The 61,259-nt window shown below is 53.6% G+C and overlaps 5 protein-coding genes across 6 annotated transcripts in view; 4 read left to right on the top strand and 1 right to left on the bottom strand.

Moving 5' to 3' along the window:
* The window catches only part of LOC141467596 (glucose-fructose oxidoreductase domain-containing protein 2), a 14,956-nt gene extending 13,202 nt beyond the window's left edge, over positions 1–1,754 (top strand). Inside the window, exon 4 of the mRNA XM_074152205.1 lies at positions 1–1,754. This exon is cut by the window's left edge and continues 501 nt beyond it. Coding sequence (XP_074008306.1) covers positions 1–398 — 398 coding nt within the window. The 3' untranslated portion in view covers positions 399–1,754.
* An 8,232-nt stretch (positions 1,755–9,986) lies between these two features.
* ENKD1 (enkurin domain containing 1) lies at positions 9,987–24,907 on the top strand. Of its 2 annotated transcripts, none has more exons than XM_074152229.1 (8): positions 9,987–10,083; positions 15,449–15,573; positions 15,854–16,078; positions 17,061–17,233; positions 20,977–21,138; positions 22,351–22,520; positions 23,436–23,572; positions 24,086–24,907. In XM_074152229.1, the coding sequence occupies exons 2-8, from the start codon at positions 15,489–15,491 to the stop codon at positions 24,244–24,246; spliced, it is 1,113 nt and encodes a 370-aa protein (XP_074008330.1). In that variant the 5' UTR covers positions 9,987–10,083; positions 15,449–15,488; the 3' UTR covers positions 24,247–24,907. The 2 variants fall into 2 exon arrangements, with proteins under 2 accessions (XP_074008330.1, XP_074008331.1); XM_074152230.1 differs by lacking the exon at positions 9,987–10,083 and having other exon boundaries at positions 15,489–15,573; positions 15,854–15,915; positions 15,961–16,078; positions 20,977–21,108; positions 22,357–22,520.
* A 2,822-nt stretch (positions 24,908–27,729) lies between these two features.
* On the bottom strand, positions 27,730–32,686 carry PARD6A (par-6 family cell polarity regulator alpha). The gene is made up of 3 exons (XM_074152078.1): positions 32,624–32,686; positions 31,288–31,510; positions 27,730–28,517 (listed from the first exon to the last, which is right to left on the bottom strand). The coding sequence occupies exons 1-3, from the start codon at positions 32,684–32,686 to the stop codon at positions 27,730–27,732; spliced, it is 1,074 nt and encodes a 357-aa protein (XP_074008179.1).
* A 3,943-nt stretch (positions 32,687–36,629) lies between these two features.
* On the top strand, positions 36,630–43,409 carry HERPUD1 (homocysteine inducible ER protein with ubiquitin like domain 1). The gene is made up of 8 exons (XM_074152042.1): positions 36,630–36,761; positions 37,620–37,697; positions 37,781–37,855; positions 38,973–39,094; positions 39,448–39,570; positions 40,165–40,512; positions 41,736–41,841; positions 42,441–43,409. The coding sequence occupies exons 1-8, from the start codon at positions 36,630–36,632 to the stop codon at positions 42,606–42,608; spliced, it is 1,152 nt and encodes a 383-aa protein (XP_074008143.1). The 3' UTR covers positions 42,609–43,409.
* A 6,624-nt stretch (positions 43,410–50,033) lies between these two features.
* On the top strand, positions 50,034–59,707 carry CETP (cholesteryl ester transfer protein). The gene is made up of 16 exons (XM_074152220.1): positions 50,034–50,178; positions 51,185–51,299; positions 52,062–52,196; positions 52,974–53,044; positions 54,101–54,188; positions 54,300–54,369; positions 54,675–54,735; positions 55,348–55,439; positions 55,677–55,856; positions 56,758–56,808; positions 57,139–57,306; positions 58,732–58,799; positions 58,922–58,964; positions 59,050–59,119; positions 59,450–59,535; positions 59,633–59,707. Exons 1-16 carry the CDS (start codon positions 50,034–50,036, stop codon positions 59,705–59,707), a joined length of 1,518 nt encoding a protein of 505 aa, XP_074008321.1.
* The last annotated feature ends 1,552 nt before the right edge of the window (positions 59,708–61,259 follow it).

Genomic DNA, 61,259 nt, shown 5'->3' on the forward strand with positions numbered 1-61,259 from the left:
TTGGGTCTACCGGTCGCCTCATCGCTCGCGGGACGGACTTGTATGGACAGAAAAACACCGCTCTCCAAGAAGAACTACTGTTTACAGACTCTTTACCTGTCAACAAGGGCCTTTTGGATACGGGATTTAAAGACATCCCGCTGCTTTACCTAAAAGGCATGGTGTACATGGTGCAAGCGCTGCGGCAGTCTTTCCAAGAGCAGGAAGACCGTCGGACATGGGATCATACACCTGTCTCCATGGCAGCCTCTTTTGAAGATGGTCTGTACATGCAGAGCGTAGTAGAGGCCATCAAGAAATCCAGCAGGTCAGGGGAGTGGGAGGCTGTGGAGGTGATGACCGAGGAACCAGATGCCAATCAAAACCTCTGCGAGGCGCTGCAAAGAAATAACTTATGAACATTCCTGCTTTGGAGGATAGGACAATTAACACTTCTGGCTGTAATGTAAAAGCCTCTCCATTTTTAAGATATGTAGATCCTTATTTAATAACCTGAATTTCTTGGGGTTTTTTTAAAATGTGTAAAATATGTCATGTTCTGATTTAAATTGTTTAAAGAGTTTTAAATGTTTCTGTTTTTGCAAACATTTAATTTTTTGTCTTGGAGACTGGTAGGAAAACTTGAATTGCCCTTTGCACTTGCAGTAGCTGAAGTGAAGCATGGGATCTCTGCCTCGGCACAGCTCGGAAATGGGACACAGCCCCCGTTGCATAGGTTGCTTATTTTAACAATTTTAACAGGAGAGCATGTAAAGCAGGATCTGTTGGAGTATCTGTTGTTCAGATGCCTTTTCCTTCTCTTTTGGAGGCTGATTAAGTTTTACTCCTCAGTTTGTAAAATTTTATAAAAGAATTTAATGATGTAAGAGGTCTCTAAGCTCCTATAGGACAAAGGATTAAAGTCTGGAACATAAGGATCAGCCTTTTGGTTTCCTGCACGTGGCATATGCCTTTCAGATTCATTTAAACTGGTATTTTATTTAAATGATGATACAAAATCTGTGTTGACAGTGTCTTGGCAGGAAAATCTTCAGGAAGTCTGTGATGATTTATGCAATTCTTCCACACCTGTCGACATTATTCCTTCTACCCAAGAGGCTGCCTGCATCCAGCAGCTTTTTTCCGTAAGTTCTGTGTCCGTCATTTGTGTTTACAGCCCGGCAGCACTGGGGCCGTAACTGCGGGGCCACCTTCTCATTCCTGTGACTGTTAATAAACGCCTCTCGGGGTCACAGGATTTCCACGGCACGGTGGGTAATGAAGTTGTACAGCATTAACCTTCCAGGGATCTGAAGATGGAATTTGGAAGGTATTTCCTGCCTCTTGCAGCTCTTTCACCGTGCTGCTGGGTCATTGTCACACTACACACATCCCGATAGTTGAGAGAATGGGGTCTGAGCTGCCATGGGTAAGTCTGCTCTTAATCTCAAACACTGGATATTAATTAACCCTCTGGCCCTGCCCATCCTCGCACCCTCCTGCAGCTTGTCCAGTGGAGAGGTCTGTTGGCAGATCCTGGGTGGAAGCTGATTCCGTTTGAGAAACGTTTCTCTCTGAGGCAGGTATGCGGAAGGGATAGTCCAATTTTACTACATTTATTTTGTGTACTTGAAAGCTTTTTTTAAATGTGTTTCCCACTAAATTGTAATCTTGTGTATTTATGTATATTAACATGCAAACTGCTGTTTCATAAGCTGGTCCTTCCTGAAAAGTATCTTGTTTTCTACAGAAATAAAAAGTTGTTTGTTGAGGGCATTCTTTATGCAGCTGTGTGCTTGTGTTTCACGGAATCACAGAATTCTCAGAGTTGGAAGGGGCCTCTAGAGATCATCCAGTCCAACTCCCCTGCCGAAGCAGGATTGCCCAGAGCACATCACTCAGGACTGCATCCAGGCGGGTCTTGAAGATCTCCAGAGAAGGGGACTCCACACCCTCCCTGGGCAGCCTGTTCCAGGGCTCTGGCACCCTCACCGGAAAGAAGTTTTTCATCATATTTAAATGGAACTTCCCATGTTCCAGCTTGTGCCCGTTGCCCCTTGTCCTATCGCTGGAAACCACTGAAAAGAGTCCGGCTCCGTCCTCCTTCAACCCACCTTTTAGGTACTTGTAAACATAGATAAGGTCTCCCCTCAGCCTTCTCTTCTCCAGGCTGAAGAGCCCCAGCTCTCTGAGCCTTTCCTCATCAGGGAGATGCTCCAATCCCTCAATCACCTTTGTTGCCCCACGCTGGACTCTTTCCAGTAGTTCCCTGTCTCTCTTGTACTGGGGAGCCCAGCACTGGACGCAGTATTCCAGTTGTGGCCTCAGCAGTGCAGAGCAGAGGGGGAGAATGACCTCCCTCCACCTACTGGCCACACTCTTCCCTACGCAGCCCAGGATTCCATTGGCCTCTTGGCCACAAGGGCACATTGCTGGCTCATGGAAAGTTTGCTATCCACCAAGACTCCCAGATCCTTCTCCTCAGTAGTGCTTTCCAGCAGGTCCACCCCTAACCTATATTGGTGCCTGGGGTTCTTCCTCCCCAGGTGCAGGACCCTACATTTGCCCTTGTTGAACCTCATGAGGTTCTTCTCTGCCCAGTTCTCCAGCCTGTTCAGGTCACGCTGAATGGTGGCACAAGCATCCTAATAAATGTGAACAGGAGACTTACAGCTGGGGCTGGGGACCTCTTGAGCCCTTCCCTAGTTCTGTGCTCTTTTGCTGCCAGCTGGGTAGCTTGGGTGTGGAAAAAGCAGGAGGCAGCTCTGTGTAACCCATTTGTCACTAAGGGAAAGTAAGTCCCACCAGAAGATCTATTTTCCACCTCTTTGCTGTTGTCCTCAGACTGTGGCTGTGTGTAGCTGGTTTGGGAGATCCTCTTGTCTGTCTTGGGCTTACCATGTCAACTTTTCTGATTAAGGGGATCTCTGTTTTTCTGTCTGACTCATTGTGGAAATTGCTGGTAAGAAGCAAAATCCCCACAGCATTGATGGGACCCCTTTCTTTGCTCAGTGTGTAAATCAGGTATTTACTTCTGACACGTTTAAACTGATGGAAACAGGCCTGCTGACATGCTGATTTAAAGGGTAGGAGCTGCTCCTGTGCTCTGCGCAGTCTCAGCTCTCCTGTCAGCTGGATGGAGAAAGCAAATGGTTGAAACTTGTTCCCAGCTATAGCAGGTGGAGCGACGAGAGCTGCTTGGCGTCCTTGGCAGGCAGAGGGCTGGTGCTCCTGCTGTAGCTCTGGGCATCTGATGTCTCTGTGCTATGTAAAGCAGGTGAGATAATGTCTCCCGAGCTCACCTGGAAGTCACTACCTCATTCGGACAGAACAGCTCTAGCTTATTTCACGCCAGTTTTGGGTCTGTTTTGAAGCTCTCCTTGAACTGAGAACCTGTCTTTGTCAGCTATGTTTGTACTGGGCAGAAAATCCCAAAGTACAGCTCCTTCTAGAGGAGAAGGAAACACAAAACATCTCCAGATAGACCCAAATGATGCCGGGGGAGGAAGGAGGATGCCAAGGCTCCTGGGTGAGCAGAAGACCTTACCCTAGAAGCGTGCGGAGAGGTGAAACAGGCTTCTCGTAGGCTGCAGCCTCCAGCTGCCCTGCACGGGCAGAGCAGGGCGGTGGCCAAAGGAGCACTCCTTTGGGTGAGGCGGGTCCCTGTCATGAAGTCTGGATTCCCCCGTGCAATCCCTCTCTGTCCTACGGAGATGTAGTGGGAACACCCCCTGGCTAGTGCTGCTCGTCCCCTCCTGTGTGCCCTGCACAGGGTGATCTCCAGGCTGGTCCCCAGCCCCCTGCCCTTCACACATGAGGAAGGAATGACAGCTTCTGCAACCTAAGGCCAAGTGACATGCAGCTATATTTTATAATGAAAAATTGGTTTTCTTTTTTTTTTTTTCCAGGCAAATCAGGTTCTCTGCAACCAGCATAAAAACCCAATAAGCCCACAGCTGGGCCAGGTGCTGATCACCACCCTGCAGGTCAGGCTGCAGTAGCCAAACAGGCAGCAGGAAGCTTTGTGGCTATTTATACTGGGGAAAGAGCGGTGGCACCAGGTGAGCCGCGTATCTGAGCATCCTGTCAATGTCGACCTGCATGGACTTGTCATCCGCTCCTGGGGCTGGCATCTCCACAGCGCTGCTGGTCCAGGTACCTGCAAGAGGAGTGAGTGCATCAACAGCCGGGCCACCTCCTCGGAGACAGGCTGAGTGTTTGCACCAGCAGGATGCTGGTCCCAGCAGCGTAGGTGGGATGACTGCTCTGGGTCCAGCCTGACCTCCTGCTTGAAGCAGGCCTGTCACCAGCCATGGTATTGTCCCACCAAGTCTTGGAAGACAACTCTGGACCCTGGAGACTGTGGAGTCAACTGAAGAGTGCTGCCCTAGGGGGAAAGGTCCTGCTCAGTTTGGCTGGGCCACCAAAGAGCTTCAAGAGAAAACCGAAGGGCAGAACTGCTGCAAATGGTGACCCAGAGACATCTAAGCTGCTTCTCTAAAAGCTAGGGGTGAGGGCAGAAGAAACAGCATAAGGTGACAACCAGGACAGGCAAGGGCAAAGCCTCCATTTCTGGGGGGATGAGCTATGGGGACCAGCAGGCAGGACAAGGCCAGGTCCCTGGGGAATACGGGGGCTGGGTGAACCCTGTTGGAGCTCACCCTCCAGCTGTGGAGCAGTTGCCGTCCTGGGGGCTGCAGGGACCTGGCTTTGTTGTGCCAGCTCTGGGACCTCATCTTCTGCTGCTGGGTGCATCAGCTCTGGCATGTCGAAGTTGATGTACTGGTAGAGGGGTCGCAGGGGTGCTAGTCGTCCTGGAGAGGTACAAGAAGAGCCCAATGCTGACAGCCCCTTCCCTGCCAGGGTTTTGCTCATGGGCTGGAGCAGCCCTGGAGCAGAGAAGGAATGTCACCCTTGCCAGAAGGAGAGCTGTGCCCTTGAGCTGAGGCTGTCTGGTGGGCAAAAAGCCAGGGATGATCCATGGCCACATCCCAGAGACAGAACAGCTGCTGGAGGGAAGAGCCATGGAGAGCCTGCCTGGGCATCATGGTGCCCAGCTGAATGCTAACCAGTGGCAGAGCCTCTGACGTCACCCAACCCACAGGGATGTCTGGGAGAAGCAGAAGAGCTGGGGACCACCCTGCTGAACCATGGAGACCCGGCCTTAGACCAGAATCGTTCCTGAGATAAGTCAGCCAAAGCCTACACCGTGCCAGCCCAGCCCAGCCCAGCTGCTGTGGCTGCAGCCACCAGCTTTGCTCACCCAGTGTGTCCTGGGATGTGGCTGCTCGGGGAGGGCACAACCTCCTCGCATATCTCTTTTTCTTCCTTTTCTTCTGCTGCTTGGTGGAGAGGCCAGCATCGCCTTCGAGGGCACCTGGCTCCTTGGCAGTGGGCTGCGCTCTCTGGAAAGTGGGGTGCTGCAACAGGAGCACTTGTGCGTTGGCCCTGCAGGACAGAAACCAGCTGCAGGGCAGGGCCAGCTCGGGGTCTGGCTGCGGTGGGAGATGGAGCCCTGCGGTACCTTGGGGGGGGTCTCTGTGTCCTGGAGCAGGAGCCGTGTCCAAACACAGCCCTCCCCCTTGGTCTGTGCCTGAATGTCCCGGTTTGACAGACACGGGACTAATTTATCCTCTAGTGCTTGGAAAAACTGCACTTTTAGAAGACTCTGGTGTCTGAATTGGTGAATATATTTACTTTATTGCCAGCCCTGGGGTGCAGGTTTCAAGGTCTTGATGTTTTCAAGCTCCCCAGGAGCGGGGACAAGGAGGAGCGAGACCCGGGCACTTGCCCCAAGCTGCCAACAGGGTTATTTCATACCATGAACGGCACATTCAGTATAAATTAGAAACTTTGCTGAGGAGTCCTCTCTCTCTCTCTCTCTCTCTCTCTCTCTCCCTCGATGGCTGGGATCCTGAGAACTCCTTGCCCCGGTGCCGGAGCCCTGAGCCCTTCCCTTCCTCCCGAAGCCGCAGCGCTCGCAGTGTCCCACATTGGCTGTCCCTGCGGGGAGGGCATGGCTCCCTGGGATGGAACAGGCTAGGGATAGTCCTCATGTATTTTATGTTGGTATCGGGACCAATGCTGTTCTTTAGTGTTATTAATGTTAATTATTTAGCCTTATCCTATTAAATCTGTTTATATGTCAACCCTCAGGTTTCCTTGTTTTCCCTGATTCCCCTTCCTGGGTGGGGAGGGATCATGGGGTGAGAGAATAATTGTCTAAATGGTGATAAATTGTTGTGGGTTTCTCAAGCCGTAACACTGGGCTACAGTGCGGCCGTGCCGGGGGCTGGCTGGCACCTCACTGCTCCCGCCCTGGCCATGGTGGCTCAGCTCCCTGGCTGGACTTGACATGGCTGGTGGCCATGTCTGGTGGCTGATGGCTGGTGGCCACTGACTGTGGCTGATGGATGGCCCTGAGCTACTGCATTGCCATAGGTGCCATGCCTCTGTACACCATGAGCACTGTGACTCTTCGGGCTTCTCCCTGTCCACACTTTTTCTGGTTTATCTGCTCTTTTAAACTCGAAGCAGCTCTCAAAATTACTACAAGCTGAGCTCCTCAATTCTTAACAAAATAAAACCAGAACAATGTCCAGCCACAAATCCTGGATCCTACTATCTCCCATCCCATGCTCATCCCTTCCTCCCAACCTTGTTTCACCCTCCTGCATGCAGCCCCAGACCTTGCTGGCGGCTACTCCTCGCACAGTGATCCCGACTGCGCTGCAGCATGATGTTGGTCATGAGATGTGGCGACTTACTTTGCCCCACTAAGTGTGAAACCGCAGCCGAGCAGCCAGGCCTGCAGTGCCGCGACGCAGCCGAGAGCCGCCAGCTCTGGGAAGAGCTCTTTGTTCCTCCCCATCTCCTCCTCGTACAGCTCGGTGCGGACAAGAACACCTCGCCCGTCCTCAGACCACTGCGGCAGACACAAAGGACAGCACTGATCAGTGACACCCCCATCTTGCCTGTCCTGCACCTGCTTTCCTTGGGCCCTGGCGTGGCTGCCACCATGGCTTGGAGCCTTTGCTGGCCATTAATAACCACCTGGATTTAGGGGTTTACACCCAATGCAGCCCCAAGGTCTTGGAGGTGAGGCCACCTCGCTGGTGAGTAGGAGCAACCCGTGTTGCTGCAGTGGCTGTCTATGGTGTCTGGGATGGGTGGCCCCATGAGTCCTGCTGTCCCTCCCCAAGCTCTAGTTGCCACCTTGCCCCCCCATCACGCCTGGTGGCACCACCAGGTCCCAAGCAGCAGCTGGGGACACCCTCGAGTGTTGCCACCAGGACAGAAAACTGCTCTACAAGGATGTGGCTGGAAATTATGCAGCTGTCATTTCACACAGCTTAACTAGAAGCTCATTTTACTCTCAGCTTGAGAAAGACTTCAGAGAAACATCATGCCTTTTGTTTCTGGGGAGCAGCCCCAGCCCCAGGGACATCCACCATCTGCAGAAAGGAGCTTTTCCCATTCCTTCCCCCTCCCCAAACTTTGGCACACATTGGGACCCCCTGTTCTCACACAGGGGACAGTCCCGTGCTCGTGGCACCCGGGAATGAATCCTCTGCTCATCACAACTCCCATGTCCCACGTGGCATTGCTCCTCACCTCCAAAACCTTGATGTCTGGGTTCTCCAGGGCTGCAGACAGCTGAGCGAGGACGTGCCCAGGCTCGTGGCCACTGTGCTGCCCCTTCTTGGGGCTCCTCTCTGGAGCAGGAGGCTCCTGCACTGGGGCTGACATGGCAGATGCTCTAGGCCACCAGCAGGGTCTGTGTGCAGACAACATCTCCGTGAGTGTTTGGTTTGGCACAGGGGCTTCCCGCAATGCGTGGTGCTCAGCCTGGCAAGGCTACAGCCATGTGGCAGGGACATGGGCTCAGGCTGAGCTGTGGGGGTCGTGGTTCCCCCTCCCAGCCCTGGGTCTAGATGGCAGCTTTGAAGGGGCTGTGCTCTGCCCAACAAAAGACCCCCCATGAGATGCTCCACAGCAGCCAGCCCTAAGAGCTCTCCTGATACACCTGGGGATGCCAGAAGATGAAAACCTCCCAACACATCAGGTGCTGGAGCTCCCACCCCACCCTGAACTGCCAGAAGACCCCCAACCGCCCCAGCGCATCTCACACCTCTGCCTTGTACCTCCTTCAAGCCAACCATCGGCACCCAGCCCCTGGCTGGAGCCTTGGCATTGCCTCCCCTTCCGCTGGGAATGAGAATGGACAGTTTGCCTGTTAAATGGACAACTAAACAGGATTTCAGCATTTCCACTGACTGACTACAACCATGAGAGGCTGCAGGCACTGATTACCCACCCTGGGCATCTCACCGCTGGTCCCCGCACGCGCTGGCTTCTTTGTCCAGCCACAAAACCTCTGGCGAAGCAGCCCCACACCCAGAAGGCAGTGTGGGGAGAACTGACGCAGGCCACTGAAAGGCACAAAAGCCAACCACAAGTGTTTTAAGCCACCGTAACGAGATGAGTGGTATCGCTTTGGGCCTGTCCTCCCCACCTCTCCCCATCCAGCCTCCCCTGGCCTCAGTTCTGGGGATGGTTTGAAGGCGCCAGTTGGGCAGAAGATTCCGTGAGACCGTTAACCCCCGCAGGGGATGTGCTGGCAACAGGTCCCCCAGATCTGGGCTCCTGGGGGAGAAAGGAGGTGGAGAAACTGGAGAAAGCCCAGGGGATGTTCCCTGGCACCTGGGGGACACAGCAGAGCTGGGCTGATGGGGCTGGCTGTGGTGGTGACAGAGGTTCAGGGGTCCTGGGGACACTGCAGACCTGGGAGAGGGCACCAGGAGGGGGGGATTCTCCATCCTCAGGGACCGCAGGGCTCCACAGGACATGGCTGCGGCCATCCCGATCTGGCACTGGTGACAGCCCTGCTATGACGGGGACCAGGGACCCTGGTGGCCCCCTCCCCACCAAGTCCCATCCCTCAAGCTGGCAGCTGGGAAAATGTGAGGATTTTGTTTGCCTTTTGCACCCTGGAGCGCTAAGCACAGGCTGACTGTGAGCAGAGAAGTGGTCTCTGTCCTCATTGCACCGTGGCAGGAGGCTCTTGTGTAGCTCCTTTACAAACACGCTGGCATTTTACAGCCTGCAGAGAGTGATGTGGCAATCAGAGGGGTGCTTCAGCAGGCGGAGGCTGACCCCAGCACCTGTGTCTCCGCCACTGAGCAACAAATGCTCTGAGATTTGTTTAACCACGGCACTGAGATGTACCGTTACAAGGAAAAAGCCTGGTTACGGGCGAACACATCCATGCACACTGTGGTCTCCTGGTGCAGCAAACCCGGCTGGTGTGGTCATTCTGCTGCTTTTGGTTCCACCAAGCCCAGGGAGTCTTCCGTGCCCACTTCAGCTTGATGGCAAGCACTCTCCAAGTCAGATTTATCATGGAAAATAAAAGTTTGGCAGCTTGACTTGGAAAGAAAATCACAGAAAGGAGAAATAAGGAAATATTTCATCAAAATATACCTCAAGACTCGTTCTGTAACTGCCTTTCAGGGTTTTCTTCCAGGCCATACACCGAGTTACGCACTGAGTTTGGACACTGATGCCCACATTTTTGGCTCAGCGTGGCCGCTTGGATCCGCCGCACCAGCCCTGCTGGAAGCTGTAGTGTAAGCACATAGACAGCGTTGGGCTCCGGTCCTGGAAGGGTTGGGGCAGACGTGGGAGCCCACTGGCCGCAGCCCGCTCCTTCCCCAGGCCCCGCGGGCGGCAGCCGGGCAGGGATGCCTGGGGGGTTCCCCCAAACCCCGGGAAAGGGGAGGCCGAGGGCACGGGGTGGGGGGGGTGAACCTCGGCTGTGGAGCGAGCCCGAGGCAGGGCCGGCGCCTGCGGGCGGGCTGGTGCCCTGCCCGGCTGCGGGGCATCGCCCTCCTCCCGCCCAACCAGCGCGGCCCGGGCCGAGCCGCCGCACCCCCGAGCCCCGGCCCCGCAACGGGGAACGCCCGCCCCGGGCCCGGCCCCTCCCGGCGGAAGCGGCGGTTGCCGGGGAGCGCGGCGGGGCCGGGCTGGGCCCTGGGCTCCCCGCGGGCGGATCCAGGCCAGGCCCAGGCCGCAGCCGGGAGAGCGTCTCTGCGGCCTCCCGCGGTGAGTCCCTCACGGGCGCCCGCCGCGGGGGAGAGGCTGGGGGCCGCGGGGAGCCGGGCTGGGAGGTGGCAGAGCAGGGGCCGGGAGCTGCCATGCCCCTGCCGAGGGCCTGCGGCTCTGGGGGTGGCTGCGCCCACCGGGGTGAAGCCTTGGGGCTCCCGCCTCAGGCTTGGCCGGTCCCGGTGTATCTCTCTCCAGGCACCCGCGGAGCCAGAGGAGCTGAGAAGGGTTTTCTAAGGATCCAGAATCACAGAATGATATGGGGTTGGAAGGGACCTCTGGAGATCAAGTCCAACCCCCGGCCAAACACTGGTCTAATACCCAGTGTTTTTCAGTGGGGTCCAGGGGTCCAGGCCCCAGAATGGGGTTTGTGTTGATTCCCCATGAACAGCCCAGCCCAGGGAGGCTGGAGACGGTGATGTGAGCTCCAGTCTCCACCACTGGAGCCGGTGTCCCACATCAGGTCCTGCAAAGTCAGCACATGTCTCGTCCTTGCCTTGCAGAGGAATCCCACGCGGTGAGGTGGGGACTCATGTTGTCCTTCTCTACTCTCCTGGGAGGGCTTGGCTGTGGCTCTGCAATACCCTCACCAGCCTCTGCCCACCCTCCAGTGCCCAGCATCGCGCTCATTCACCTCCTTCCTGCTGGAGGCTGCTGCCCCAGGGCACATGTTTGTCCCCTTGGGAGGCTGGACAAGCTGGCTGTGGTCCTGAAGGGCTGTTGGTGGATACATGCCCAGCTCCGGGAGAATGTCCCACATGTGAATGCCAGTACCATGCTTGGCCCACACTGGTCCCTCTTTGTTTTCAGAGGGACAAAAGAGAAAATGGGTCTTAGAAACTGGTAGGGAAGAGCTGGTGGTACCTGAGGGAACCTGCACAGGGAATAGTATCAAAAGAAGAATCATAGAATCACAGAATGGTTCAGGTTGGAAGGGACCTAAAAGACCATCCAGTCCCACCCCCTGCCCTGGGCAGGGACACCTCCCACCAGACCAGGTTGCTCCAAGCCCCGTCCAGCCTGGCCTTGAACCCCTCCAGGGATGGGGCAGCCACAGCTTCTCTGGGCAACCTGGGCCAGGCTCTCACCACCCTCACAGCAAAGAGTTTCTTTCTGAGATCTAATCTAAATCTACCCTCCTCCAGTTTGAAGCCATTACCCTTCCTGTCACTACACGCCCTTGTAAAAACTCCTCCAGCTGGAAAGCTGCTCTAAGGTCTCCCCGGAGCCTTCTCCTCTCCAGGCTGAACCCCCCCAACTCTCTCAGCCTGTCCTCACAGCAGAGGGGCTCCAGCCCTCCCAGCATCTTTGTGGCCTTCTCTGGCTCCGCTCCAACAGGTCCATGTCCTGATGTTGCTGGCCCCAGAGCTGGAGGCAGCACTGTGGGGGGGTGTCCCCAAAGCCAAATACATTATTTTATATAGTATCAGAATATTAATCTCTAATCTCTCCCATTGCAGCATGCAAGGGGAAAGCACAGGCTAAGATCACTGGGTAGGTTCACAGCACCTCATTTCCCCAGTTGTACAGGAGGCATGGCCCCCAGATCCCTGTGTAGCCCTGGAGTGCACAGGTTATGCTGGTTCTCCTTTCCATTTCAGCTAAAACTATTGAGGGAGGAAGCAAACAGCCAAGACCAGCCGCACAGAGATTAGCCCTTTGATTTGCTGCAGCTGACTCGCTTTGCTTATCACAGCTTAGAGATTTCCCCCCCCCATTTTTGCAGAGGTTGGCTCATGCAGCCGTGAAGCTGGTCTTGCATCAGCTCTGTCCCTGGCCAGGGACACAGGCAGAGAGGAAATGTGACCTGTGAGGAAGAGGGAGTGCTTTAAAGTCAGACACAGCAAGTTCAGAGCTGCAAAAAGCACCTGCCAAAGCCTTGTCTGTTCCCATGCCCTGTAGTTTCCTTAACTACCATGCCAAAAACAAGCTGTGAGAGGAAGCCGTGGTTCATACAGGCTCTAGAAGATCTCCATTTACTGGGAGCGTAAGTGGCATTTTTACCACCTGGTAAGCTGGTGCAAAGGGCACAAAGAGTCGAATTAATGGTTCTTTAACTTACAGGGACACTCTGGGAGAGGTAGGGCTGGTGCCTGCATGGCTTGAGTCCTAGACCCGGACTAAGCTGTGGGTCCTGGTGGGGAAGCGAGCAGCCGGCCAGGCTGAGACTGGGTGAGTAGGCAATGCTGAAGCCGTTGGGTTACTCTGCGCCTCTGTTGTTGCTGTGCTGCTTTCAGATGAGCAGGGAACAGTGTCGCTGCTTCTCTAGCGAGTCCTGCAACCTGGCAGGGGGTTAAGAAGAGAGAGGAGTTGAACACACATATATATGTGTTTACCTTGACGCAACCAGGCTGCATTTGCAGAGTTGCCTGCATCTCATAGCCTGAGAATGCTCTAAATAGCGTCTTTTTGGTAGCAACAGGTTGGATATTGTATTCTTGACATTTAGGTTTCTAAGACAGTGATAGGGAAGATGCTTTCCTGGGTGCAAATTAGACAGTGTGGCTGAGCCAGCCATCGGGTCACTGCTGGAAAGGGCTGGCCTTGTTCCCTCTTCCTCCCTTCTCTGTGTTCATAAGCTCATGCTCCTGCTGCATTTCCCTTGTGCTTGCTCCAGTGCTTCTCCAATTCCCCTGTGGAGGTAACAGCCAGGTTACTTTTGGACAGAAGGATAAACTGGCAGAGAACCAACCCAGCAAAAGAAGTGACGTGTTTCGTGCAGGGGTAGTGAGTTGAGTCAGCTCAGCACAGGAGGGTTTGTCCTGCAGAGCTGTCACAGGCGATGGAGCAGAAGGATGGGAACGGCTGCAGAGAAGGTCCACACGCCCCCTTGGCAGAAGTGAGCCAGGAGGTTCTCTCACTTGTGTCCCCCAAAGACACTCATGGTCAGCAGGAGCAGAGCAGCAGCTTGGGAAGCCTGTACTGATCATTTGTGTCTGAGGCTTGGCTGCTTCTGAGGCTGGTGCTGGGGGCTGGCGTCCCACGTCACTGAGTTTGCTGGAGATACCTAGATAGGCGAGATGCTTACCATTGTAATATGGTTGTCTCATCTTGCAAGATGCCAATCCAGAGGTGATGTGACTTGCAAATCAGAGAGTGGGTGTCATTTGCAAATTCCCTGCAGCAGGGCAGGCTGCTGTTGGGATGTGAAAGGTATAAAATGAGCCTTCCATCCCCCACCTCCCATCAACTTGCCTTTCCTCCTTCAGTCCCCCACACTAATTGTCTGCTCTGTCACAGGTCTTGATTTCAGCCTGTCATTTTGCATGTAAATTACTGGGTTTGAAGGCGAGTTCAGATCAAGATCGGATGTGAATTTCAAGGCCAGTAGCTGTTCTGGAGTCATCTCATGGTGAATGCTTTTGCTTTTTTTTTTTTTTTTTCTCCAGAATAAGAGAGCCTGTTCTGGCTTAGTTGGATCCATTAGCAAGGAGATTAAATAATACCAAGACAGTGTCCTTTTATCTCAGGCTGAGAGGCTGTGTCTGCTCTTCAGAAATAGCTTCTCCAGAGCAGCTGGGTGCAGGCTGTACATGCATGCTGCTGTGCAATAGTCAGCATTGCTTACATTGACTCTGCAGTTGTGTCTGGGAGATGAATAACAGCTTTTTGCTAATGGGTCTCATGTCAACAGGGGTGATTTAGCAAGGAAGACTGCAGTGCATTAGCTGCTATGACTCAGACTCACTCAGCCTTGTACTGGTAGTTTATTGGTTTATAAATTAAACTGCAGATGCTGTGTCCTGTCGGCACTGGCATGCTGAGGATCCTGAAGGGGGCTCTTCCCATAGAGTTGGCTCAGAAATCTTTAAATTACCGCCTCGGGAGTCAGGGCATGCAGGTTGTAGCCCCAACTCTTACAGCGATGACACCAGCCAGGCTTCCCTGGTGCCTGTCAGAACCACGGTGTAACTCTGATGAGGTGTCGAGGCTCTCATGGCATCTATCAAAAGCTCAGTAGTCTGTGCCTGTTGGTGCGACATCCTGCATCCTCATTTTTGGAGTGGGGAGCAAGTCCCTCAAGTTTCTTGCAGGCAATAAAATACTGTCCACGAGATAGCCCCTCTGCTGTGAGGACAGGCTGAGAGAGTTGGGGGGGTTCAGCCTGGAGAAGAGAAGGCTCCAGGGAGACCTTTACAGCCCCTTCCAGTCCCTAAAGGGGCTCCAGGAAAGCTGGGGAGGGACTCTGGATGAGGGAGGGGAGCCATAGGAGGAGGGGGAAGGGTTTTAAGCTGAAAAAGGGGAGATTTAGGTGAGATCTCGGGAGGAAATTCTTTGCTGTGAGGGTGGTGAGACCCTGGCCCAGGTTGCCCAGAGAAGCTGTGGCTGCCCCATCCCTGGAGGGGTTCAAGGCCAGGCTGGACGGGGCTTGGAGCAACCTGGTCTGGTGGGAGGTGTCCCTGCCCAGGGCAGGGGATGGAACTAGATGACCTTTAAGGTCCCTTCCAACCCAAACCATTCTATGATTCTATGATCATGGTGAGCACAAGAGGAAATACATGCTGACTGCTCCTCTGTTGGAAGGACCTGTGCTCCTCCTGTCGTGGGAAGGAGAGAGGCAACAGCAACCAGTGTGGGCCAGGGTAGGGATTTGTGGATCTGTGCTTGTGCATGTTGATCTGCATTGAAAAGTTATTTAGAAATGAAAAAGATGTTTTTCTAAACAGGTGACTCCCCATTGTCCCGGAGAGCCAAGAGGCAGCTGGGCTGGTTTTGTCTCAGGGCTCTTCCCCAGAAATTCAGCATCTGCCCCTGCAAGATCCTGGAGTGTTTTGTCTCGGGTCCTTCTGAGGTTCAGCACCAGCCAGCTCAAGGGTGGCGATGGCACTGGCGTGTCTCTCGTGGATGATACAGCAGGGGGTTTCTCTGTGTAGGGCTGAGGCTTCAGCTTGCTTTGGGTAGGTTGTGTTTGAACCCCAGGTGCTATTTAGAAAGTCAAAGGTGCAACATAATTGAATCTAAGGCTAAAATGTGTCAGATGATGTCCAGATACCTTGTGTTCCCTGTTCACTCAAGGCATGTGGGGCAGTTACAGCAGCTCAGCTTCTGCTTGCATGTCTGCAGTAAATGTTCCTGTATGGGAAAGCGAAGCAGGGAAGGATTTTCTGTACTGAAGATACCAGTATTACAGCAACCACAGACCGTTCAGGTTCAACGCTGGTAAAAACGCTGATTAGCCCCACAATAGGGACAGTGCTGCTGGATCCTCTCCTGCCTGGAGTCCAATTTGGGGTGATTTCCTACCTGCAGGTCATCTCTATAGCTGGGTGTGAGCTCTCTGATGAAGGTCAGGAGTTCGTGTAGATATGTATATGAAATGCAGCTTTTCAGTGGCTCAGTGAGCCCTGTTCATGTCTGTTCTCAGTGGTGGCTGGTTTCCGTGGTGGAGGCAGAGCGACGGCAGGATGTGTGAAGGGCCATCCAGGATTTCTGGACCCATTCCTCCAGACCCTACACTCTTTCCAAACTATTACAAACGCCCCTTCTCAGGTGAGTCCTTGGTGCTTGTTATGGATGGGTGCTTTTGTACCTTGGCATGACAAAGCTTGCCCATTTGATGTCCTTATTCTTTGGTGTTCTCAACAGTCTCCACTCACACTGGTGCAGGTGCTTCTGCTGCCTCACAGATGGTGATCCTAAAGGTGTACAGCTGGTTGAAAGATGGGAAAGTGTAAGGTAGAGGTGGAGAGGGTTTTTCTAGGCTGTGGGTGAAGGAAACCACAAGGTGAGATTGTTCTGTGATAATCTCCTTCTCTGTCTTTCTCTGTAGCTCGAGGGAGGCTGGAAGGGAACGCTGGGAAGCTGGATTTTACCTCTGGCTCCCTGGACCCAGTTCCCAACCCATACCCTGCTTTGGGCAGTGCCCACCATGCCCAGCCAGCCCCTCGCATTCGCCCCAGTGGAAAGGACTTCTTGGAGAAGGGACAGAAAGGGACGCTCGGTCTCTTACTTCAGCTCGAAGGGCTCTCCCTTGGTGGGGGGCTGCCAGTCAAGAGTAAGTATAGCTGGGTCACTGCTGGCCTGAGTTGTGTTCTGGGCCAGGGACGAAGCATCAGGGATTTGGGTGGATTCCTCAGCTCTGCTGCCTGAGGAGAGCTTGAGCTTTGCAGGGCCCGTCACCCCATCTCCTGCGTTTGGCCTGGCCGTGGTGTCCCCAGGATGTCGCCCATGGTGGAGCAGGTGGTGCTGCGGCCTCCATGAGTCCAGTCTGGCCCAGGTCTGCAGTGGGAAGAGGGACTGTAAAAAAGATGCCATTTAATTTATACTTGAGGAACGAGTCATAGGTGAGAGGCTATTGAGAGATGCTAGAAGTAAATAAAGCCCTTCTAGTTTACTGCCTCTGAATATAACCAGTATCTTTATAGTCGGTACTTAAAGATGGATCAAGTGAAATCTTAATGTATAGAAGATGTTTAACCTGGGGAATTCCTTGTTACTGAAGCCAGGCAGGGTTTGGGAAGACTGTCTCTATATGTGGGTACCAAGGACATCTTTGCAAAAGGTGGTCCCTTCTTCAGGGAGTTCACAGAGAACATTCAGAGGTCCAGAAAGGAGAAAAGGCTGAGCACAGGCTGTCACTTGATTGGCTTCACGTGCTGGCACTGTCCTTTCTGGTGCCAGCGTGGTGGATGCCAGCTAGTGGCTGCCACAGCTGCTGTGCCGAAGCAGGAGGGGAACAGAGGAGGGTCTGGTTGTGTCAGCCGAGATATGCCCTGGCTTGGGGAGCCCAAGGTGCTGATGGTCATCTGGGCATGGTGGGATTCTCTGGCAGAAGAGGGTCAGTCTGGGAGCGTGGATCTAACATGGGAAAATGCACAGATTGTCCAGTCTGCAGGAGTGGGGAGAGTTTCCTCTTTCTGTGGGCAGTCGGACAAGCTTTGGAGATGGAGCTGTAGTCTCTGATGCCAGTGCTCCAAGAGCCTGCATCCCTTGGCAGTGTCTGAGGAGTGAGGGCTGTGTCTCCCCTTGCTGTGCAGGGAAAGAGTCCAAGGACCACGAGAAGGAAAATGTGAGGCGAATAAAGGAGATTCAGAAGAGGTGCAAAGAGAAGGAGCAAGCCCAAGAGCACAGCCAGCCCAAGCCTGTGAAAGCTCTGTGGAAATCGCAGAAATACGAAAATGTGGAGTCAAAGGTGAAAGCCAAACTTCAGGTCAGTGCCCACTGAGCTCTTGAACCCTCCTGGCCTGGGGTGCAGTTCAGCCATGAAGCTCTGTGGGACGGGGGAGATGGGGAAGTCCCCAGAACCTGTGGGTCTGGGGGCAGCTTGGTGCTGGAGCGCAGTGGGCAGATGTGGCAGCGGGGCTGTGGCTTGGGTCTGGAGAGCGATTGCCGTAGTAATCCCCATCCTGTCTGGCCATGTAGACCTCCTGTGCAGGGGGAGCTGAGAAGAGGAAAATCTCATCACACTCTCTGCCTGGAGGCTCCTACTCAGCCCTTCAGTTGTTAGGGATCTCAAGGATGGTTCCTGGGAGGTGCAGAGGTTACTCATGTTTAAATGGTGCCTCTGTTGGAGGGCTTTGCAAAATGCATCGAAGTGGCTGCTTTGGTCAAAGTGTACCTGTTTGTGCTCTGCACAAAAGTAAAGTTAAGGCCCACAGGAAGAGGGAAGGAGAGCTCCATCACTGTCTTTGGGTGGATCCATTGTCATCAGTCGGGATCTGGGAGACCTTTGTCATCCTGTCACGGACGGAGTGATTAACTTCACTAGTTAGAGTGAAGTAGTGAAATGTTTATTAAGGTGAAACAGTGATTTAACAAAATCAGTAGTAAGTGCGATAAAACCAGTAGTAAATGCGATAGTGTTTTACGAGATTCGATGTCAAGGCACACTCTGTTATTTACTGCAGAGAGGACAGGGTCAGACAAGCTGTCAGCGAGACCCTCCCGTTGAGTCACGAGGTTCAGAAAGGACCCCCTGGCTTTCTAAACTCCTTCTCAGAGAGGAGTCCGGGTGCGGCTGGATCCAATCCAAGTCCCAGACTTGGTCAGCGGTTTATGGCTAAAGGATTATATATGCGCAATCAACCCTTTACATTACTTAGCTAAGATTTCAAAGTTTAGCATGTTATTAGTCGCTTACCGAGGATCTGTTGCGGCAAGGAATCTCTCAGCCTCGAGGAGTAGAACCTTAAGCGAGCGTCCCCACAAAAGGGGAGATCCTGGTGTGCAGCCACTGCCATACAGGAGACCTCAAAGGGCTGTTGGGCTGTCCGCTATTTATAGAGTGAGATAATTGACCTATAGTCATATTCTCATGGGAACAAAATTTCTAGGTCCCCACTCCAGACAGTGTTTTGACTGGGTTGCCAGCCATCCCCCAAAGTCCAAGTGCAAGTTATCACAACTGATGTTGTGATGGCCATGGTGGCCAAGGCCCGAGCAGGAGCCGGGGGCGGGGGCCAGGGGAAGCACAACAGGGAGAGCACACCGCCACACATCCAGGTGACCTCTCGGTTGGGTTGGCCTCTTCCTTCATCCAGAAGTAGGCACTGTGGCTCCTATGGATGGGGTGGGTTCCTGCTGCACGGAGCACCCTCATCATAGCAACCTCCTGGAGGAGAGGCCTTGGGGCTCCCTTCTAGCTCCGCCTCACATGGGAGAAGCTCCCTGAAGAAGGGGAAGCGTGGGGCAGCTGCCCTGGCTGGAAAGCCACTGGCTCTCCGGAGCAGCCTCGCACTGTTGGATCCTGCATTCCCATCAGCCCCAGGAGTGTCGGCTGCCAGGAAAGGGCTTTGTCCTTCTGTGAGTCTCTGGTAATCTTCACAGTCTCCGTCTCTGTTCTGTCTTTGCAGTCAGCCAGGCTGTGTGGACAGGAGTGACGTGGGGAGCTGCTGCTTGTACATACAGTGGGTGCAAGCGGGGTGACACCTTGAGCATGACCACTGACACAAGCCTTCCCTTCGTGCTCTCATGCTGAGCTGGAACCTTAAGTTCCTCCTCATCCTCATCTCCTCCTCCTCATCCACTGCATTCCTTCTCTCTGGTCTGTGGCACTCGAGCCAATGTTTGACACTAAAATTATGTGTATTGATAACAACTGCTAAAAATTGGTAAGGTGATTTCCAAGTCAATGGTTCCAAATGCTGTCTCTCTTCTTCCCGGTGTGTGCCACCAACCTCTCTGACATCCGTGACCCTTCCACACGCGGGAGCAAACCCACATGTGCTTTAGGATCACAAGCCCACGCTCTTGTTTGACAAATCCTCTGGCTTAGAGGAAAATTGAAATAATTCCTTCTTTTGTTCTGGGAAAAGGGGGTGGTCTCTGCGCAGGCAGTTTCTGCGTGGTGCGTTACTTGTGCTTTGCAGGTTCCTCCAGAGAGAGGTGGCAGGAGGCCCTGGTGCTGACTCACCTTGCTTTAACTGTTGCTGCGGCTCTCACAGAGTCGGGGTGTTCCTGGTGAAGGATCTCTATCTTCTGTGGAGCTGCAGCTCAGAGTTTAGGGTGATTCTGTTAGGTCTTGGTGTCTAACATGGAGTTTCTTTTCTCTCATCTGTCCTCGAGGCTGTTCACTGCAGCAGCTGCCTTGAAAAGGGCTCTGACAGTCTCGGTGCTCCTATAAAAGGGAGATGGGCCATGCTTCTAAGATCACAGACTTATTTGACTTCTAACTGTCCGCACGAGGTAAAGGCACTTCTCATTAACTTACCGGGGAGATCTGAGTCTCCCGGCTCCTGTTGAAAAAAGGCTGATCATCTTTGGAATGTGATCAACCTGGGCAGTGATGAGGGCATCACGTACCCTGGTCCTTACACCAAATTACTGATGCTACTGCCCTATCCCGCCTTCAGTCTTCAGGCCTGTCAAGCTCAATGGGCCAGGACACAAGGAATCTGCCTCGAGAGCGCTGCAGTTCAGCTGAGAGAGCAGCTGAGACCTTGGGTACCTGCAAAGTTCTGGAGGCTGCCCTGTGCAGTTCCTGTTGCTTACAGGGGCAGAGCAGTGCCCTGATTGCATTTACTGTAAGGTCACCCACTTGCTACAGTGTCCTTCCAACTTTCAGGGTTCATTTGGGGACTGCCCCAGGCAGCCTTGCTCCAGATGGCCTGTTAGACATCAGGCAGCGTCACCTTGTCCCAGCGCTAACCATGGCCTTTGAAGATGCCTCCCAGATGCAATTCCACCCTCCCAAAACTACCAGGCTCCCTCACTCTCTGCTCCTCTTTCTGTCTAGAACAGGACAACCACAGGTTTGGGGTGCTGAGCAGAGCAGTACTTGAGAAGACCATCTAATTTGTGTCAGCTTCATGCCTACCTGTGCCATTTCATTCCCAGGACTCTGCAGCGTGCTCTGGATTTATGGAGGTGGGCTGGCTGCTTCTGGGAGTTCAGGTTCTCTGGTGTTGCCAACAAGGGAGACTGGTGTGTCTCTCTCAACTTTCAGCACGCTTACTCTATGCTGCCATTTGCCCTTTTCATGGGAAGATTTCTGCTTTTTTAAGGGGTCATGATCATTGTTAGTTTGGACTGTCCATCCATTTAAATTGTCCCTAGGTCTGGTCGGTATCTCTGCTGGGTTATCTGGTGTTGCTCTCCTTTAATGCCTGCCAGATTAGTCAATGAAGAAGGACTCTCCAGTCAATGCTACACAGGCATTTGATCCACACATGTGTTTCTGCAGATTTCCCCCCTCCTCCCGGCTTTTTATTTTTCAAGCGTTTCTTTTCAAAGCTCAGTTGCCGGGTCTGGATTTATTGTTGTAGGCTGTCTGTTTGGCCTTTGCTGGCTGTGTGCACATTGCCTTCCCCCAGGAACTTCTGCCAAGTCATGGCAGAAAGAGCATACTGTCATCTGCCTGCTGGAAACTTGTGGTTGACCACCCAGACTTTGTTGGGTGGGTTTCTCTTTGCTCCAGCCTTCCTCTGCTAGTGGATCTTTTTTTGCCTTTCCCAGGAGAGCTCCCCACCTCCTAAACCAGAGGCTCTGAAATTCCTGAGGGCATATTCTCGCTGTGGCCCGGGGATCAAGCCATGCAGACCGCTCTCCCCAAGGCCTGCCAGAACGAAAGCAGGGGCAGACACAGAGGCTCCAGAGGCATTGGGTGATGAAAGCAAGGTGAGTTGCACACTATCTGCATGCTCCCAGGGGTTTCTGGCACTCGTCCATCTTAGGCGTTTCTGGCACTTATCCGTGCTCCTGCTTTGAACTCTTCGTGTGTTCTTCTAAAGCATTGGGTCAGATGTGCTACATGAACAAGGAGGTCTGTAAATACTGTTCCTGGAAGGAACAGGGCCTTGGTCACTGGGGTGGCGAGATGGGTGTTCAAGGATTACTACTACTGCCCTTTGGCTTCATCCTTTCTCATAGTTGAAAAGATCGTGAAGTTTGCGTAGGAAATCCCACCTCCTCGCTGTAGAAGTGCCAGTGATCTCCAATCTGCTCTTCCTAGGGCTTTGCAGGAGGTCTTGGGGATTTGGAGACTGCTCCCACCTTAATCAAAGGAACTGTGGCTTCTGGGCATTAGATAAAAATTTGGGAAATTGGTGGCTTTTTAGTAAGGAGAGTTAAATCTGTATTAGCAATTAAACCTTTCAGGTAGTCTTGTCTGGAAGGTCCTAAACTGCTCCTTGTCTTCTTTCCTTGGCTCACGTGGGGTTCTCAGTTTGTTGGTTCCCAAATGCCATGGAGCAACTTAATTTAAACAGGACATAAACTCTTAAGGAGGAAAACCACGAAAAGAAAACTTTGAACTCAAACCCAGCAACCTTCTTTCCTGTCTTGACCACCAGAGGAGCTGTGATAGAGGGTGCTGTCTCTGGGGAAATGCACCCAAGGACCAGCCAAGTTCCTGCTCTGGCAAGGGCTCTGTTGCATTTACTGGTCTGGTGAGGGCCTGACCAGTTTTTCCCCTGACCTTCTACCTGCTCTGATGGGCTTGAAACACAGCAGTAGGAGCCGTGAGGACTATGTCACGCCTGGTTCTTCCTGTCCTACTGGCTTTGAGGGCACGGGGTCAGCTTGAGGACCTCAAAAAGATGGGGTTGAGGTTTTGGCTGGCTTTTGGTGCCAGGCAAACCATGGCACCCCAGGGGTTTCTGGCACTTATTCTGGCACTGGTTTCCTCTCAAAACATGGCCACAGCTCTGCCCGTCTCTCTGGCTCCTGAGGTGGGATCTGCTGAGGGTCTGCCTGTCCAGTTGTCGTACACCTGCAATTCTCTCTCTTGTGTGGGTGCCTCTTCGCTTTGGCCCTTGTGGGGTCAAGGGCAGCTGCCCATGTGCGTGTGCCGGGCTGGCCCCTACTGCCTCCCTCTCTCTCTCCTTCCAGATGCAGGTGGAGGGCAAGAGCATTGACTTCGTTAAGCACAACGCCCGCAATGCCAAGCGGGCCTCGCTGCGACGCTCCCAGTCCCTGCAGGCACTGGCTGAGCTGCTGGAGCAGAAGCAGCGGGAGCAGGAGGAGTACAACGCCAAGCAGAAGGGACACGTTCCCCAGTAGTACGTATGCCCCTGTCTGATCCATGGGACTCTCTGTAACAAGCCCGCTTCCCTTCACTACGGCCCCCAGCTTCTGCGTAGAAAGATGGGGACAGGGGACAGAGGCACTGTAACCATACACAAGCAGTGGGATTTACTTGGGGCTGGGGAATAAATGCAATCCCTCCTGGTTTCTTGACTTAACGAGAATCCCATGGCCAGTGTGAGTGGGTTCAGAAAGAATTTTGTTTCCTCCTCCCTTGCTTGCTGTTGTACAGTGATGCCGAGATGGGGGTGGTCTGTGTGTACCGAGAAATGTGCTCCCGCCCCTTCGTAAGCCTTGCTCCACATGATGTAGCTTCAGTATGAAAAGGTCTGTTCTCTGAGAGGCGGATAGCTCGCTCTGCCCTGCAAGTGTTCCTCCTGCCTTTGACCTGGAGTCTGAAGAACATCCAGTTAGTGATTTGCGTTTTCTGAGTGGAAAACGGTTCCTGGGTGACCCTGTGTTAGGACTGACCATGGCATCAGTCCTGTGGCTCTCTGCTGTGCCGGCTGTTCTCTGCCAGCATCCCTCGGCTCTCAGCCGCTTTGTCCAACTCCATTCCATGATTGGCTCAGAAATGGTTTTGAGAGGACTCAGTGGCCTGGGCCAGAAGCAAAGAGCCCTTGTCTCCATGGTGCTCGTGTTGGCTTCTGTGTGTCTTCTAGCTGCCCTTCAGTGCGCTTGGAGCATGTTTGCTAGCCCATGCCTGCAGGCTAAACCCAGGTGCATTCCTCTGTGGTGAGGGCCTGTGTCGGCAGGGTGGGCCTGTGGTCCTCAGGCAGTGACGTGGAGACTAGTGGGGTTTGAAGGGCTCGATTCCTGGCCTCTGCCCGCATCCCTGTGCCACCCCTCCTGACAGATGTGCTGACACATGCTGTTGTATTCCTTGCCAGCCTGCTGGAGAGGAAGGAGCTGTGGCGCAGACAGATGGAGGAGCGACTGCGAAACCTGCCAGATCCTGACACACCACCTGGTCACACCATGATGCCAGAGAGCCAGCGGCTGGAGACCCTCGGCAATCTGAAACAGAGTACGAGGAAAAGTAGTGAGGATTCCAGCTCAGAAAACCAGGCCAGGATTAGGGAGAGGGCAGTTCTGGGGCACAGATTCCTGCCACTTGGAGGGTTGCCTGGCATGAGGCAGGTAGCTGGGATGTTGCAGCACTTGAGCTGTGTGCGTGGAAAGAGCGATCCCCTTGAGGTTGGTGGGACCTGCAGGTTACAGGACTGGCTCTCTGAAGCAGGCTTGTCCAGTGGACCTGATGTTAAGGCTACTATTGCTCTTAAAAGTGATAGAAAAGTTTTGCTTAGAAGGGACCTTCAGAGGTCTGTATTCCAACCGTTGGTTCTTCAAAGCTGGAGCAGTTCACTCAGGTCCTCATCCCGCTGAGCTTTGGATAGAAGGATGGGTATTGAAGTCCTTGTTCCAGTGCTGACATCATTTTCGTGACTGAGGATGAAGTCGTAGCATTAGGAAAAGGATGGATTTCTTTGCTCTTCCACTTATACAACTTGTTTGTTTTGGTTTTTTTTTTCTTTTACAGGCCAAGAGCAGCTGATAAAGGACCTGGTGATGCTGCCGATGCGCACGGACACCCTCAGCATGCAGAAGAGGCAGGTAGAGCTGGAGAGGAAGCTCTCCCAGATAGAAGAGGCCATCAAAATTTTCTCAAGGCCCAAGGTCTTCATCAAGCTGGACTCCTGAGCCGGTGGGGCTGGATGTGTTGTACTGCTCTGCCTGAACATCCTTCATCACTGGGAAGGGACGATGATCACTTTGGGAGGGAAGGAGAGGAAGGCAAGTTCAGGACCCTGGGCCCATGCAGGTGCTGATACAGTGTCTAACGTGCAGGCAGCATCTCTTGCTCACCCTCCAGTGCTGGGTCTGGTCCAGGGAAAAGTGTGGGAGATGCCCTAATTCTGGTATGGAGAACCTGAGTTCGCAAAGATCAGCTCTCTGCTCTGGATCCATGGCATCACCTTTCATTTTTCCACTTTTTCACACTTCTGCAAACTGGTAGGAGGTCTCTAGAGCTCTGTATGGTGCTCCTTGTCCCCCTCTTTCTCCTGAGCTGGACCATGGTCATGGCTCATTCTGAGCACCTGCAGACCAGGCTGCACAGAAACCTCGTGCTGTACATCTGCCGTGTGTGCCCCAGTCCCGAGCACTGAACCAGTGCCTCTGTACCCTCCAACCTGCTGGCTGGGCTCAGCAGCTTGGGGACAACAAAGAGGCGCAGAGCTTCAGTCCTTCCCACCCAGCGAAGAGCTGGGCTGGTCGCAGGGGGATCTGGCAGGACGCCTGGAGAAGCCTTTGTTGTCTGGGGGACAGGACGTGCTCCAGTAAAGCATCGTTTCCCTCTTTCAGTGTGTGGCAGCTCCTGGTGGGCTCAGCAGGGCCTGAGGAGTGGTGGGGGGAGCAGAAACCAGGAACATTGATGTAGTGCGGGCAGGGGGAGAGCCGTGGCTCCTGGTCCCACTTTCTGCAGAAGCCCAAAGTGGCCAGAGAGGTTTAGTTTTACAGCACTGGGTGCTGGGACATGGTGGTGGACTTGGAGTGGAGAACACGCACAGAAGTCCTGCCAAATCTTGGTCCGCAGGCGGACAGTACACAGCTTGGTGCCATCATGGAGGTGAGCTCACTACCTCCTTACCTTCAGATGCCGCACAAGGACCTGTGCAGGCCTTTGCAAGGATCCTGCTGCGTGAAGCCTAGGAAGATTTAGGCTAGAAGGGATCACTGGAGGTCTCGGTCCATCTCCTGCTCAGCGCAGGGCCAGCTTCGCAGCTCGGGGCCTTGTCCAGCTGAGCTGGGAAAATCTGTGAGGATGGGTTGCCACTGCTGTGTCACTGGGGCTCTGTCCCCAGGCTGTGCCACCCTTGGGGGAACGTGTTTTTCCCCTGAAGTCCCATCAAAACTTCCCTTGTTGCAGCTTAGGCCCACTGCCCCATCTCCTTTCACTGTGCAGGGCGGGGATGCTGCGCACAGTTGCCCCAAGCAGGTGCCCTGTTGCATGGGGTTACTCCATCTCGGGCAGGATTCTGTGGGGTGGGGATGTTGCAGAGCAGTCCAGCCCTGCCCGCAGCACCCTGCAGCACCTGGAGCTCTGTGGTGCCCTGGGATGTCAGGGGCTGACGCTGCTGCCAAGGGCTGGGGAAGCTTTTAGCACTCAGAAAATCACCCCACGCTCCCCTGGGGCCAGCCTCGGGTCAAGCAGGCTGAGCTGGCTGGATGAGAGCGGCTGGGGGCCGCGGGCAGCAGCCCCTGAGCACCTCCCTGCCCTAAACAAGTCTGGACTAACCGCCCTGCCATCTGCTTTGCTCCTTTGTCCCTCTGGGTCCCGGCTGTGTGCCGTGAGCGTCACCCATCCCCAGCCCTCGCTGCTCTCCCGGCCTGCCCCCGGACGGACGCTTGGTGCTGTCCCTTCAGACCCTGAGAGCTGCGGGTCCTTCTCCTCTTCCTCCTCCACATGCCCCTGAGAGCAGCACTGGCGAGAGGACCCTGTTTGTAGGGCCCCGGCACAGGGGCTGGCAGTGCCAGTGCACTCAGGCCCTTGGCGCGGCTCCCACGCGGCTGCTGGCAAGGTTTTGGCTACACCGGCATGGGCGCCTCAGGACGGGGAGCTGCCATCAGCGAAGGCAGCAGGACACAGTCCCCCACTTCCCTGCGGAGGTGACGGCTCTGCCACCGGCACATGCTCGTGCCTGCGCCCAGCATCGCCCAGCAGGAGCCAGCCCAGGGCTCCCAGCACCATCTGCACTGGCTTCCCCCGGGGTTTGACCCGATGGCCGTGGGAGACCCCTTGTGCCATCGAGGGTCCAGCACCGCAGCAGTGCCCTTGCTCTCCCTGAGCGCTCGTCTCCAGCTCGGGCAAAGGGGCTGGAGAAGCGCTACCCTCAGGAGCACCTTGTCTGCTGGGCCTTCTGCCAGGGCTGCTGCGCCAGCAAACGTGGCCAGTGGCCGCAGTGGTGGTGGGGCTGGTGCCGAAGGTCGGTGCTGCAGGAGGTGGGGTGAGAGTAGGCGAAGGACCACAAACGCAGCCAGCCACCATCTGGCCAGGCCTGTTCACAGCAACGGTGGGAGAAGAAGAAGCTGTCGCTGCTGTCACGGACGGGGCCAGGCAGCACCTCCCCACTGGGGTATTGTTGCTTTGTCCCTCCCTGTGGGCAGGAAGGTGCTGATGTGGGACTGGACCAGGCCAGCAGCAAAGCAAAGGCCAAAGCCGCCGTCAACCCAGCACTTTGGTGCCGAGGGACTGAGGGCACGGGGAGCCCCAGGTGAGCAGGAGAGGTGAGTACAGCCCCCCCCGAGCTCAGGGCTGGAGGAGGAGGATGGAGCTGTGCCACCCCCAGCAGCGGTTACTGGGGCTGAGTCACAGCCAAGGTGCTGCTGCCAGCCCGGGGGCCACCCAGCTCCCTGCAGATGTCACCGGGGTGTCCCCTGTGTAGTGAGGGCACCGCAGCGGGGACAAGGTGTGTGGGGGGTCATTGCATCAGTCCACTGTGCCAGGCTCACTGCCCGAAATAGCCTGAACGTGTGCCGTGGGACAAGGATACACAGGGGGAGGGACGTGTCAGTGTCCCCCCCAAACCCTCTGTTCCTCCCGGCAGTGGGCCTCAGCAGCGCAGCCGTGACGTGTGCCCTGGGGAGGTTCAGCTGCTGGGCACTGCCTTGCGCGCGTAGGGCTGGGTCCCCACCCGGGTGGCACAATGGAGGCCAATGTGCTCCCTTCTCCCAGGGCACCTGCAGAGTTGGTCGTGGAGCTCATGCTGGCCCACAACAGGATGGGCTGTGGCACATGGGATGGTGTGATGGGGCTGGTGAGGATCATGCCCATCCTCTCCCACGGCACTGGGGCTGTTTGCTGTCCTGGGGGGGAAGTGTTCCCCACGGCTATTGGGGTCCAGCCCCCGTGGTGACGCAAACCAGGGACAAGGGGGGTGCTTTCTAGAAAAGGTTTTACTGTCCATTGCAATATATTAATTGATGATGCATATTTTGATAAAACAATTTAAAAAACCCACTTGTTTGGAGGGAGGGGGATGGGAAGCAAGGGGGCTGGGAGGGGTAGTGCCTGCTGGGAGCGGGTGCCACAGCAGGGCTCCCAGGGACACGGGTGGTGGGCGAGGGTGGTGGGCAGCCCCACACCGGCCCCATCATTGCCCTGGTGCCCACAGGGCCCCACAGCTATAGGGTGAGGAGAGTACCATCCTCCCGCCCGCTGCCCCGGCCGGGGCTGCCGTCGTGGCTGCCAAGGGACTGCAGGGAGCCCCGCGAGCTGTGCGGGGACAGGCTCCGCTGGAGGGGTCCATCAGCAGCGCTCCCGTTGGGGCAGCCCCCAGGGATGTAGTGGGGCGCACTGTCGCTCTCGATGACCAGGTCGCCCTCCTCATCGCTCTCAGCCGTGCTGTAGTTGCTCAGGTACTGTGAGGCCGGGCTGGGGGTCTGCTGGCTGGGGGTGCTGTCCGTGGACATGCCTGAGCTGCCCGAGGCCTTGCTGCTGCGGATGACGTTGTTGCGCTGGTTGGCCGGCTTGACGGTGATGATGAGGTTGTGACTGTTGGCCACCATCATGTCCGTCACCTGGTCCAGGGACTTGCCGGCCACATCGATGCCATTGACCTCCAGGATCTCATCGCTCACTGCGAGCAGCCCCGTGCTCTCGGCCAAGCCGCCCTTCACCAGGCGGGAGATGAATATGCCGGGCACCTTCTCGACACCCTGCGGGGCCACGCGCACACTGACGCCATCGCGGATGTAGAAACCCAGGGGCTTGTCAGAGCCGTGCTTATGGAGCCGCACACGGCGGTGGGTCTCAGGCAGGATGTCCACATCAATGATGGAGGAGATCTGGCGGAAGTCCTGGGGCATGCCGATGAGGAGGTGAGGCTTGGCCCGGTAGTGCGCGGGGCGCAGCAGCCCCTTCTTCTTCCGCTGCAAGGAGTTCGAGGCAAAGACGCCGGCATCAGACTCTGCTGTAGGCAGCAAGGAGGACACGGGTCAGGCACTGTAGCCGCCCAGGGATGCAGCCACGTGCCCTGGGCTCCAGGTGTGGGGAGCCAGCAGAAGTGTCCTTCCTGCTCATGGGTCTCATCGGCTTTTCCTCCCCAAAGCATCACCCCGGCTTTTCCTGCAGCCTGTCTCTGCCAGGCCCATCTCCTGGGATTACCCAGTGTACACGAGGCCAGGATTAGTGGGATCCAGGCAGTGATTCAGCCTTAATCACACTTTAAGCCAAACTCTGCAGTTTAACACTAGAGCTGCCATCCCTGACGGCCCAGGAGCCACGGCTGTGCCCCAGTTTGGGTTAGGGGAGAGGGACCAAGTCCCCAACACTGGCACAAGGCGGTGCTGGGGTGGCAGTCCGCTCCCCAGAGAGAGTCCAGCCCTGTGAGACAGCACCAGGGTCCCTTGTCCCCGCTGGAGCAGGACCATCACTGGCACGGGATGGGGATGGCCGCAGCTGTGTCTTGCAGAGCCCTGCCATCCCCAAGGACTGAGACTCCCCACCTCCTGGAGACCCATCCCAGCGCTGCAGCATCCCCGGTGCCCCTGATCATCCCAAACTGTCATTTGTGCCACTGGCTCTTATTGCACCATCTGGCACCATCACACAGGGTTTGACTCCATCCTCCTTGACATGGGGCTGCTCCATGGGGCCCAGCTCCGCCACATCCCCTCTTTGACCACATGCACAAGGTGCTGGGGAGCATCCCCTGGACCATCTTTGGTTTCTTCCCATCCCTGTCCACAGGAGAGCCCAGATCTGGACACTGCATTGCTGGCACATTCCCCATGGTGCCCCCCATCAGGATCGGGACCCTGCTCCAGCCACAGGGCTGCTGGGGATGCCCCCAAGCCCAGGGGACATGGGGTTTCTCCCTAGCTGAGCCAGCCTGCCAGGGCTCCTGAGTTATAAATATCTCCCTGCACACACAGCCTGGCGTATTTTTAGCTCGGGGAAGGGTGGTGGAGGCTTTCCCACAGCTATTTCAGCTCCTCTCTGAGGGGTGCGGAGCGACTGGACCAGGCAGGTCCAGCACCCCATGGACAAGGCTGCTGGTGGTTCAAAGGACGTCCTGGGCTTTCCCCTCCCCTTCCCATGGGCCAGCTAAGAAGGGCCAGGACCGCTGTCCCTGACGGGGATGGCTTCACCCTACGGGGTGACTGCAGGGAGAGGAACCAAGCTGCAGCCTTTGCTTTTTGAGCCCCTGCAGCAGGATGGGCTTCTGCAGAGCCCACTGAGGGGTGCACCCCGACATACACACGTGTGTGCATAGCTCCCCACGCCCAGCGTGTGAGAGCGGCTCTGCAGCCACATTCCTCGCTGACCTGGACTGGTTCGACGACAGCCCAGCCCCAGGATGACCTGGATCCATTTTAAATCAGCTGTGACTCACCCAGGGCTCGCTCCCGGCCTCTCCACACGCCTCCCATGATGCTGCCGGCCCCGTGACCCCTCTCCCGTGGGCACAGCCAGGTGCCAGGGCTTGCCGGTGCTGTCTCCTCACCCTCCTTATCACGCTGCCCGTGTTTCCAAGGCCACGGCTGCTCACTCTCTGCACCGTGCCAGCTCAGCGTGGTCACCCTTGGACCCTCACAGGCTTTTCCCACCAGCAGAGGTGGCTCTGGGAGCAGGAGCAATGCTCCCGCACCCGGCTCCCTGCACCGTGACGCAGGTCAAGCTGTTGGCCCAGGAACAGGCAATGGTTGGGTGCCGGCAGCGGCAGCCCCGGAGCACACCACGGGCTCTGGCTCCCTCCTGCCAGCTGCCTGGAATCGCTGCTGCTGGCACTAATGCTGCGTGGCCCCAGAGGAAACATATGTCCAGGGCATCCCGCATCACCCCCATGTGAGAGCCCAGGAAAACCAGCACAGTGGCCAGAGCCAGCCACCGGCATCACCCCTTGCCCAGGGACTTTGTACCACTAACACGAGCTGGAAACACAGCGTTGCTCTGGTCACCGTGTCGGGGAAAGTGGGGCTTTTAGATCAGGCTCCAGCTTTGGGCACTGTTGCTTGATGGTGCTACTTAAGAGAAAGCCTCAGTACTGCTAAACCAAGTGGAAGAAGATGTGCTCGTCTCCATCTCCCCGGTGAAGAGGAGACATACCCGGGATGTGAGGCCTTCATCCTCACTGGGATGCTGCTATCACGGTGATTTTGCGCTCCTGCAGGAGGAAGCTGCTCTCCAGGAATGCACTGCTGTGGTCAGGGCAAGCCCCAGGCTGCCGAGGAGGAGATGAGCCTCCTCCCACCGCCAAAAACTCGGTGGCACTCGGCACCCCAAGAGCTTTACCAAAAGAATGGCTGCTGGTGCCTCGGGGCAGGCAGCCCACGGGGCTCCCGGCAGAGCGCTCACAGGAGCAACACAGTGTTTTCCAGGAGCCCACGCAAGCCTTGCTGGAAAACGCGACTTCAAAGGGGTGAATCGCAAAGATTTGCCTTTGCTCGCTGGGGCGCGTGGGGCCGGGCTGGGATGGGTGCCTTTGCCACAGGGAAGGGCTGCCGGGGAGAGCTCGTGTGGGTGCCATTGCCCTGGCGGGGCTCTGGTACCTCCTGGTGCTGCCACCTCCAGATCTATCCACCATTGTGATGGCTGGATTGTGACCAGCTGCCGCTGCCGCTGGCACAGCCCAAACGTGGAACCAGTGGTACCACAGGACGTGGCTCATCTCCCTTGATGGGGAGGATGGATCCAATGCCCTTCTCCAGATCCAGTGCCCTTCTCCAGCTCCCGCTTACCCTTCTTCTGGATGATGACCCTGAGGAGGGGGTTGGCAGAGGACACAGCTTTGTGGTAGTTGTCATCGTTGTTGATGGGCAGGAGATCACCATGGATGTCCGTGTAGCCCAGGAGCACATCCACCCGTGGGATCTGGTGCACTGTCTGCAGCAGGTGGTAGAAGTCCTGGAAGCTGCCTGCGCTGGAGCGCTTCACAGCGAAGCGGCGAAATTCGGCATCAAACTGTGGAGGAGGAGGAGGAAGAAGAGGAGGAAGAGGGTGAGGCTGGGCAGGGCTGGCTCCAGCTGGCAGGACCAATGCAGGCAGGGCACAGCACAGAGCTGCCCTGGGGCAGGCAGAGCTGGGCACCACCGGCTCCAGAGCCCCAACAGCACCAAGGTGGCAGTGCGCATCGGCCATAACCTGGCCCCAAAACAAAATAAAAGGAGTGGAGATTTCTCCTGCCCACTAACTGAAGCAAGGAGGCAGAGAGGTGCCCGCGCAGCAGAGGAAGGACCCTCTGGCCGTACCACCAGCCACGGTGGGCACCGAGCTGCTGGAAGGCGCTTCCCTTCGACATGGGTGCTGCCATAGCACCTGGTGAGCAGCAGCGTCACTTATTGCCTCCTCCAGTCACGACAAAGGGGAAGCCGATTAGGAACAGGTTGAGGAACGCTGCAGGGATCCCACCGCCTGAGGGGCTCGTGCTGATGCCGGGGCAGGCGGTGGCCGGTGCGCCCCGGGAAGGGCACTGTGCACCCTGCGGGGCCCTGGGCAGGCAAGGGCACAGCCGGGCAAGGATGCAGCAAGGGAGGGCGCACATCTGGGTGAGTGCAAGGCTGGGGGGGGGGCACAAATGGGCGAGGGCACAGCCACGTGAGTGCGCACACCTGGGCGCACGGCAGGGGTTTCGTCCCTTGCTGGGGGTGCAGATCTGGCTGACAGCCCGGCCGGGGATGTGCGTGCCCCTGCCGAGCGTGCACATCTGGGCGAGCGCACATCTGGGCGAGGTGCGCACCCGGGGATGACCACGCACCCCGCACACTGGCCCCGGCGGGGCCGTCCTGCACACCGGCACCGCGCACCGGCGAGGGCGCGCATCGGGCGAGCGCTCCCCGGCAACGCTCCCACGGCCGGTGCCGGTGGCGCCGAGCGGGCCCGGCGGACCCCGGGGTGTCGGGACGCCGCGGCCGGGCTCGAGGAGGCCGCGGGCAGCGCCGCCGCAGCGCAGGGGAGCGGAGCAGCCCGCCCGGTCGGGCTCCCCCCGGTGCGCAGCGCCGCCCCACGTGTGCTGCCCGGCGCGGCCGGCCGTGACCCGGCGGTACCGGCACCGGCCCCGGCCCGGCGGGCGCTTACCTTACTCTTGACCTCGATGACGGGCTCGGCGGAGCGCGGCGGCGTGCGGTGGTGCTTGGCCATGCTGCGGGCCGGGCCGGGCCGGGCCGCGCCGGGCCACGGGGCCGCGCCGCCGCCAGCGCCGCTCCCGCGGCCACGGGGGATTTTCACCGGCCATGACGTCACCGGCCAGCAGGCCGGGCGCCGCCTCGCCATTGGCCCAGGCGGGGCGCGGGGCGTGGCCGGAGGGTTGCTGACAACGTCGCCGTGGCAACGGGGGAGGGGCCGGGCCAGCGGGACTCCCGCTCCCCCCCCCGCCCCCCCGGTAACCCCGGGCATCCCGCCGCCGCCGGGAACCCCGTCAGTGGCACAATTAGACCCAATTCGGGGACGCCGGGCTCCCACGTGGGGCCAGCGCCCCCACGAGTGTCACCGGCGGGATTCTCCGCTACTCCGGGGGAGTCCCTTCGGCAGAGGGCTGGCGGGCCACCGGGGCATCAGGGGACCATTTCGGCCTGGCCCGTGACACCCGGCCCCACCGCTCGTCCCCAGTTGCACCTTCCTTCCGCCTTCCCCCGCCTCCGGCAGGGAAGCTCGGCGAGGGAGCCGGGGAGGGTCGCTGGGCGGGGGGGTGAGTGGCGTTAGCAGGCGGTGGGACGAGCGAGCAGAAGGTGGGGAACTGCTGGAGGTCACCGGCCAAAGGGCTGGCGTCGCTGTGCCCGAGCCAGGAACACCTCTCCTCGGGTGCCGCCAGGCTGTGTCCATGGGGGGTGCCTTGGGGACGTGTCTCTGGCACAACTGGCTCTGTCCAGGCACAGAGGAGCGAGTGGCCCTGTCCCCGCAGAGCTCGCTGGCAGCTCAGCTCCCGGCCTGCTCCAGGGTCGCCAGCCCCACTGTCTCAACAAGACCAACGTCTTGCTTGCCGGCACGGAGGCAGCTGCCACACCGGCCGAAGGGGCCGCGACAACCACACCATGAAACACTTTTTAAAGCCGGACACTAACTGAATGATATGTTGAATGAGGATCGGCTCAGCTTGCCTGGATCATGCCATCCGCTGATCCTTGCCCTATCCCGGCCCATGGAGCAACCTTTGGACAACATGACGTTGCATCAGACCCCAGCACCACGGCAGCACCAGCCCCACGGCAGCTGGACCACGGCTCCTGGCTGGCCCTTGCCCTGTGTCACCTCAGCTGGGTGAGCGCAGGCGGAGTGCGGGGCTGCAAGGCCACAGGACACCTCCTCGCCCACTGGCAAATTCTCCGCCAGCTGCTCCTGCTGTGCCGAGAGATCGCCACGCGGTGAAACCAAGCCCGACTGCACACAGAGCTGGAGACTCGTCAGCAACTTACCCCCCTCCCAGGTGTTTGTTTTTTTTTTTTTTAAACAGAGTAATTGTGTTGAGGTCAGAGAGATAATCCTGATTTACACCAGGGTTAATGTTTGCCCAGGTGACAAAAGAAGCTTGCAGCCCTTCATCTCCAATTTTGGTCAGAGCTAATTGTTCAGCAGGACAGTGGGGGTGACATGCTGGTCATGCCTTCTGTTTTGCGAAGTGTCTCCGAATCGGCATCTATGGAGTGAGACCTAAGCTAAGCAGACAGTATCAGGGCAGGTATTTGTTTTGCCTTAGGTCCAGGAGCTCTGAATCAGCTTTGGGGATCAGAGCACGTGCTGCCAAATGTCCAGATGCGTCCACTGACTTCAGGTCCACCAGTCTCTTGGCTGCTTTGGGTGAGGGCAGCAAGGACCTGGTTCTGCGGGGGTCTTAGTATCCCCCGACTCGGAGGCAGGGTGCTGAGGTTTGGCATCACAGGAACATTTGGGCTGGCAGCCGCCTTGGGAGATCACTCCTCCAGCCCCTGCTCAGAGCCGGGTCCAGAGGATGTTGTCCAGCACATTCCCATGAGTGATGTTTTTCCCAGGAATGGCTGGGGCAGCAGATGGGCAGCTCCAGTGAGCTCTGTCCCTCTTGTCCGTGACAGGGGGGAGAAATGCAGGAGTTCGAGCTCGAGGCAGGATCAGCACTGCGACTGCAGCTCCACAGGCCAGCAACAGCGCAGGGAGTCCCAGCAAAATGCACACACAGAGCCCAAGAACCTGGTTGTTACCGATATCTCCACAGCTTTACCCTATCCCTGCCACCAACAGGAGCCCTCTGGGCAATCTGAGCAAAGGCTGCCATCGAGAGAGTGGCAAAGTCATCCTGACCTTAATGGGGGACGTCGGCAACAACAGCCTTAGACACGGTGTTTGTCTCTCCCTCCTTCACTACTGTCAGGAGCTGGAGGACAGGGATCAGGTCCCCACGGCTAAGTGAGAAGGGCAGAGAGCTCTGTCAGCGTCTCCTTGGCTCAGTGGAGACTGAGCTGCAGCTGGGGAGGGAAAGCCCACCTGAGCACTGAGCCTACTGGGGACAGCCGAAGGCAGGGCGCGTGGGGAGCTCTGAAGCGAATCCTGCTGCCGCCCTGCTCGGTGTGGGGTGGGATGTGACACAGGAACGGGCTCCCGGCATTCTCCAGCCTCCTGAGGATGTGCCCTGGCAGCCGCAGAAGGTCCATCGGACCAGATGTAGGTTCGGTTCATTTCTCTGTGATTTTATTTTGCCGGCTCCCAAGGCAGCGGTGCCCTGCGGCACAGCTCTTCCCCAGGAACCAGCGAGGTGACGCATTCCCATGGCAGAATGTCTTTTCTGGTTGCAAAATCTGTTACTGGCTGCGAACTCATCTGTGCCTTTGGGCAACAGGTCTGGCTGCCAAGGAATACTGAGCAGCTAATGTAACAGAGACTGAATACACGGTGCCGACAGATAGCACTGATTTCTCACATTCCTACAATACTGTTTTAAAGCACGCTAAAACCCCCTCCTGGCGCATCAGGATCACTGCCACTGGTTTCCCTGTGCCGGATCACATCTCAAAGGAAGATGAGTACGGGGAGAAGCACTCAGAAGCTGCTGTTCTACATTTTTATGGGCTTGGTTTTTTGGTCAGTGATAATTTCTTGAATTTCTTGAATTATCACATTATTCACAGTTTATTATCAGACAGTGATAATTTCTTGAATTATCACATTTCCCCACATTTCCCCCTGTGAACTCCTTTTGACTCCACGTCAGAAGCGTGTTGTGTCCTGTCCCCACAATGTCAGAAACAGACCCGCAGAGGTGGCTACGCAGATGTGGTACAACGGCCATATGCCAAATAAAGGCGATGACGTTTCACCTGGACCAGGCTGTGGATCCAGTGCGCATGGGGCCCCACAAGGAGCTGTGCTGCTCCTGCAGGTGATGGGGAAAGGGAAGTGTGACACCAGGGATCCCTAAAGCCGTTGTTGCTACTGAAGCTGATGCGTGGGGGGGCTTTGGCCCGAGGGTCCACGGCGCCGAGTCCCATCGCAGCGGGGCAGCCAGGCTGGAGCGGGCCGAAGTGGGCTGGAGCAGGCTGGTAGGTAGCAGAATGGATGTGTGAAGGAGAAGCCCGCTTACGCGTCCCCTCCCCCTGCTCGGTGCCGGGCCCGGTGGGGCTGCGGCCCGGCGGGTGGGTGGGCTCAGCTCCCTCAGGCCCAACGCGGCCCGGGGGGCGTCGGGCGGCCGCGGCGGCCCGGTGAGGCCGCCCCGCTGCCTGCGGGGCCCGCGGGCGGAGCAGGCCCGGCCGCCACCGGGGAAGATGGAGGGAGGTCAGGGGCCTGGCGCCGGGGAGGACAGCGGGACTAGCCCCGCCGCCCCGCAATGGCCGCCACGGCCCCAGCCCGGATAACGGTCGCCATAGTGACGCTGCGACGGGCGCTGGAGTCCCGCCCCCTCAGCGGCACCGCCCAATCAGGCCTCCGCCTGCCGCGGAGGCCTCCCGTGGCGCCGCACGCGGGGCTCCGTCCCGTTGGCCCACGTCGCAGCTCCCGCCTCCGCTCCCGCCGCGGCCAATCGGCTGAAGCCACCGCGGCCCTGCGGCAGGGCGGGGCGCGGCGGCCGCCTATAAAAGGGTGGGTGGCGGTGGGGCGCGCCTGTCGTCGCCGCTCGTCTGCCATGGAGGAGCCGCTGTTCCTGCTCGTCCGTAGCCCCACGCAGCGGCACCCCGACCTCCGCCTCCGCGCCGCCCCGGCATGGACCGTGCGTCGCCTCAAGGCCGAGCTGCGCCGTCTCGTCCCCGGGGCACCGGTGAGTGCACGGCCCCCTCAGCGCCCGCCGCTCAGCCCCTTCCCGCCGCCGTCGGGGCGCTGAGGGGGAGGCGGTGCAGCTCGTCGGGGCGCTGACGGAGCCGCCGCCGCCTCCACCCCCCGCACCTGGTTGCATCAGCCGCCCGGCGGGCGGTGGGGCCGGATCGGGGCTTGGCCGGGCTTCTCCTTCGGCCGCCGTTAAACATTAACGGCCCTGCCCGGGGAGTGCGGGTGGGCCACCGCGCCGCGGGGGTGGCGAGTAGACTGAGGCACGTTTTGGGGGTGTGTTTTGGAAGTTCTTTCCCCCGGTCCGGGCCCAGCGAGGTGAGCGGGTCTTCAGAGATGTTTCACGGTGGGAACGCGGAAGTTTGGCTCCCTCCCGAGCAGCGGGTCCCGTGAGGTGGCACCGCGGGGGCTCGGTGGCTGCGCCCCGCAGGCGGTGCTCCAGCAGGAGGTGCTTGGCGGCTCTCCTCGCCCCGCAACTAGCGGGCTTCCAGCCGGGCTGTGCGGGAAGAGCCGCTGGGGTGGTGTGGGGGGGTGTCGCGGGTTGGTTTGACACCACCTCCAGCGCTGGCTGCATCAGGGGCTGCTTGAAACCTCTGAGAACCATAAACGTTTTTCTCCGGACTGTGAAAGAGACAATGTATAACGAAGTTCTTTGCCGAAGGAGCGTTTTATACCCTCCTGCCGATGTCAGCCTCGGTGAGCTTGCACTTCAGTGTTCTCAGATCTCGTTAGCTGAATTGAGATGTGCACCTTAACGTGTGTCTCTCTCCATCTGCCTGCGAGTTGTGTCACTTCACGTTTCTGTATGCTTGATGGAGCAAGTCATTCTATTGTTTGTTTTCTTTCTTCAAAGCCTGAAGAGGACCAAAAGCTGATTTATTCTGGGAAGCTGCTGCTTGATCATCATTATCTGAGAGAATTACTGCCAAAGGTATAAAAAAAAAATCTTTTATGCTGTGCTGAAATATATCCAAAAAGTGATATTTTTTTAATGTGTCTACCCTTATGTTTTAGCACGGGGAATTGCATGCTCTTCATTTGGTATACAATGTCAAGACTCCTGCAAGTGTGCAAGAAACCAGTGCGGAGGTACTTAGACTAAGTTAACATACTACTCTGAAACTTGGGGTCATGACTGAAAACGGGAAGTATCGAATGGCTATTTTAAAGTTCACTGATACTGCAGCTTTTTCTTACTGGTGCAATGGCAGTATTACTTTGTAATAATTTGGTTAGGAATGTGAGAATGTATTTGGATTAAGCCGATTAAAAAATCGGCTCTGTGGTTCATTAGTAAAGGTTCTTGTGACTTCTGTTAAGAAATATCAAAACTATAATCCAGTTGTAACACACTGCTCAAAGGAGAAATGCTTTCTGGTAAATTCAGTTTTATTAAATAGAATGTGACCTTGTTGTGTCCCAGGCTCTCTCAGACAGAGGCTGTGCTTGTGGGTGGAAAACATTGTAATTAGAGAGTGGAAGTGGTTCTGGGGTGTGTGTGCGGGGAAGGAAGAAGGCTGTTAGCTGAAGACATTTTAACTGCTCATTAATGACTCAGCCTGTAGAGAAGAAGTCAAAGATGAGCCTTAGTGCTTGGACTGAGTACTTGCTGGTCTTAAGTGCAAATGGCCAAAACCAATTTTGACTTTCAAGTGGATGTGCTAATGTATCTGGAGGTGTGTTTACATTGCCCATAATACTCAATTTGAGCTTATCCTGTCTGTGTCTGGTGGTTGCTAGACATGAGCCAGCTTTGGTCTGGATATCATACTGATGTATCGCCACAGAACAGGTCTTGACTTCTCTTTACAGCAGCTCGTGTATGTGTGTACAGACTTACCATAGCTAAAAAGTCAAACTGTCTTGAGTACAGTTCCCTCTGTTCCTTCTGATTACATTTTTATAACTAGATGGGACCTGGATGCATGCATAAAAATTAATAAAGGTGTAGATCTGGTGAAAGAAGGGTGACATCAAATCAGTTTTACATGCCAGTCATTTTTTAAGGAGCACTAAAATACTGATGGAGGTTGTTGTGGCATGGTGCCCAAGAGCAGTGTCACCTCTGTGGCAGTGCCAGAGGTACTGTGCAGGACAAAGTATATGAACCACGTAGCATCTTGTAAAATAAGAACCTGTTCAGTGTAGTGTAACCTGCTTGTACAGTGTCCTGAATAATGCTTGCTAACTGTATTGCTGTCCCCAGGTGAAAGCTGATCAGCCAAAGTTATTGTCAGAAGCTAGTCAAGAACTGTCTGTATCTTCCTCAAGTGGTGAAAGACTGAGATGCCCTTCTGGTGGCCAGTCATCAGCAGAAGCCAGTAACAGGTAAATACAATTTTTACATAGATCACTAAGATTTTTAAAATATTGGTTTTGTTGGATGCCAGCTCCCTATGCCACACATTGTCCTAAACCCATAGAACATGGGCCAAAGATGATGCTATATGTAAAAGCTTTAGTGGGTATGGAAGAAGCTGAAGGAAAATGCACTGCTCTGTTAGTTGAAAATCTTCCCTTTATTCATGTGGGCAAAGAGATGTTCTTAATATTTTAGAAGGAAGAGTTAATTTTACATTTGGATGTACAAAATGGCAAAAGCTATTTACATTGTCCTGCAATAAATGACTCCTGCAGTTTGTCCTGTATTTGTTAATTAATGTGTTCAAATTTTGACCAAGGCTGGAAACGACTCGGCATCCCTTCCAAAGTGTGGCTCCTGGCTTCTCTGCTTATACGACCTACAGCATGCTTCAGATGTCCTGGCTTCAGCAGATTTATGCAAGACAGTATTACATGCAATAGTAAGTCTTCTGTCCAAAGCTACCAGTAGAAACTGTAGTACAAGGAAATAGCTTCTTTCTCTCTTGATGGTGGTTGGAAGACTTTCTTCATAACTTGTGCAGAATAGTGTAGGAATGTACCTCCAACTGTCATACGGTGCTTGGTTTACTGTTCAGGCCAGTGGTTTTGAATCTTGCACTTTGAGTGGGAGGGCAGGAGTCTGTAGAGTAAATGTAATCCTGCTGATGAGCCTTGGCTCTTCACCATTTTTCTGTAGCACTGTCGGGAAATCAGTGACCAAGGGAAAGCTGAGACTTGTAGCAGCCTTCTGGACTACCTTTAGATTGCTCTAAAAAATTTATTTGCTAGGTATTAAAGTTATCATTCATGAAGTGGAAGGTGTCTGGTTTGACTTGCTGAAGTCGCTATGCAACTATTTCATGGGTAGAATTGAAACCTGTTTTTAACCCTTCTGTAGCTTCTAAACTTGATGCTTTCTACTTGCGTTTGATCTGCTCTGTACTATGTGTACACATACACAAATTTTCAGTGCCTGTTCAGTGTGAAAGGATTTGACTAAGCCTTATTCTGTACTTTGTGTTCTTTGGTTTCAGCTTGGCTTCTACTGCTGCACCTGCTAACCCCTCCCATGCACGGCGTTCTCAGGAAATACCAGTGGCCCCAGTGACACCCCCGGCTCCTCTCCCAGACCCATTTCCTGCACAAAATCAGCCTGGAAACCAGAACGCCGCTGCCCAGGGTAATGCAGTGGCCAACCAGAACTTGCGGATGAATGCCCAAGGGGGTCCCCTCATGGAGGAAGAGGAGGAGGGTGGCAATCGAGATTGGTTGGACTGGCTCTACTCAGCAACACTGTTCTATGTTTTTGTCAACATTGTCTACTTCTACTCCAGTGTCAGCAGATTCCTCCTGGTTATGGGTGGCACTGTGCTGATGTATCTGTAAGTGTGGTGTTAATATTTACTGTGGTATTGGGGAAATGTTTCACTGAAGCGCTGGACTGTGGTCAGCTTTCTGATGGTTGTGCTTCATATGACTCTAGTACCTGGAAAGGGTGAACCACTCTATCCTGATATAACTCAGTATTTAGCAAAAATATAAGTATAGGCTATGACTGAATTAAATGAAGAATGGGTGATAGTGGCGTTTGTACTCATACTGCTGGTGTGGCTTGCTTTCTTCTTAGAAAACTACTTGAAATTTAAGTAGCTTTCAGTGTAAAGCCCCAGCAGCTCAGCAGGGTAGAGCGGATGTGGGCTCAATAAAGTAAAGGACAGTTGCTTGTCAGGGGAACAAGTTGTTTGAAGCCTGGGAGGAGGGCCTCACACCTGCATTTAAGACATGTACCTACACAGGTTCTTCTACTGTGTTGCCTCTGGGGAGAGCAGACCAAGCTAAACTGAATGCAGTGTCCTGGATTGCCTTTGAGCCTCTCTAAGGGGGGAAAACTCAGGCTAAGTCTCAGAAGCACAATAAAGATAGTGGGTCCTCAGTTGATGTGCTCAAGGTGTCCTGTCTGAGAGGGATGATCAAATTCTTTGATCACCCAGTGAAACAAGTGATGTAGGTGATGGGTCTAGGAGTTAAAACTGGATCAGCTCTCCTGACCTCTATGCAGACTTGGAAAGTAAAGGTTAATTGCTTCATTAAAACTCCTTAAATTTTATGATTGATAATCTAAAGTGTAACTTTGAGCAGCTTATATTGTGGGTTACAAGGTGCAGGTGTTGTAGAGATAGACTTTCTAAGAAGGTCTATATGGCCTGTTATGTTTGGTAAGGTAGTGCAGTTTCACATGTTCTTTGTTGTGCCCTTTTTTGGGGTGAGGACAGAAGTTACCTGGGATGCACATAACCTGGCAAACAGGCAGGTCTCAGCTCTCTCTGCCTGTAGCAGCAGGTTCCAGCAGGCTGAGCCCTGATTAAGTAGAGACAGAGCTGATGTGATGCTGCTTATTTTGAATGTGAGCAGATGCTTCTCCCTTGTGGTTTGCTGCTGACTCGAGGCCTTGAAAGTACTTACAGGGTCAGGGCAGAAAGGACCATTATGTGCTGAACTTACTGTCTGCAGCTTGGCACAGTAAGATGTTACTTGAACTGTGGTGGGGTAACAGGAAGGACTGGTTTTTAACCAATACTAAAAAAAAATCTGTTGGCTCCCCCAGGCACCACGTTGGATGGCTTCCTTTTAGACGGAGACCAGTTCAGCCCTTCCCAGGCAATGCTGCTCCTCAAGCAGCTGTAAACCAGGACCAGAACAATAACTTACAGGTACTGTCTTGGTATTTGAACTGTCAGCATGAAGTTTTATTTTCAGTTTACTAATTAAATGTAGGAGCAAAAACTTAGTTTCAGATGAAAGTTTATAGAACAATCTTCCATGGAGGAATAATTACCACCCTCCTTCCTCCTTTGTAGCTAACTCCTCTGTTCTACAAACTCTCAGGCTGGATGTCATCTTCTAGGTGTTTCTGGCCTTTAGGATGCTGTGGTGGAGAGTGGCCTGTCACAGGCTGAACAGGTTCTGTATCTGAAGGCAGTGTTCAGAGTGACAGGATTTGAGGACTAGGAGTCTTGCATTTCCAGCTGATGCTCCTGACTGATATTAGTGGAAATCTCTTAATTGTGAATACATACACTGTTTACCTGATGAGGTGCTTCATGTCTGTCCTAAACAGTGTTCTTGGACATACCACAGGAGTTAACCAATACCACTAGGGTGCAGCTTGTTTTTTCAACTCCGTGGTTGTCTGGGGATAATTTTTATATCTGACAGTGACACTTGGGTAACAAAACATGCTGTTGGACACCTGATTCCTCTAACTCATTTCTACAATAATCTCACTTCCAAATACCCTTTATTTTGGCAGGGGGAAAATGCACGCAGAGCAGATGAATCCGAGGCACCTCCCGATGAGGGACAAGTTTTGCAAGAACTGCAGCAGGCCAACCCCTCATTCATGAGCACAGCATGGGTTTTTTTCAAGACTTTCTTTGCATCCCTCCTTCCAGAAGGTCCTGGAGTGACTCGCAACTGACTTGTCACCAGTCTACTTGCCAAACTGCAGTGGGATTTGGTCTGTGTGAGCGCATCAGATGCCAACTCTGAACCAGGAGTGAAAGTGGGTGGCACTTCCTCTGGCTTTCACTGCCCAGGCGAATGAAGCTGCAAGAAGCCTTAAGTCATTACAGCCTGGAGACTGTTTGCCCTCATTCCCAAGAACTCTGTAGTGTTTATTAGGTACCCGTGTAGAGACTTGGCCTTGTAAACTTGTGCTCTAAATGCACAGGCTCTAAGCAGGTGTGCAAAAATGTTAGAGAAGCAAATTGCTTCTTTGCAATGTGATTCCTGTTGGAATGTTTCAAATGCTATTTAAATTACACTGAGTGTAGGATCTCAAAAAAAAAAAAAATTGCTATATATGCATTAGCAGATTTTTAGGAAAGACCTATTGTTAAATTGCTTCAACAATAGTTTAAATTTTCTGTCTAAAAATTTCCTATGAAGGATGTATGGTGCAATTTCCTTGTTGGACAGGTGAGGACTGTAAGACAGTGACCTCTTGATAAGCAATTACCTCAGTGGCAAGGCTTAATTTCCCCTCCCCCACTCCCCACCCAATCATGGGAGAAGGGTTAAATGTGTTCAGCTCTATCTAGCAAGAATTTATGTAAGATGTAAACTTCACTGCTTTTGGATGCAAAATTAAAGCAGTCTAATGTCTCTATTCAACTTTGAATTCTCACTTGAGGGTAATTCTTGTATTATTTCATTGTGTTCCCTTTAATTTGTGATCTGGTTAAGGGCTTTGATTCCAATAAAATTTGCAGGCATTTATATCCATACCTGTATGCACTGTTCAGCGATGGGAAGGTTGCCTGTGCAGAGCACAGGATGTGCTCTCAACTTGTTTTTATTGAAAAATCATGATAAATGCCTTGGGATATGAGGGGAAGAGATCCTCACAGGGCCTTAGCTCAGCTCCTTGCCTGTGTTCTTCAGCAACCTGTATTTAAAGTGCCTTTAGAGCTTGTGGCTCACTGAGCTGCTGGCACAAAGACTGTGGACATCTTGAGGCAGGTAATTCTGCAGGTGTTTGGACAGTTTGGCTTTTGATCCCTTGGGTTTGACTCCCAGTGGCTTTGCAATGCATAATCTTGGCTTGGGGATTTATCTTGGCTTGAAATGTGCTGTGTGCGGGGACCACAGCTGCTCTCAAAACTTGTAATGCTTTTCCTTGGTGCTACCTGCAGTTGGCAAATGTGTGTGTTTAGGAGTGTCTCATCAGGGCTATTGTGTGAGTTGATATGAGCAGTTGCCACAGCCCAACCGGTAATGCTTGATGTTGTCACTTCAGATCAGACTGAGGTTAGACATGGTTTGTTGGCGCTACCTGCAGTAGTAAGTTTAACATTAGTGATGGGTTTTTTTTGGCTTTGAACAACAATTTCCTTTCCAAGCCTCTTGCCTGGGAGTTTGTCTGCCATATCTTTAATTTGTTAGAGACCTGAGGAGGGTGGGTAGGACAAAGCAGTAAAAATTTAGCAATAAAGTCTTCTGTAAATACTTAGAATGAAGTAATTTGAGAGGAGGTGTCCCTGCTCACGGGCGGGGGGTTGGAACTGGTTGATCTTTGTGGTCCCTTCCAACCTGAACCATTCTATGGTTTCTTTGGGTAGCTTCTGCATAAGCCTTTGAGGATGTTCTTGGGGGAATGTCCCCTCTTTCCTGTCCCACTAGTGGTAAATTTGCTGCTCAGCACTGCATTTTGTGGGTGATGGATTTTTCTTCATGGCGTATCTAATCATCGCTTGGGTATCTCGGCGATGTGCCTGGGCCCAATCTGGGGAGGAGACGGTATTTCTTGGCAACCAGAAATAAACTGGTTTAGGCAACAAGCAGAGTGTTGGATTACTTGGGAAACATCTAATCTGAGAAGTTACCAGGGACAGCAAAACATTTGCATTTTTGTCTTGAGGTATTTGCTACTCCCCCTAAGCAGGCGGAGTGGTTTGAAATTAGCTGGAAAACTAATGAAGCACAGCTAATATTGCTGGAGGGGAGTAGCAAGTCTGCTGGGCCTTAGAAAATGTTTCCGTAATGGCTTAGTGAAATGGGTACCTCTGTTTGCTGTTGGGGTGGAGGAATGCTGTGACAACAGCAGAGGACACTGGGCAAATAATGTCATGGTAAATAATTGTGCAGAGACACTGCCAGTGCTGCGGGAGAGCAGGGCTTGGCTGGGGGCTCTGAGCACCAGGGACTGAGGCAGCCTGGGCTTACATGGAGCTGGAGTGTGGTGTGGCCCAAAGTCCTGTTCCCAGTCCCTGTGTGTGGGAGGCCTGGGTTTTGCCAGGGACAGCCTGGGAGCAAGCAGGGAGGACAGAGGCGTAGGAGCAGTGGAGGAACTGAGGCAGCTTAGGGCAGAGGAAGGGTGATGTAAGGGGACTTGTAAATAATGATGGCAAGGCAGGGGATATCACCTGTGCGCCAGCTGTGGGTGAGACAGTGGGGGCCTATTAGACATTAGGAAAAATGAGCCTTGAAACTTGCAGAGCAAGGCTGCTGAAAGAGTATGGTATTCCCAGAAAACCTCTGGGACTCCTATGACCCTGTGCTGGGACTGCAGTGCTGAATTTGCAGAGAACAGAGGGGACATTGAGGTTTGAGTCTAGGAAGCTGGGTTTGTCCTGGCTCACACTTCGAGCTGAGTGGTTCTGCTGCTCATGTAAATCCTCTTCATGCCTGCAGGCACAGCTGGACAGAACTTACCTGTTGAGCCATGGGGGTGCTATGGGGCTGCCCTGGAAGCAGTGAGGTTGTGTGGGTGGTGATGGTCCACAGAGTGGCAAAGGAGCAGCTGAATAAAACCAGCTTCTCTGCTGCTTTGTCTCCTGAAATCCTCTGGCAGCTTCCCCCTGTTGAAAGCGGGTCTCTGTCCTTGCCGGGAAACAAGCTGAGGGAGAAATGTACTGGATGTCTTATCTCAGGCACCTTTCTTCTCACTGCAGGAACTTCTAACAGGTTGCTTACTTGAGGAGTCATTGAAGTCCTGTTCGTCACCAAGGGTGTGCTCCTGTTCTCAACTCATGGAACATAAAGCTCATGAAAATGAGGTTGCTGCTGAGCAGATGAGCTCTGTGTGGGTCCACTTCCCCTTTTCTCCAGAGAGCTGTTTCACTTGTGCATGTGCTGGTTGTCCCTGTCCTCAGCAGCCAGGGACATCCCAATGGCTGTGCACTTGCCCAGTGAAGTGTTAGAACCTCTCTCTGCTCTTTGCCCTGGGATCCATCTCTAGTTTTTTGAGGCTGGTGGGATTTGCAGAGCTGTGCTGGTCTTTCCTGGGAGACATCAGGCCAGCTGGAGGCCATCCCAGGGCTATCCCCCCATCTTGTTACCAAACAGGCCAACTGCACCTTCACCACCTCATCCCAGCCCTTCTGCTATGTAAGAAGCTCTTGAAATGTCTGCCAGTATTGAATGCTGTCTGAATGTCAAATGGAATATCATGGAGGTATCAACAGGCCTGGTGTATAGCCAGGGTCACAAACCAGTGGAGAGGGACTTGAGGTCCGTTAATGCTCAGCTGCCTGCCAAGGAGGGTTGGGCAAATGTTGGGAGATGCTGCTTCTAGGCCTATGTCTTGTGTCTGCTCATTATTGGCCTGTGTTGCAGAGGAACCACCCATAATTTCTTATATTAGTGTTGAAAGCTGTATTTGCTGCTTTTTCAGTTGATGTGGCAGTGCAGTCAGTGCTGCAAGAACACAACTGGTTGCTCTTCCAGGCTTCAGCCCAGCTGCCTTTGGCAACCTCTGTAATGAAAAGCCTGGGCTGACCTAGGGCTGTGTGTGTGCCAGCTTATCTTTGGGGTTTTAGAGGTTGTTATGGGTGATAATGGAAGGGAAATCAAGGCCAGGTTGGATGGGGCTTTGAGCAACCTGGTCTAGTGGGAGATGTCCCTGCCTGTGGCACTAGATGATCTTTAAGGTCCCTTCCAACCCAAACCATTCTATGAAATCAGGTTGGTTTCAGGAGGATTTGATGGAAAACTATGTGAGATGCTGTTGTTCAAAACAACCCTCATGGGTGGTTTACCCTACAAGTGACAGCCTGTTAAAATACCACAGTTAACAAACTGGAGTTGGTGAATTTACTTGCTATCTTGCGTCTAAGCCTGTCACGGTCAGAACTCTTTAACTGTAAGAAATGAGCTCTCTTCAATCCAAGATTCCTGCTCCTGGGGCTTGGTGGCACAACTCCGGACGAGGCACGTGGTGGCTGTCCCTGGCTGTGTGGGATGGAGCGTGGCCCTGTGCTGCTGAGCACCGAGTCAGTGTGAGAGCAGGGAGTTCAGGTTTGCTCTCCTGCCCAGCCCCCCCAGGCTGCCCCCCCCCTGCCCCGTGAGCCCTGAGGTGGTGCTGGAGCCCATCCTGCTGACGGGGCAGAGTGTGGCCGGGTACCTGGAAGGCTCTATCTCAGGAAGCAGCTGCAGGGTAACACCGAACACTTGGGTCAGTGCAGCACAAAGATTGATGGCACCATGATGTCCTTGTGCTCTGGAGGGTGTGGGGAAAAACAACCCTCTCTTATAGAACGAGCCCCAGAAAGATGGCGAGCACATGTGTGCGTGCACGGCCTTTGGATAAAGCCTTACACAGCAAATATTTATCAAAACATCTCTCACCACTACACACCAGCTTGGGCGTTTAACCTTTCTTTGGGTTTTAAAGCCTGCCCCGCCTCCTGCTAGCTGAATTTAACCTTTCTTTGAGGTTTTTAAGCCTGACCGGCCTCCTGCTAGCCTGACCTTGCACTGGGAGGAGGAGGGTGGGCTGCTGTCTCCCTGCTGCCCTGGCCTCTGCCTGGTTACTCCAGGGCAGGGATGCTCACAGCACCTCCACATTCCACATGCTTCTGCTATTGTAGGCGGAAAGTCTCCAGCCTTCCTGTTCTTGCTGGAGGTCAATGCCCGCCAGTCCCCTGTCCTCCTTTGTCCTCAGGTCATCTGCTAGCAGCAACCTCTGCAGTGATGGTGGGGCAGGAGAGCTGGCCCATAAGGGGGCAGTAAATGAACTATACATCTACCAGGACCAGCACATTGTCTCTGAGTTCTTGGTCTTTCTACCCTTAGACACCAGTGACAAACGTCCCTGTATCAAAATGCCCTGGTTTTCCCTTTCCTTCCTGCTGGTGTGAATTGCTGCCCTGGGCAGAGGGGTGGCTGTGATGTCCTGGGTCCTGTTCTGCTTTCATTTACAGTGACAGATGCCAGCCTCTGCTCCAGAGCTGTTCCAGTAAAACTGCCCACAGCACTCCTGAGCTTGTGTCCTGCATTAAATGGGAGTGTGTCCTTCCTCTGCCCAAAGCTGTGCTGAGGATGCAGGCAGATGTGCTCGTGTGACACCCAGCAGCATCGTGTCTCTGACCGCAGGTTTAAGCGCTTCGCTGCCTCCCATGTGTTTGCGCTGCAGTGTCTGGGGTACCCCCTCCTGCTGGGGGTGCAGGACTCCCTCCCCCCAGGCCTCGGCCACTGCATCAACATCCCTTGAACGGCAAGCTGCTGGGGAGGGCTGGGCATATGAGAGCCATGAGCTGAAGGACAGAAACCAGAGGCAAGGTTAAAGCCTCTTGAATTTAAATCCTTTTGTAATGTGTCTGTGCCCTCTGCAGCTTCCTTGTAAAGAGGCCTCCCGGTCAGAGCAGCGAGGATGCTGCAGCAGCTGAGACGATGGCGCTGGGCTGCCACGTGGGACCTTTGCTGGTCAGACAGCTGCTGTGTGAGCTGAGGCAGGCAGGATGCAGGAACAACCATAAAACCATGGGTGAGAGGCAAAGAACAAATTTAATCTTGATACCTCATGGACTGGGGAATCTCCAAAGCAGCACCCGGGCAGAGGCAGGCAAGCAGGGGACGCAGGCAGTGCCGAGCGAGAGAGAGTCCTTGTCAGCAAGGGAAGGAGAGAGCAAGAGCTCACACTTGCTGTTCTTGCCTGTATTTCAAGGTTTCGGGCAGGTGCAGTTTTTCACTGTGCTTTGACCTTCTCCAGTAGCAGGGCAGGAGTGTCGGGCATGTTCAGTAAGGTGCCCCTGAGTCCATCCCAGGCCTACGTTAGCTAAGTGCAGATGTTCTACTCGTTGAGCACATAAGACTAAACAACAATTAGTGTGATAGATGTGTTTTCCAGCACCCCACGTGCAAGTCACTTGAGCGTGTTTACAGTCCCCCTCGCCAATCTTCTGTTACTTTCCCACACCTGCTATCTCTGTATGTGCTTCTAACATTTAATAGCTCACGGGTAACGCCGTGTCGGCTCGCAGCAGGCAGCCAGTCCCAGGCCACCACGCTGCTTGTCTGGAGGAAGCCTCGGTGGGTCAGTGACCGGCAGTGCCTCCTGCGGGGTACCCGAGGCCGTTCACTTTCTCAACTCAGGAAGAAAACAGGGTGGGGGCCGTGGACAGCAGGGCTCCCCAGAGGAAATGTGCTCACCCGGCGCAGGGAGGAGGGGGCATCTGCTGGGGAGAGGAGGGAGGCTGGCACCTCGTCTCGCTCGGGGGGTGAGCGCAGCGTGGCTAGGTTCTCGCCTTTCCTTCTCCGTCAGCCTGTGCTGGCAAAACAGTTCACGGGAGCCTTGTTGCTGAGATGGTAACCTCACTCTGTCTTGTCCCTGAGCTTGTTTTGGGATGGGTGGGCCCCAGCACCACAAGAGGGGTGGGGGGGGGACGGTGGCACGTAGGGTGGGTGTGCACAAGAAGTAGATGCGAACTTGGGTTTCTAACATTTCCCAAATAGCAGCGGAGAGGCAACGTGTGTGAAAACTCTTCCCCCATCAGGAAGATGGCAAACCAAGGATGGTCCACAAATCCAACCAACACAAAGAGCATCCCAGTCCCGGGGCCCTTCAGGGATGTGGGTTCACCTTGTTACACTCCAGCAGTAACAGGAGGGCTCCCCTTCCCAGCAGCGTGCCTCAGTTTCCCCACAACATGCCTAAAATCAGTGGACGGGGGAGCAGTTAACAACATGGGTACCTTTTGAACAGGGCTCGGCTGGGAAATTGCTGCAGGAATAGGAAATACGGAATATTTCTGTGCAAAGAGCAAATGAAGAACTGGCTGGAGGCAGAGTGCAAGGCTGCTCCCTTGACTTTATCCCCTTCCAATCTCCATCCCCCTCCAGCTCTCTCCTCCCGCCTCGACGCATGCATGTCCTGAGTTAAAGCAGTTTTGGCAGGAGAGCCAAGTCCTGCAGCCCGAGCGCCTGCTGTGGGAGGAAGGCAGCGTGCAACTTGAAGGGTGTTAAGGAAACTATCAGAAGATTAGGAAACGTGTGATGAGTTTTGATAACTGGAGGAAGCAGGTCATGTCCTGCTTCCAATGAGATCTGTTTGGAGGTATGAAAGCAGCCTTTGCCACAGTCAAGAATCAGTTGGTCTCGTCGGTGCTCTCTGCTCTGGCCGAGGATGCTCCGGGCTGGCAGGATGGGGCTGGGGACCTTCGGCATCTTGCTAATGCTCATCCACACATCAGCAGCCTGTGAGTTTGGGCCCTTTCCTTACAGCATCACCGGGATTGTCTGCAGGATGACCAAGCCTGCGGCATTGCTGTGTAAGTGTCTGCGTTTCTTTCTCTCCATCAGGAGAAGCTTGTGATAGATCAACCAAGTGAAGGGGTTTCTTGCTTCCCTGGCTCTTATGGAAGCTGTTTATCTAGTAAGAAGTATTAGTATCTGCCTGGGAGCATGGGTTAAAGCACTGAATAGGCACAACTTCTCAAAGAACCTAGAAAACAGCCCCCAACCCCTCTGCTCAGCCCAAAGTTTTAGTGCTGCTCCTCATTGGGGGTGTGATGGAAGAGTTGGAGCAAATGTGTGTTTGATTTCTCACTTCTGCTGCAACTCATCTCCTGGGGATGGTGTGCAGAAGGGGAGAAATGGGGTTCCTCTGCTGCCATGGGTTTATTTGTAAAGATTTTGGGGCTTCGCAGGTAGGGGAAGAATAATTAGTGCTTCTGCAAAGGGTGGGAACAGCTCTGTTCTGTCCCCTCCGAGAGTGGTACATGCAGAGAAGGATGCTGGGCCAAACTAAGAGAGGGTATTTCTGTAAGGAAAAAGTCCTGTAAAAGCGTTTGCTTGAGGCTGGGGCTGGAACAAGCTGGATAACGTTAGGAAAATGTGTACAGAGCCTTCGGTCTTAGAAGTTTTCCTTTGGAAATCCAGCAGCCGACTGCAATACAGCAAGAGGCAGCAGAGCACAGTAAACTCAACAGCTTGTGTGGTGTAAGGAAAAGCACAGGCTCAACCCTTCCAAAATCTGCCCTGAAGGTGTGGGTGAGGTGTGTGAAAGCTGGGCTTGAGTCCCTGGGAACGGTCCTGCTGGTGACCATCGAGCCCCACACACTGCTGTCCCCAGCTGCCCTCAGCTGTTAAAATTAGGGATTTTTTTTTTTTTTTTTTTTTTTAAATGTACTGTGAAGCTACTTCTAGGGCTTCCTTAATCTTATAGAAATGCCTTGGCTAAAACTCTTCAGTAGGGCTTTAATCCAGGGTGAGGGCCCGGCTTTGCAGCCAGGAGAGACTGCCGTTTGGTATCTCTGCCCTTTCTTCCACCGACAGTGAACCAGGAAACAGCACGGGTCATCCAAGCAGCATTCAGAAATGCCAAATTCCCTAATATCACTGGGGAAAGGTCCATGCGGCTCCTCGGCAAGGTGGCCTACGGGCTGACCAAGTGAGTATCTCTGTGTCTCTGTGCCAGGGGATGCGTGGGCTGATGGAGGGGAACTGCAGCTGGCCACGGAGGGAGCTTTGGTCCAGTGATTCCTGGCGAAAGCAGAAGTCTGGACGAGGGCAGGCACATTTTCTGATCAATGTCTTGCAGACAATTTGCACATCAATGTTTAAGGGGCTGATGTATTATTATTATTTAAGAGCTTTTCCAGCTCGGCGGGCAGGATGCACAGTGGGTTCCCAGTGGGTTGAGGAGCTCTGTCCCTGCAGGCTGGAGCTCCTGGGGCCCATCGCCAACAGATGGTGACCACGGCACATGGAGTGGCAGCGGGGACCCGGGGCTGCCGGAGCCACCCTTGTCAGCAGGATGTCACTTGGCGGTGCCTTGTGACAAACAAGGCTGGGTGTCGTGTTACTTTTATTTGTGGACAACAAATGCCACGGTGCAAAGGTGGGACAGATTTCCTGTGGTGGCTGCAGCTGGCACAGGGCACTGCAATAAAATGGGCTGTTTCTGCTGCGCGCTGCTCTGTGTTTCCTCTTTAAAGCCTTTCTCTTTAAAACCTTGTGTCTGAACATGGCAGGGAGGAGCAGCGTGCCAAGGCCCAGCGACAGCACCATGGCCCCTGTGATTTGCAAAAGGTGGCCACAGGAGGTGGCACAAGGCTCTTAGGGACCCCATGTCCTCAGGAACAAAACCCTCACCTGGTCACAGAAAACAGCCCTGGGGTTGGGGACAAAACTGGGTTTCTGTTGTTTCCAGCATCCAGGTCAATGACTTGTCCATAGAGCAGAGTGAGGTGGAGCTGAAGGAGAACGATGCCATTCACATCACCATTAAAAATGTGACAGCTGTCTTCAAAGGGACCCTGACCTATGGCTACGCAGGAGCCTGGTTGTAAGTACTGCTGCCCAGCCCTGGCCTGAGCGAGGCAAGGTTTTACACACCAGCAGCGCTGCTTAGCCCCACCACTGCTCTCCTCAGCTTGCTTTCTGCCTTTCTTCCATCACTTCTTCTTTCTTCCATCATTTCTTTCATCCATCATGTCTCTTAACACATCAGCAACAAAACCACTTGCCTTGCTCAGGCCTTTAATCACATTTTTATTTTCTTCTTTATCTTCCTGTACAACTCAGCGTGCTGCTGGTTGTTCTGACTTTGTCCTGCGTTGGTTGTACAGTAGTTTGTTCTGAAGCGGATGTCTTTTGAAGGTTTCTAAGCTGTGAACTGAGCTTTGGTAATGCCTATTTATCACACAATACCAGCTTCCAAATGCTACTGCATTGAGCCTTCAACACCAAAGGAAAATCCATGTCCTTCTCCAAATGAGCACAGGTGGGGTGCTTTGGGGGGTGTCGTTTGGGGTTTTTTTTTTTTTATATCTGTACCCTCCACAGGGATACCGGTTCATTCTGGGTCTTTATATAGCAGCACTATAAGTAGACACTGTAACATCAGAAAATGATTCTGCCCTCCCCTCGCACAAGGATACAAGATGGCCAAAGTGTACAAGTTGTCTTTTTCCTTCTCCTTCATTGCTCTACGAACTTCGAGTGGAGAAAAAAGGGGGTTAATGCTCCTGTTCTCCTGAGTGCTGCTAAGACGATGGCGTGCCATCAGGGAGAAGCTGCCCCCAGCACTGGTTGCTAAATGTCCTCTCTTCTGCTGTTACAGTCTGCAGCTTTTCCATTCGGTTGATTTTGAAATCGAGTCTTCCATTGACCTCCAGATAAATATTAAACTGAGTAAGTAGCTGCTGGGGATCGCTGGCCACAGGGGGTCTGTGTGTGGGTGCTTCCTCCAGAGCAGCAGGATGGACTGGGTAGGGGGCAGCGAGCCCTGGCCGGCTCTCCTCATCTCTGTGGGCATCTGACGGCATCCAGAGGCTGAAGTGGGTCTCTGCTGCCCTGTGCCCACAGGACAGGAGACAACGTGGCCCTCAACAACCCTGTAGTTTTAACACACCAAGCAGAGGAAGGTGGTACAAACCATTTCAGCAAAGTAATGCTGGTTTAATCCAGCAGCAAGTGAAGAAGGGACTGGCCTTCTGGGCTGTCTTTAGGACCAGCTTTTTATCTCCTGCTGTCCAGGATGACTTGGAAAAAAACATGGTGATGTGTCCAAAGAGGGAGGCAAATGAGGGCTTTTTTGCAGGAGGTTTGAACATCCTTACAGTGCACTTTTTCAGCTGTCTGCAGACAAGGCCCAAGGTGTGCTCTGGGAAATGAAGCCTCTTCCTTGGGAAGGTCAATAGATTTAGACAAGAATGGGATAGACACAAACTAGTCTTCCCCCTCCCATAAGGGATGAGAGGGATGTGGGTTATCGCGTGTGCCTCAAAATGCATTTTCCTGGTAAGCTCCCAGGGGGAGAAGAGCAGCACAAAGCTTTCAGTGACAGCACACTGCAATTTTTAAACTTTTCGCACCATGACTATATTCCTTCCCTGCTCTGGTTTATGGGTTGCACATAGTGCCCAGGTTCTCCTGCATGATGTTAGGGGACAGCTGAGTCCTTCATGATAGGAGCAGGCAGGTATCCAACTGAAGCGTGAAGAAGGGTGTCTGGTAGACTTGCTCATCTGGAGCTGTGAGCAGAAACCCTCCATCCAGGTGCAAGGTAGCCCCGTCTGCCGCTTTGCAGGGTCCTGAGTCTTTTGGAAACATCCCCCAGGAGGTGTGGGTAACTCAGACCTGCTCCTTTGCAGTGACGCCCTGCTCCAGATCTGAGAAGTGCACTTGGCCTCCTTGTCTTGGTAGCAAATTAAATATTTTTTATCTTTTTTCTTTCCTCTCACGCAGCGTGCCAGAAGGACCAAGTGGCTGCCGATGCCTCGGACTGCTATTTGAGTTTCCACAAACTGACGCTTCAGCTCCAAGGAGACAAGGAGTGAGTCTGGGCTTCGCTTGCCCCACTGCTGGTTCCTGAGCACTTCAGCCCAAGTGTCACCCACCGCGGGGACCGCTGGGTGTCCCTGACCGTGCTCCCTGTCTTGTACAGGCCGGGCTGGCTGAAGCAGCTCTTCACGGATTTCATCTCCTTCACTTTGAAGCTTGTTCTCAAGAGTGAGGTAAGATCAGCCACTGCCTATGGACAGAGGAAGGGTTGGTTTGTACGCTACACGCTCCTCTGCTCACCTGTGCCCACAAGATAATAGCAATATCATTTCAGTGCTTGCGAAAAATAAGGGAAATAAATAAAATCCACAAAAAAACCCACCTTGGACGAGGTGGGAGGTTGTGCTGACGCTGGGATCTCTGATGGTGCCGGACTCTGGCCGACAGCCCCCAGATCTCACCCTGCGGCCCAGCTCCGCTCCACAACAAACAATCCCACCCCTCGCCTCCAGTTTTTCCCCCTCTTTTCCTCTTGTAGGTGTGCAACGAAATCAATTTTCTTGCCCAGGTGCTGGCAAATTTTGTACATGATTTAGCAGGTAAATATCCTTGGTTTTTGTTCTCTTTTTTTAATGTAACCTTTGAGCCCCAGCAGGAGAGCAGCCACACCCATCAAAAAAGTCCTTCAAAAATTCATATGGGATCCCAAGTCCTCAGACAACAGCAAAATAAACCTTAGTGATGTTATGCTTTGAATTTTCTGCATCAGGTTGATTTTTAAGGGTGATTGCACTGGTGGAAAGACACTTTTCAGTTCATAAGGTATTTCTCCTTCACTATTTAATGACCAGAGGTGCAGGACAGCTGCAGAAGGACTGATGTTAGCTGTTACAGGAAAAAGCATTGGGGCTGAGGTATTACAGCATCTGTATCTGCTCGCTGAAGATTTTCCCATGGTTCTCAGGCCCAAATATCAGGGAAAAGGAGCAGAATGTAGAACTGAGAGCAGTTGCCCCTATTTCCCAGTGGAGAAACCAAGTCAGCAGCAGCAGGACCAGCGCTAGCACCCAAGGGAGCGGGACTCTCCAGTCCCATCCCCGTGTCCTTTATAACTCCCAGTCGCCTCCTGCACCAAGTCCTAAAAGCAACTGTCACAAGCTCTGCTTAAGGTCATATTTCTGGTGTGAGGTTTTTGTGTTTTCTTCCTGCAGCAAATTTTGTCCAGGATGAGGATATCAGACTTGATATCTCCCTTGCATCAGTTCCTCTAATAAAAGCAAATTACCTGGAATCACACCACAAGGTAAAGTAACATGGGCTGCAGAGACGGAAGGTCTCCCTGGTGCTGATGTTCGCTGGAGGGCTGGGAGGGACGGGTCCCTTGCTGCGGTGCTGCGGTGCGGGCTGATGCCGAGCAGCGTGCTCTCTGCGCTGAGTCCCACCAGCTGGGCTATCGCCTGGCCATGGAAATGCAGGTATTGACATTTTGTCCTCTCTCCCTGCTGCTTATTGTGGCTGACACGCTTGCTGTCCTTTAAAGGGCCTTGTCCTGTATAAGAACTACTCTGACGTCTTCAGTGACTCTGTCTTCTCCCCGTCACTGCTGGACGAGTCCCGAATGCTCTACTTCTGGCTGTCCGAGCACATCCTCAACTCCCTGGCTTCAGCAGCGTTCCTGGACAAGCGCCTGGGACTGACCATCACAGGGGAGAAGCTGAAGGTGACTATTTCAGGGGTGGTTCCCTCCTTACCTCATATTTTGGGGAAGAGAGTAAAAAATTGCCTAAATACTTTTTTTTTGGTGAGAGCTAGTTTCTGTAGGAGATGGATATCTGTAGTTGGCCAGTACACGTGATCCTGGTCAGAAATTGGTACGTCCTTAGCAAGTGTGTGCTACCAGGTAGTGTTACCTCTTGGAGAATTAGTGTCAGCTGATAGAAAACTTGTCTTCTGAGTTATATGCTGTGTGAGCCGATGCAGGCAGGACGCAGGAACAACCACAAAACCATGGATTAAGAGCAAAGAACAAAACTTAATCTCAATACCTCATGGATCAGGGAACCTCTGAAGCAGCACCTGGGCAGAGGCAGGCAAGCAGGGGATGCAGGCACCGCGCAGTGAGAGTCCTTATTAGCAAGAGAGTCCTCGTTAGCAAGGGAGTGAGAGAGCAAGAGAGCTCCCGCTTGCTGTTTGGGCCTGTATTCCAAGGATTCCGGCAGGCAGAGTTTTCCGCTGTGCTTTGATCTCTTCAACAGCAGGGCAGGAATCTCAGGCGTGTTGGATAAGGCGCCCCTGAGTCCATCCCAGGCCTGTGTTCTCTCAGTGCAAATGTCCTACTTGTTGAGCACGCAGAACTAAGCAATAATTAGTGTGATATATGTGTTTTCCAGCACCCCACATGCAAGTCACTTGAGCGTATTTACAGTCCTCCTCGCCAATCTTCCGTTACTTTCCCACATATGCTGACATGATTTTCTGTGGGAAGTGAAAAGGGGTGAACTCAGCCATGAACCGAGTTAGTCACAAGCCACACACCAGCGCTCTGGGCCATCCAGCCTGCATCGGGGCTAACCATAACCTCTCTCATTCTTCTACAACCTGTTTCTGGTTTGTTTCTGAAGGCACTGTTTGAAATGGAAGACACGGAAGCGCAACGGAAGGCGGTGCAGACGGTAACTGCATTTTATGTCAGATGAGGAACTTTTCAAATGGATTCTGTTGCATTAAAATGTCTCGTGTCGTTCCTTCGACAACTCAAAGAGTCTTGGGTGGGCCTGATGGAGAAACCCGGGGAACTGATGGAGAAATGGTTGTGCTTTGCAAGGAGGATTTCTCCACCCTCCATCCTGGCACAGCTTCCCTGAAACCTGGTTATTGGGCTTGTGTGCAGTGGAGAGGGAACTGGGGACTATGAAGGGGATGCAATTGTGTGGAAAGTTGGTGTGAAATTGGGACGTGGTATGGAAAAAGCCTGACTCTTCTGTTGCTCCTTATGTGACCAGATTTTTCAAGGCACCTCCTATAATGACTCTGTGGCCAAGGTGTGGAGTCTCGCCCATCCCCAAATCTCTGTTCAGCCTGAAGGGACTGTCGTGAAGTCCTTCGTAGGAGTGGAGATCAGCATCTTTCCCCCGGGAGAAGAGCCCTTGATGGTTCTGTACATGGAGAAGGTCAGTTCTTGCTTCTTCTGACTGTGAAGACCTTGGGAGAGTCTCTGTGCTGAGTCTGGACCACTCCTGCTGCTCAGGGACAGTATCAGCAGGGAGCCCTTTGGGAAGGGCGGGTGACTAAACCATGGGAAGTGGAGAAGGTTCCTTCTAATGCTCCCCTCTCTTCCCTCATTGTCTGAAGCTGGGAATGATGGTAGTGACCGTGTCGGCTCAAGGACTCTTCACGGGTGGGCAAGGTGGTAAGTGCAGAAAGGGAAAGCTCTGATGAGCTCCCATTAACCTGTATCGGACAGTGAAACTCCTTTAGCTGAGGTATTTCAGGAGAGAAATGACAGCACCATGGGAATGTATTTCTTTTGAAATCTCCTCATTCCCAAGTTCTAACTCTGTCCCTCACATAGAGAATGATTGTGTCTGAAATGAAGATACAGCTGTGAAGAATGTGAAGCTCAAAATATAGCCTTTTCCTCTGTGTGTGTCTGTATGGAAGTTCCTGCTTACACTGTTTTACCCCAAACTGCTTTATACAGAACCTAAGGAGGCAGAAAAAAGAAATGCCAACCTTGCTGGGAGTAATGTCACAAAAAAGCAGTGCGTTTGTCCAGCCGTCTAATTATGGGCTGGTACGGACACTAAACACTGCACAAGAGCAAATCACTGCCTGAGTGTAGATCAGACTATTTTTAAAGGGTTAAACTGTCATCTCCTGCAGGACTGGAATAGAGAATAATTCCCTCCTGCCCTCTGCAAGTATCACATCTTTGCAGGGTGTTAAGGGGAAATATGCATGGCTCTTCTTTTGTGCTCCAGCTGGTCCTGGTAGGAGTGCAGAAGCACTGAACTAGAGGTGGTCCCTAAAATCGGGGCTCTTAGGATGTGATCTGCTCCGGGCCTGCCAGACCCCTGGTTGTGACCTGCAACTGGATCACAAAACGCTCCTTTTAAATGAATGTTTGCATACAGGGAAAAGCAAGAAAATGAGCCTAAATGGCCAGAATGCAGAGATTGCTTTCTTTTTAAATTCGGTTATAAATGTGAGACTATTTATGGTAGCCCTGGCTACCCTGGGTCTGACCTCTCCACATCCAGTCTGAAGATCTTTCACGGTGAGATGGATGGTAGTTGGGAAACAACACCTTATGTAACCATTTCCTTCCTCAAGCAGGATTTGGTTCACAAAGTGGCAAAAGCATCAGTCCTGTGGATGACCCATTCTGGAGCCCCACAGGCTGAGGCTGTAGGCATCAGGGAGAAGTTTGCTGCATGCAAATGGAGAATAAAAATCCTTCTCTAGTAATATCCGGAGGTAAAGCCAGGAGGATGTTCAACTCTGGGTCATAGAAATAAAGTCGAATTTCCAAATGCAGCTCCCTGCTCTAAAGCAAGATGAGCTACATCTCAGCTCTGCCGCTGATCTCTCTGCAGGAAATCACGGTCACGATCCGAGCTGCCTATGCAGAAAAGAAACTCATTCTGCACCCTTTGGACTCCAGGTGGGTACTGTGGACTCTTGTGGGTCTCATTGCCTCTTTTAGCCCATGTCTGAGAGCAGCACAGAAAGAGGATCTCTGTAGCTCTTGTTGACCTTTTTTCCCCCCCTTTTCCTTCCCTCCAGGACAGAGTTTAAAGTCTTTAAATGCACAGCTGATCCACGTGGGGTAAGTCCTAAGCAAGTATTCTCTAGGCCATTTGCTGCTAAATGATGTCTTTAAAACTCTTTTGTATGAATTTTCTGGCTTTCAGAATGACCCGTCCATAAGAAACTTCCTGCAGACAATGATCTCGGTTGTCGGGATCCCAGAGGTGATTTCAAGTGAGTTTTCCCTTTGGAGAAGTGCCAATGTACTCCTAAGGTCTCCAACATCAGAGCTCCTAAACCTAAGCACTGAAAAAATACATCAATAACCCTGACAGCTGGGGAGGGGGGAACCACGTTACTGATGCGAATTTCTGCTGGATTCACTTGGGGAACAGGGAACCCTTTGTAAACGGCTGGGACAAAGGAAAAGTGAGTTTTCCTTCAGGCCAAAGGTCGTGGGGCATTGGGGCACAATTAGCTTTTGGCAACAGGCACACAAAGTCGCAGTAAGCAGCAAGGCAGGATGGCCATACCCATAACGGGGTGGGTTTACTGATTCCACAGGAATCGAACCAGCTTTGACTTCACTGATGAACAGCAAAGGGCTTCATCTATTTGAGATCAGAAATCCCGAGATCATCACAAGAAAGGTAAGCCGAGTTCGGAAATACCTGACTCTCAAAGCCCTTCTTGGGAGTGTGGCACAAACTAATATAATACTTTTTTTTTTTCCTCCTCCCTTTTTAGGGATATGTTATTGTACAACTTGACTTTAGCTTCCCGAATCATTTGCTTCTTGATTTTCTTGAGAAAAGATTATAGAGCTGATCTCTTCATAAAGGAGCATAGGAGCTTGGCTACAAACAGAAAGATTCTGTGTGAACCAATTAAAAGAAGAGCTGATTTAAATCAGCTTTGGTTGAATTTTCTTTCCTTTTCTGAAGACATGCTCCGGTTTCTGTGCAATTTTACTTTCATGGAGTACTTTGTACTTCCTCTGCAAAGATCTTGAAGTCTGCACCTCTATGCATGCTGCTTTTTTAGGACCTTTAAAGGACTTGTGTGCTTAGGAGTAAGGGTTGGACCCTCGAAGTGCACGGGCTCTGGGTTAGCACTCACAGGCGGCAGCAAAAATGGACTTTGCCCACCTTTTGGCATCTCTGTTGTTCTGTTTTGGAAATGAAGCACCTTTTGTGCTGATCCTGGGTTTTGTTTCTACCATGAGCCAAGAGGCTCCTGGTTTTGACAGACTTCAGCAATTCACATGACATTACCAAAATCCAAGTAAGCTCGGAACCAGTTATTGCTAACAGACCTGGCTATGGCTGAAAAAAGTAAACGGGATGTTAATTTACAGTGCAGTACCATAACACAGAGATCTCATGCCCTGGGTGCTTTCTTTCCAGAGTCTGTGTAGAGCTCTAAGCAAATTATTACGCCCGGGTTGTCAAGACAGTGGAGCAAGCTTGAGAAGCAATAAAAAAGATAAGGAAGCCAAAGAGATTATACAAGAAAGTGCAAGTGTCTAGTCAGACAGCAGGTTCCTATTCCTTCCTACTACAGTGCAATAATTTATCTGAAGTGGCTTAGTTATTTTCCTCTATGAATTCATACTTCCCTTTTTTTAACTCGTCCTTTCACTTGGAAGCGATCTTAGGTGCCAAGCCTAAGACTGCAATAGGGATCACAGTAACAAAGGCAGAGGATGATGTTCTCCTCCCACACAAAGCGATATTAAAGTTGGGACTTCCACAGAGCCCTGCAAGGCTGGTAGCAGCATGGCCTCTGTTTCTTGGGCTCTCTGAGCATGGTGGTTTCTCCCTCTCATGGATGTCCTCCCTGGGGAATAAGCCAGGGCTCTCTGACCTGCTCCTCTCCCACACTCATCTCCACTGAGCTGCCCCAGCACCTCCTTGCTCCTCACAACAGCTTAACATCTCTCCAGTGGCCACAATGTCATGGCTGGTGGAGGAGAAGGCTGGGGCATGCTGAGTAAGCTCACCTGAGAGGTTGCTCTATGGTGTTGCTCCATGCTGGCCAAGGTTTATCTTACTGGTCCTCAACCAGCAGTGTCCAAGACATCACGGCCAGAGCCAAGTGGTACGAAACCCATGACACCATGGTGTGGCCAATGGTGGCCTTGAAGAAGCCCTGGTGTAGCGGGCAACTTTCCTTTTCCTTTCCATGCTGTTCCCATCACTGCCTCCACCAGCCGTCCCAGTACCGGCAGAGGGCTTGTCCCTGCTCCCTCCTGCCAATGCTGAGGTGACACTTTCTCTCTCGCATGGCAATGTCTGCTGAAGACCATGGGAACCGGCTTCTGTCAAGGCACGGCCCTCTAGTCCTCCAGCATGACATCCCGCTAGAATGAAGA

Source organism: Numenius arquata, chromosome 8 (assembly GCF_964106895.1).
Source record: "Numenius arquata chromosome 8, bNumArq3.hap1.1, whole genome shotgun sequence".
Taxonomy (NCBI): Eukaryota; Metazoa; Chordata; class Aves; order Charadriiformes; family Scolopacidae; genus Numenius; species Numenius arquata.

What these genes read in the sequence shown, in the direction of transcription:
- ENKD1 (XM_074152229.1), top strand. Translation starts at nt 15,489, where the DNA reads ATGTGTGAAGGGCCATCCAGGATTTCTGGACCCATTCCTCCAGACCCT. An exon ending in TGGGGGGCTGCCAGTCAAGA is followed by an intron (nt 16,079 to 17,060) that starts GTAAGTATAGCT and finishes CTTGCTGTGCAG; the next exon opens with GGAAAGAGTCCAAGGACCAC. An exon ending in AAGGGACACGTTCCCCAGTA is followed by an intron (nt 22,521 to 23,435) that starts GTACGTATGCCC and finishes ATTCCTTGCCAG; the next exon opens with CCTGCTGGAGAGGAAGGAGC.
- PARD6A (XM_074152078.1), bottom strand. Translation starts at nt 32,686, where the DNA reads ATGGCCAAGCACCACCGCACGCCGCCGCGCTCCGCCGAGCCCGTCATC. An exon ending in TCATCGAGGTCAAGAGTAAG is followed by an intron (nt 31,511 to 32,623) that starts GTAAGCGCCCGC and finishes CCTCCTCCACAG; the next exon opens with TTTGATGCCGAATTTCGCCG. An exon ending in GGTCATCATCCAGAAGAAGG is followed by an intron (nt 28,518 to 31,287) that starts GTAAGCGGGAGC and finishes TGCTGCCTACAG; the next exon opens with CAGAGTCTGATGCCGGCGTC.
- HERPUD1 (XM_074152042.1), top strand. Translation starts at nt 36,630, where the DNA reads ATGGAGGAGCCGCTGTTCCTGCTCGTCCGTAGCCCCACGCAGCGGCAC. An exon ending in TGCAAGAAACCAGTGCGGAG is followed by an intron (nt 37,856 to 38,972) that starts GTACTTAGACTA and finishes TGCTGTCCCCAG; the next exon opens with GTGAAAGCTGATCAGCCAAA. An exon ending in AGACAGTATTACATGCAATA is followed by an intron (nt 39,571 to 40,164) that starts GTAAGTCTTCTG and finishes CTTTGGTTTCAG; the next exon opens with CTTGGCTTCTACTGCTGCAC.
- CETP (XM_074152220.1), top strand. Translation starts at nt 50,034, where the DNA reads ATGCTCCGGGCTGGCAGGATGGGGCTGGGGACCTTCGGCATCTTGCTA. An exon ending in GGCTACGCAGGAGCCTGGTT is followed by an intron (nt 52,197 to 52,973) that starts GTAAGTACTGCT and finishes CTGCTGTTACAG; the next exon opens with TCTGCAGCTTTTCCATTCGG. An exon ending in CCGAGATCATCACAAGAAAG is followed by an intron (nt 59,536 to 59,632) that starts GTAAGCCGAGTT and finishes CTCCCTTTTTAG; the next exon opens with GGATATGTTATTGTACAACT.